The following is a 71,222-nucleotide window of genomic DNA, read 5'->3' on the forward strand; positions in this document are numbered from 1 at the left end:
CGTTGCGAATCTAATTATGTCATTCGACTATTAACTACTGCCGAAATTATTTATGTATTTTGCCTCGTGGGAACACATTAATAACATACTTCTGTAGCTTTGCTGATGCACATTTCTGATACACATCTTGTGGTCTAGCTTTGTATTGAATAAAGCTGTATGTTTTCTGCAGAACACACGATAGTGCAGTCAATAAATTTAAAAGATACCATTGTGCCTATGGTATAGTATTTTTGAACTTTTATTGTTTGGCATGAAGTAATCTATTCACTGTGAAAGCTTCGGTAATGCCATGTATATAGGGTTTTCAGGCGTAGGAAGCATATAATGTCTGTGTGTTATTGATGTGTTGTTGGGCACTAAAAATGTGCTGGTGCATGGTGGTATCTCCGATCGTGTTTAGACAAGCTTTCTCCACCACCATCGCTAAAAGGCAAATAACGTAGGGGTGTGATCAATGCTCGCCTTTTCCTAATATAATCAAATCATAGATGATGTTGCTTAATGATGCATGGTGTATACTATATTGCATTTGGAGAACTGAATTTATGCTATTTTAATGATTTTGACTATATCATTGGCGTTATGTATTGGTACTGGTGTTGTTCATTATGAGGAGCTATCAAAACAAAAATTAAGAATTGACGTCAATTCATATGCACTTATGTATTTCATATGGAGTTAAAGGCTAGTCACCGCCATCGTGCAGTGACTCGTACTTGCATGAGAGGTTGTCAACTTGGCATTGTCCAACATAAACTCTCAAATATAGTTGCATCGTGGCATATGTATTTCTTTACATTCTATCATGATGTGATTACAATATTGAAGAATTGATAATGCCTCTATCAAGAGGTTATTCTGTGGAGCATTTATATGTTGTAACACGACATGCAAAAATCTTGCATAAGTTACTGATGGGAGCCGATCTGGGACAGAGGACAGGAGAACGGATCTGCATGATTGCCAGTTTGCCGAATGGCCAGCCTGACTTTAAAGCTCACATTAGGTGTAATCACAGGTTTTATGTTACCATGGAATGTATTCGAATTAATCCATAGAATTGACTCCACTATACAAATGGAACGATTAATTCAACAGCTGATTGGACAGAGTTGCATAGAGAAACGAATAATGATATTAATCTGGTACCTATGCCTTTCAGTAATTAGAAATTTTAATCATTGTGAAGATTTCAGACGAACTTGTCAAGGGAACGTGTAAAAGCATTCTGTTACAATCAAGCTATTAAAATTGTAACACAATCGTTTATGTCACATTGTATACAAAAAGCTTAACAGAGGGTACAATGATATGTTCTGTCCCACTTATTTCGCAGACATGAATCGCAAACAGATATATGTAACGCTTTACACGTGACAGAACCCAATCTATGAATTGTTTTTCAGGTCATCTCGAAGCATGAGTGGAGGCTAAGAGTGAATGGAATAAAACAGCCACAAGAACACAAGAACGAGATTCAGTCATCAAAGGAAAGCGACATGGTTTGTCCGTCCCCGGGTCGTCAAGCCCTGCAGCTATTTGCTCCATCTCACCCCACATTCGATCTGCCATCAAGTATAGAAAACAACACGATGAGCAAAAAGACTTTTCTCCAAAACCAAATGTGAATGGAACTGCAAGCAGTAGTCGGAGTGATGGACATTCAGAATTCCTGTACAGAAAAGACATTCGGAAATAATTAACAGGTCAAGGATAACATAACTGGCTAAGACATAATCTAACACATGAAAACAGGATATATAAATGGTGTAATCCACAAGTGTGCTAACATACTTTTTGGATAAAAATTATACTACTAAACAAGCGACATACGTACCACTAACTGCCTCTACCAAACATTCCGCAGTTTTGAATGACTACCTTCTTTATGTTTGCAATTGCTCTTTGTCCACCAATTGATCTAAGGTCTGGACAAAACGAAATGTACAGTTCCTGAAGTGACCCAAGATCGTTCCACAGATGGCCTGGAATGGACACTATGCCTTCACAGAAAGCTATCACCAGTAATTCAAGTGAGGTGAGGTTCTCCAGGCACCTTGGAAACCAGGCAGAGATATCCCCGCAACTACATAAGCTGAGCTTTTGGAGGGACGATGGCAACACCATTCCACTTTGCCAGTTGAGACGTGGACAGCGTATAATCTCCAAATCCTTCAGAAAAGGAAAACTACCAAATCTTTCAGTGGGCAGCTGGGACAGCAAGTTACAAGCGGTAATACGAATACTCTCGATGGCAGGGAAATATAGGAGCTGGTCATCAAGAGTTTCCAGCTTCTCGCAGTATTCAATGGTTAGGTGAGTGAGTAACGGGAATTTTCCAGTGCTGCTTATCGCCCCACCAGTGGATGTCGGTTCAGATTCTCTAATAAACGTCAGAGATTCACAACTACTGATCTCGAGCTTCTGCAGTGCTGGAAAACTCCATTTTTGTAGTTCGATGGATGCCAGATGCTGACTTGAGAAAATCAAGATGGTGAGGGACCTACACTCAATGTTGTCTCCTAGATTCCCAGAATTTTTCAGCTCGAGCTTCTTTAGGTACGGGGCCAACAGACGGTGTGAGTTGATCTTTGGACAATTGCACACCTTCAATTCTTCAAGGAAATATAGGAGCTGGTCATCAAGAGTTTCCAGCTTGTAGCAGTTTTCAATGGTTAGGTGAGCGAGTAACGGGAATTTTCCAGTGCTGCTTATCGCCCCGCCAGTGGATGTCGGTTCAGATTCTCTAATAAATGTCAGAGATTCACAGTCACTGATCTCGAGCTTCTGTAGTGCTGGAAGACTCCACTTTTGTAGTTCGATGGATGTCACATGCTGACATGAGAAAATCAAGATGGTGAGGGACCTACACTCAATGCTGTCTCCTAGATTCCCAGAATTTTCCAGCACGAGCTTCTTTAGGGACGGGGCCAACAGGTGGTGTGAGTTGATCTTTGGACAATTGCGCACCTTCAGTTCTTCAAGGAGAAGGAAATCTTTAAACCTTTCAGTTGGTACCGATTCTACACTTGTGCAACCTCCAAATATTATATTTTTTATGGCGGGTATATAAGCTGGCTGTAGAAATTGTTCGAGGCTTGGTAAGTTTTTGCACTGTTCAATTGCTACGTCAGTCAAGGATGAGAAAGTGCTATCAATGCCCATGTTAGCAAATGAAAGTGAAAGTGATGTTAAGTTGGGCAAGTTTTGTGGATTAAACCAGGTTGGAAGAGATTCACCTGGATAACCACAAACCCAAAGTTGCTTTCTCTGCCCTTCAGTTTGACTTGCATGAAACTTGTCAGATTTGCTTTTCTTGACATATAGTATCTGTAAATTGTAGAGGCAACAAATCTCTGAAGGAAGGCTCTCGAAAGTCTCGGAGATGTTAAGGTACCGAAGATACTTCATGTTGCTAATACTCTTTGGTAAGTCCTTCACAGCGGCAAAAGAGATGACACGCATGCACCTAAGTTCATTAAACCAGCGGTCCACCACAGAAGCCATACTCCGTAAAGACTTTGTGCAAAGTAGGGTGCGCAACTTTGTATGCTTGTCTAAGCTCGATAAGTCCGAACGCTTCAGATCACTGTTTGGCAGTATTGACAAATGGCGAACATTCTTAGGAACTCTTTGGATGTCACTTGTGTTCTTTATGATGAAGCACTCGTCCTTCGAAACAAGTTGTGCCATGTCATGCATCAAGTCATGGATCACGTACTTAGAACGGTAAATCTGAAAGAAGGACCTATTTACAAGGTCTTCGAAGTACTGACAGGCAATATCTTGAAGTGGAATATTCCCTTGAGGTTCCACATAGCCTTCTGCTACCCAGAATTCAGCTAACCTATCCTTTTCAAATTTGTAATCTTTGGGGTACACAGCACAGAATGAGAAACATCTCTTCAGGTGGTATGGTAAATATATGTAGCTCAAGCGAAGAGCAGGCAAAATGTCGGTCTCCTTAAAGTCTTTGTCATGCTCCCACAGTTCACTGTTTAATATATTTTTCCAATGTGTAGTTTCGAGGCTCATTCCTAACAGGCGTCCAAGAGTTTTGGCCGCTAAAGGCGAGCACTTCAACTTGGGAAGTATGCTTCTACCAATATTCTCGAACTCTGGATCAATTTGAGAAGCCTCAGACCCAAACACACAGAGTTTGAAGAAATTCCAGAAGTCATCATCGTTAAGACCCTCCAATGGAAAGGGCTCCATTGTGCCCACTGTTTTTGCAACATCAGAAGACCTGGTGGTCACCAATATCATACTTCCCTGAACTACATTTGTGAGAGGTGCACAAAACCTCTGCCAACATTGTCCATTTTCCTTCAAGGCATCATCCCACATGTCATCTAGGATGAACAAGAACCTTTTCTCGTCCACTTCTTTAACAAGAGCCCGCTGAAGTGAATCCAAAGTACCAGTGGTTGTCCCTTTGTCAGATAAAGATTGTACAGCCTCTTTAGTTAACCTCTTCACGTCAAAGTCATCTGAGACACAAATCCAAATGATCTTGTCGAAGTGAGACTTCACTTGCGGATGCTGTACGATATGTTGGACCAAAGTAGTCTTTCCAATGCCCCCAAGTCCAACGATTGGCAAAACAGAAACACTAGCGATCATCGTGGCTGAATTACTACTCCTCTTTCGCTTGGAACAAGGCCTGCTAGTATTCATTGGTACACCAAGCAATGCAATCATTTCCTTCAGTTCTTTGTCACGACCAAATAGCTTTTTTTCGGTGGGAAAAGAACTGGTCTCTGGCCTAACAGATTTGTCAAATTGCTGTGCGACTTCACGCAAGCCCATCTTTTCTAATTGAATAGAAAGATTATCTAGCCTTTTCTGAATTGTATCCACTTTGTTGAAGCTTCCCTGAACAACATTGTTTAAGAAGTCAACAGAAAGAGCTTGACTCGCACTAGCCTCCACTTTCATCTTCAGCTCATACCATCTAAACTCATCAAGAAGGTCCTCAGCATCATACACTGCATCCTTGAGAGAAGGAAGAAGATCCTCCACACAGGTTTCATGGCTCCTCCACTCTGCTCGGTCAGTAAGGTCGTACATTGCAGGAAGAGTTTCCCTGAGGTGTTGAAGGCCACATTCCAAGTGCAATACTTCTTCTTGAAGCTTTTGCTTCTGTGTGCTACTCCGCAGAAAGGGCAGAGACGAAATGCCAGATTTGACCCATTGAAACAGATTAATACACTCGTTGATGCCGCTAATGAACCCAATGGCCTTTGAAAAGCTCATGGTGCTCTTCTATAGTCCTGTGGAGAGAAAGTGAGCGCTTGAGCTTTAGAGAAGTGTGTATTGAGATTAGGTTAATAAAGTACAAAGGTAACCCAAGAGAATTGCACCTTAATAGCAGGCAAGCAAGCAGAGTAATCACATTTTACTAGGCAGGACTATTTTCCTCAACAAAAAAAAAGGCATGTCTACGATATATGCAGGGATCAGAAAGAATTGTGTGGTAATGATAGTGGTGAACAGATCGGTGATAATTGCTCCGTAGATTCACCGTTAGCTACATATCAAAAGTTGAAGGCGCCTAAGATCAACTTCTGTATTTATCTAATCCTCCACAGCCGTGGGTGTCGCCACAGCAATTTCGCTACAATACTTGAGTCTACGGTGATTCCAGCTGAGGTGAATGAAATTGTAAGACACAAATTAGCAAACTAATAGATTTGGCTCATTAACACAAATTAGCAAATTCGTTGATTATGCTAGTAAGTTCATGATGACAAGAGTCCAGATAATTCCTATTGTCCTGCTGATAGATTCAAATAAACTAACACACTCGTTGATGTTGTTTATGATGTCAATGGCCTGTCCAATCCCCAAGGTGACTGAAATCTGGATACTTCTTTCTGCCTGTGGATAGGCAGTAAACACTCGACCATTAGAGAAGTGTATCCTGTGGTCAGGTCAATAAATGTACCAAAAGCTAGCTGTTGCCGCTACTTCACTTTTTACTCACAAGTGGCTTCATTAAAAACCAGCAGGTACCAACTGGAGCTTAATTTCCGTGAATGGTTTGATGGGTGCAAGGAAGCTTTCGTATCAATAGGTGCCAAATTTGGTCGTAAAATTGGTCTTCCACAGTTTTTCTTCTTGCAGATAACATTTATCTATACTTACTCCTACAAAATCAACGAGTTATGATAAATCCAAACGATCTCCACCGTATATCTTACACGATCAAACGATCCACAATTAAAATTAGCCCCCTATCTCATCCTCTCTCAATTGTTTGGAAACATGAAATTAATAGACGCTGTCAGCATTAAAAAGCATTAATATACCATTATTTTCTTCTATCTACAGGGGTACATCATCAGCTTTTTATTTTTCAATTATTTTTTTTACTTGTGAAATTTTTTGACTCCGTCCGTCACAATAATATTGATTCGCGTGTGTGGAACATATGCGTGGTTGCAAGACAAGAAAAGAACTTCTGTTGCAAGTGGATATAAATTCTTGCTAATGTTTTGGCAGCAATAAAAAAGCTTGCAAAATAAGATGATCCGATACAAAAGTTTGGTAACTAATAAATTTACAATCATTGACTTCAAACCAAATTCGGTAAACCAAGCCATTCATCACCATGTCGAGAGCAAAAATAATAGGTTTTGTTGTGCACACTTGCACTTGCTAAAATAATAATTTTGATTCAGTAAACGTTGGAACGAATGCAAAACTTTTTAAAACTTAATAGAAATATTCAAATATCCTACTTATTTAAAATTATTTTTGTAACACCCTGTGTTTGTAAGTTTTCCTAATTCCACTAAAATTTTGAACTTTTTGAATTTACAACAAATTTTAAAAAATTCTTGTAAATATGGGCAAAGCATTATAAATTCTTGCTAATGTTTTGGCAGCAATCAAAAAGCTTGCAAAATAAGATGATCCGATACAAAAGTTTGATAACTAATAAATTTACACTCATTAACTTCAAACCAAATTTGGTAAATCAAGCCATTCATCACCACGTCGAGAGCAAACATAATAGATTTTGTTGTGCACATTTGAACTTACTAAAATAATAATTTTGATTTGGTAAATGTTGGAACAAATACAAAACTTTTTAGAACTTAATAGAGATATTCAAATATCCTACTTATTTAAAATTATTTTTGTAACACCCTGTGTTTGTAAGTTTGCCTAATTCCACAAAAAATTTGAACTTTTTGAATTTACAATAAATTTAAAATAATTCCTTGTAGATATGGTCAAAGCATCCCAAAACTAGTACAAATTAAAATTCTCAGATTTGAAAACATGCACAAAGTTCACGACAGTGCATTTTTGGTTTTTCTTGGATTTTATTTGTGAGTTTAATCATTTGTTCAAATTCATTCAAATTTGAACTCTGTCTTTTCTTTGGAATCCCCAAATCTATTCGAAAACCCTAAACCCCATGGGCCTATTCCTCTCTCTTCTCCCCTTTCTAGCCCGACTCGGCCACCTTCCCCCCTCTCATCTTTTCTGTTTTTCTTAAATGAGACGGGCCCCCTTCCTTTTTCTGCCCTCGGCCCAACTCCTTTCTCGAGCCAGCTCCACCTCCAGCCGCTGACGTGCGGCCCCCACCCACACGTCATCTTCTTCCTTGAGATAACTGTGCGAGCCCACACAACCCGATCTTCTCTCTCCCGATCTCCCTCTCTCTTCTTGTCACAGTAGCAGACAACGTCATCCACGCCCAAGGCTTCGAGCGTCCTGTCCCGTCGCCATGCAGATCGTCACGCCGCCTTTTTGACCCGGAGCTCACACTGCCGCTAACAATCGAGTTGTTGCCGCCGACATCATCCACAACTCCCTACTGATCTTGTTCCGTCCCATCTCCACAATGTATTGGCTGTGCTCACGTCACATGCGGCGGCAAAGCAATGGAAGTTGAAATAATTCTCGAGCTCCCCGACCGCGCACAGCCTCTCCGCGGCTATTAATTGGCCCTCCGGCCTCCTCCTCAGCGCCACACCACCACCGCCACCACCTCTTCCTCTCCGCCTCCCCTCCTCCTCGCTCAAACTCTACCACCACCACCTCCCTCTATCTTCTCCCCAAATCCAGCCGCCGCTGCCATCTGATCTCCGCCCGGTCACTCCTTCACCCTAGTGAGTGCATGGTAAGCACCACCATGCCTCTCTTGACCTCCCTACCTCCCTCTCTCCCTCCCGAGCTTCACCTGAGGTCCACACCGAACACCGCCACCGGTCGCCTCTTCCTTTTGCTGCTGGCCGCCGCCAGTGGCTCCCCGGCATGGGAAAGTCCACATGAAGCTCCACCACTCCACGTAGATGCACCCACAGAGCACCAGTTCAGCCCCAACTCGCACACGCATCTGATCTCATTTTTCCCCGTCGCTGTGCTCAACTCCGACGAGGCCCCGTCGTCGCTTTGTTGACTTTCAGGAAACACAGAACCCTCCATATCCATTCCCGTCGTGTCTCGAGCCTTAGCGAGTATTCCAAGTTGAAGGCCGCCGTCATTATATTAGTCTCGACGAGCTTCCCAGTGAACCCTCGCTGCAGGAGCTTTGTTTCGGCGACCCAACCCCCTCTGTCCACGTGGCAGCCATGTCAGCGTATTTGCTGACGTGACGAACCCTTTTGCCTAGTCATCCATGCCACCTTGATCCTAATCACAAACACCCACCCATGGTGAGCCCATCAACTTGGCCCAGCGTCGGTCCACCAACCGTAGATCATGCCAACGAGCCGTAGACCGAACCCCAATGCACATGGTGCACTTGCTCTTTGGTTTGAGTCCACTACACAGTGTTGCCCCTTGACCATTCACCATGGGCCCCACATTTCAGCCACGGTACACATTTCCATTTTATCAAAAATATTTATAAAAATCCGAAAATCATTTTCCAGGGAATATTCTTCCCCTTTTCTTTTTTTGGAATTTAGGTTTTCGGCAATCTTCCGAGCCCCATTTCTCCTCCAATTCCGACGATTCTTCTACAAAAATTTATATAAATTCAAGATCTATGCAACCATGTCACTTTCATAATTTTTGGAGTTCATTTGAATTTCAGTTGTGTTCATTTGAATTTAAGTTGATCTTGCTGTAGTTTGCTTATTCGGCGTTATTTTGCTTATTTTAGAGGAAGAAGTGTTCAAGGAGTAACACAAGAACCTGAATTATGAGGAAGGAGTGGAAGAAGACTTTGTCAAAGGCAAGTCCTACACTCCTTGATCATATTTTACCTATATTTTATAAACACAACCAGTAGTCAAATTTGAAAATGCTATATAAATGCATGAATAATTTAAGTAATTTAAATGTTTTACTAGTTATGACCTAGCTTAATTATACCATGCCTTGTTATTGAATTACATATTTTCCATTGAAACCCTAGAAGGTCCCCAATATCAACTATATTGATTGATCACTCTGATTACTAGTACGCTTAGGGCATATTATGCTGCTATATAGAATCATATCAAACACTTATAATAATCATGCTTTTGCGAAAATATGTGAAATGTTGTGTGTGCTTGGTGATGTGCGTGTGTTAGAATGTGGTGTTAATGAAATCCTAAAGCTTGATTTGATGGGGTGAGTAAGGTACCCCATGGGGGTGGGACTACCTTGGGAGCAAGTTTCATTTGTGTGGTGTTTGTGCTAGGAGATGTTTGCCTTAGTCTTATAAGGACTGGTTCGTTGTGTCATCCTACCAAGCGATAACTATACAATCACATATCATATATGTGGCAGGACTTGACCCAACCCCACTAGCTTAGCTCGATACCCACTCGGAGCTCGATGGTGGCAACAAGAGCCAGGAGAAGACCCGGGTGAGCTAAGTGTAGTCCTATGATCTGATTGGAGACTCTACATGAGCCATGTTTTACATGAACCCTTAGTTGTGCCCCATGGTTGGTTATCATGGCGATGTTGGGGAGGTGTGAAGTCTTGTTACGCCAACTCCACCAGTTGCTAAGGTTAGAATTTGTACATATCTTATGGGTAAAGTGTGCGACCTTTGCAGCGTGTAAACCTATCTGAATAGCCGTGTCCATGGTCAGAGACACGCTATGGTCCTATGAACAAAGGCATTAATGTAATGTGAATTTAGGTAGTTGGGGTATGGCTATAAATGCCCCACTCCATTGATGTGATGGGATGAATAGATAGTATCCCAAACAATACATGTTCACCGTGTTGTAATTTAGATTCCAACATATATATATATATATATATATATATATATATATATATATTTTATGGTAAGCTACATACATCTCATGGTTAACCGCGTGGTGCACCAACTGACCAATCATGATGCCATGCAAAGAGAATCTAGTGTTGATCCAAATCCTTTAAACAAAATTTCTCCTAAACCAAAACAAACGATCCAGTTTGGACAATGAGTCGATATGGCTTGGACTACATTGAAGATACAATGGGCATGTCAACGCAGTTAGGGGGTGAATTCCTTATTTGGCACTCAAAGTTTAATTTGTTGATCCTTTATTTGCTCTCAGTTGTCTGACTGACTTGTGGTTCTCGAGCCACCCTGTCATAGATATGCAGTTTCTAATATTCCCATCGACGATTAAGGAATTTATCCTTGTTTATTTTGTGATTTGATTTCAATTATAAATCGAAAGTCAACAGTTATGAAATTATAAAGTCTATAACATAATGGAAAAAAAGGTTATGTAGACGTTATAAAAGCCTGGTGCACTCAAAAAATATGAACAAATTTGGAATATTCTTTAAAACTAGGTTTACATGATAAGATAGCTTCGTACTGTTGGACTTTTCTTTCGAGCAGGTAACAAACTAAGCAGGTATGTTAGTTGGACACATATTTGTGAAAACAAGGTAAATATTGAAAATGCCACAAATTCAAGAAGTTTTCACCAAAAGAAACTTCAGATAGGTGATGATATATTCTTGCGATGTAAAACCCTGGATCCAAACCCATTCAATGTACAGCCTGCTATGGCTTACATTTACATAGCACCTGACTTATATTTTTATCTTCAGTTCGTGTAAAAAGGCTACCATGAAGGTGGTATGTCCGAAAAGCATAGGCTTATATGTTGGGCCTAACCTATATAAATTCTCCATGAAGGACTAATCTCACCACATGAACACCTAGGCCGTTGTCGGCAATTGGTGAACAGCCGATCTTACGAATTTGTAGAAAAGATGGAGGATGCTTCGAGTAGACGAATCAATAGAGAACACAGAGGGGTTATTATACAGGTTCGGGTCTCCCTTAGAATAATAACCCTACGTTATGTTTATCTTGTATTGATCTATTGACTGTTATAAGGGAGATGTGTGGCTAGCCTAGATAGATCTAACCTAGTCGGTGGCTCCTTTGTTCGACTTGTTGTGTCTTCTGAAACTTGTGCCCTTGTGTGAATTGTCCTCCACAGGGTCACCAGGCTCCACATATATAGGGGGCGTATATCCTTTAGAGTCCTCTTTCCCATTCTTGAATATAAACTTATCTATTTACGAGATATCATGGGTAGCTGCAGGCATTTTTCATTCATCTAGGGATCCCCTTCCCAGAGATAGAGATATACTCCAAGAATAATGAAAACCCTAGGGTATTTGAATATGGTAGTTACCCACTAGTCATCATCAAGCCACCCGCCAATACATGAAATGAGGCTTCAACGGGTCAAACACTTGGTCAGCAAAGATAAGCATTTTGGCAGACCCAGCCATCGAGTAAGACTCGGGTTTCTGATTAGGATGATACGTCTAATCAGGGTTCTCATGATTTTTAGATCATTTATTCGGGGTTTCGAGTACCTCCAAGTTCTCAAGTGAGTCCTCGAGAAGGTATTCCATCTGAGTAGGATTTCTTATAAGCCCAAAAATATCATCTCGTCCTCGCAAAAGGACAGGGAATATAAGATTTGCTAGCTGGGTTCAAAAGTTAGACCGTCGTAGTGGATATTTCCGGTAGTGGTGAGAATCTTTTACCTGACAGGAGACCATGATTACGCTGGGAAAATGTATGCACATGGCGGCGTGGTGCGCCAGGTTCCCTGGGTTACTGCTCCAACTGCTCCCGCATGCGTCGGGCATTAAATGAGGTGCGACGGTGAAGCAGAATATCATGGCCCCAAGTCATACCACGGCGTTAGTCGAAGAGCCATTTTTGAGAGCCGTTGCCCTGTAAACGGAGAGCCCACTCAACGTTCATCCCACCATCATCGTCTACCTCCCATCATCTCTTTGCGCCTCAATTGCTTTCGCCTGCCTCCAAACCCCCCCCCCCCCCAAAAAACCCCCCACCTAGGATCTCCTCAGCGCCATGGGCCAAAAGAAAATCGAGAAGGTGGAGAGCTCCATCGCCGCCGCGATGGAGAGCACAATTCCGATCTGGTAGGAGTCCGACATTCTGAGAGCAAGCCTTGGAGAAGATGGAGCATGACGAGGTGATCCCCTCTTCGTCTTTGATCGCTTGTGCTCCGACAGTGGGGAAGACGATCCAGAGTCCAAACATCACATGGATCGTGATTTTTCTTGATTTCTTCCGCTGCGGTTTTCGCTTTCCCCCTTCCAGCATTCTTCCTGAGGTGCTTGCTTTCTATGGCCTGGAACTCATTCACCTCAACCCCAATTCCATCATGATGCTGAGTGTCTTTGCGCATTTGTGTGAGGGCTTCCTGGGTATGCGCCCGTCCCTCGACCTCTTCACGTATTTTTACCTGTTGAAGGGGTTTCAGGGGAAGGTCGCCGGCAATGCTGGATTCCGTCTCCAGGAGGGAAAGACGACAGAGTACATCGACTTTGCCACCAAAAGCTCCTTGTCAAGTTAGCATAAGAAGTTGTTCTACTACCAACCCGGCCTGCCAGGGCTTCCTTACCGGGGCCTACCCCTGCTGGTGAAGGCAGCGTGGATGAAGGAGCCGAAGATGACCATCTTGCACTAGAATCTCATCGGTGACATCCGGTATCTGAAGGAGAAGGGGTTGACGGCGTACGATGTCGCCAAGGATTTCATCAAGCGCCGCTTGAACCCTCTGAAGTTGAGGATCACCAGCGCTTGTCAATTCCCAGCTGAGTTGGACACGACCAGAGAAGGTGAGACAGGTACTTATCGATCCTGTGTAGCCATTTAGGGAAGCCGCGGGCTTAGTCCTTATGAGTTATTTTTGCTTGTCGTTTCCCACATATCTTTCACTCGATGTGGTGGACAAGAGGATCAAGCTCTTGTTTGACGCAGTCCCCGACTCTAGCCGCTCGGATGTCCCGATCCCCATCGTAGTGATGGAGGCTGACGCTCAAGAGAGGATCTTGTCGGTAAGTCTCATGAACCTTCTTTTTTATCTTCTTTCCGAATAGTCGCAACCATAATGATGGCTGTCACGAACTTGTGAAGCTCCCTGAGCATGGGCAACCTGACCCAGAAGCCAAGAACGCGGGCTCTCAGGATGTGGACCCGGACAAGATACAGATCACGGGGAGCAAAGATCCGAGCGAGAGTGATGGCAGTGGTGCCACATCGCAGGCCTCATCCTTTGCCAGAGGCGAGATGCTAGAGGGGGATGACTTCTTTGTGGAGGATGACTCCAGGCCACCGCGCCGGCCATTCCAGCTCCCTGAGTCCCTGCAGACCCAACACCAGCTCCACCAGCCAGAGATCTAACCCCAACAATGGCCACCAAGGGTCCGTTCGCGTCTCGAGCACTCGGAGCTACAGCTCTGACTCTGGTAAGTTAAGCATTTAACAAGAGCATTTGTAGCCGCAATGTTTGACTTCGGGTGCATTTAAACCCTGGTTCAAGATCGTAGGAAGGCGATCGTCATCGCGGGTTCGTCCAACGGTGCACTCCCGACCGTGTTGGGAGCAGGAACCGAAGGAGACAACCCTGAGAAGAAATTCAAGAGGCTAGCGTCCATCCTAGTCCTGGTGAAGCCCTCCCTGGCTCGGAAACGACCCAGGTATGCACTATTACCGTGAAGTCTTTCCTATGTTAATAGGAGCACCACATTTAAATCCTTCGTTGCACAGGCTATTCGGAGCGCCGCCTGCAGCCCCAAAGCCCCAACCTCTTCAGACTCCAAGTACCATGTTTCCGAGGGGGTGAGAGCAAGCCCGACGAGCCCCCAATGTTAGTTGCCAAGAGCTAGGAAGAGAAGCCTTTGCGCCCCCAAGTCCTTCGAACTTAGTGCACGAGCTGCCCGGGGATCTAACCTGGAGGGAGATCATTGAAGGTCCCCCGTAGTCGAGACCCGGACAATGTCTGCACCTCCTACACGGTCAATGTTTTCCTACAAAACAAGCGCTTAGTCAATGAAATAGCAGGTACTGACCTGAGATCTTGCAGCTGTACGCGGTACGACTGAAGAGAGTCCATAAGGAGGCCCAGCAGGCGACCGCCCGAGTAGCCAAACTCAAGAGGGAGGCCACCGAGATGCACAACCAAGTTCCCCAGGTGGTTGTCGAGAATAAAAAGGTGTGCGCTGAGCTGGAGGGCTGGACGAAGGATAAGTCTCTGATAACCCAAATATGCCGCCTCTTCACCTTTTCGCTCCTAACACAATGCTCTGCAGAACTCTTTGAGACTTGGGGCCTAAATGACCGCCACCCGGCAGCAATTTGCCACAGCTCTCAACATCTTCTAGGAGGCGCTTGTCGGGGTTGGGATCCAGGTGGAGCTGATGGAAGACGCTTGTCGGAGGGTGAACTCCTAAAGCAGGGATCCGGAGGGACCCCCTTTGAGAATCGGCCGGGGGGATGATTCTGAATCTGTCTTGCGGGAGAAATAAATGAGCATAAATGCGATGGCAGGTGGAATGGAATGATCGGATGCAGAATGCAGTAAATGCACTAGAGGTTTTTAGACAGGTTCAGGCCGCACTGAGTGTAATACCCTACTCCGGTGTGGATGCTATAAATGCACTGAGAATGTCTCTCAGGGATGTTGCTGGTTACAAGAATATTTGTGTATCCTAGAGCTTCAGGCTCCTTGTTCTTTGGTGACCTCAGCTTCTGTGCTTGTCCGAGAGTGTTTCGTGAATCCCAGAGTCGATTCGATGTCGGATTCGGGGGCCGATCCTCCTTTCGTGTACACCGGCTCCTCTTAAATACTCGCCAGGGGTAGCGTGCCCAGAAAGGGAGGGCACAAGTTCCAAGGCGCCATAAATGGAAAGCAACCATCATGGGCTGCTGCGCGAAGTGACGGGGGGTTGAAAACGCGCCACCGTCTGGTCTCGGTTGTCATGATGTCATTCTGTAACGGGCACCGCAGAGAGGGCCCATCGGGCAGCCACCAAGCAGCCTGGCGTGCCCGTTCGGTCTTGTATGCCTGACACAGCAGGATGGCAGGCGAGGCATCTTGGGCCTCACGATGTTATCCCGAGACACGCCGGATGACGCGGGATGGGACCCATGCATTAAATGTCCCCACACCCTCCTGCCAGAATGTGGTAGGGACTGACAACGAGCGTGGCAGGAGCAGTTGGAAGTGACAGGCCATGCGCCCTCTTAAATGCGGCATCGGGCCTTTCACTGGTTGACACCTCACCGCTGGACCTCTGTGGGGGCCACCGGTGAAGGACTTCTTAGGCCGTCGGGGAACTGAGTGCTCGGGGGTCACTGTTCACAGCCCTGAGCACTCTCTCCTGGATATACCTTTTCTTGGTTCTCGGGGAACTGAGTGCTCGCGGGCCACTGTTCAGGGTCCCGAGCATTCTCTCTCGGAATTGACTGTTCAGGTCCTCGAGGAACCGAGTGCTCGGGGGGCGCTGTTCATGGCCCCGAGCACTCTCTCCCGGAACTAACTTCCTTGGGTCCTCGGGGTACTCGGGTGCTCGGGGGCCACTGTTCGCAGCCCGGAGCACACCCTTCCCGGTACTTGGCTTTTTTGGTCGTCGGGGGACTTGGGTGCTCGGGGGCCACTGTTCACGGCCCCGAGCACTCTCTTCCCGGCACTTGGTCTTCGCGGATCATCGGGGAACTCGGGTACTCGGGGACCACTGTTCATGGCCCCGAGCACCCTCTCCCGGGACTTAGTCTTCTCGTACCTCGCGAAGATGATCCCCGCGGGAGGGCGCCACGTGGCAAACTGCTGATCTGGCCTCGGGACTTGGGGACCCCTGGTTCTTGATTCACTGATAGCAGCCCCCAGGCCCATTGGCAGGCGATGGCCCAGAGACTGCGGATGGGGCCCTCGTCTTCATCGAGGCCGATCCCAGCACCGATGCCACGTGACGTGTTTTTAGGCGCTGGCCTCTCCGGCCCAGGCTTCTGGTACGGCCCAGCGGGGAGCCGAACAGATGTGCGTCCAGCTGACTCCCGAGGCACGTGATAACGAGGCAGGCGGCGCGTGTGGCAACCGCGCAGATCGAGGGTAGTGCGCCTAATGACTGCTGACAATAGCGCAGACCGAGGGAGATTCGCCTGGTGCTCGCGCCGGCTGAGGAAGTTCGTCTCACCGAGCGCGTCACGGTAGGCGTTGTTTGAAATCCCTAGGGTATAAAAGGAGGAGGGGAGCGAACCGTTGCCCCTTTACGCTATTTTCGCGATCAAGCCTTCTTGCCTTCTTCTTCTTCCTTGCGCTCCAGAGCTTTTGCCCTCCCTTAGGCCAATAGCGCACTCTCTTCCCCCCGTCGTTCCAGCACACTCCCCACCCTGACACAATGCCGAGGGCAGGAGGCAGCCGCCGTGACAAGGGACCCGATAGCATACTGCCGGAGTCGAGGATTATCAACGAAGAGGGGGTGGACAAGGTCCGCAAGTTGATGGTTCCCGAAGGCCAGCGGGAGGCCTCGGTGGTGAGGCTGGCCGGAGCGCATCGTTGTCTTTGTCTCTTTCGTGGTGGCTGGACTGGTGCTGCCATTCTTGACATTCTTCCTCCAGATCCTCGACACGTTCGGGATTCAACTGGCGCACCTCAGCCCGAACTCGGTGGTCATTTTGGCAATCTTCGCGCATTTCTACGAGATGTTCGTCGGAGTGCCGCCGTCGGTGGCGTTGTTCCACCACTTCTTCATGCTGCGGCCAGCCGGGAAGAAGAGGGGCTCCTCCACCGCGGATGTCACCGGCTGCTGCAACTTCCGGCTGCGGGACGGCCTGGTAGAGGTGTACATCCCCCAGGTGCTGCGGAGCAAGTGGGACGACTGGCGGCGCGACTGGGTCTACGTTGACATTAGCCCCCATGACCACCTCACATTGCCGGAGGTGGTCGTGGAGCCCCAGAGGTCAATCTGGGAGGCAGCTCCGGTGGAGGACGAGTGGATGCGGCCAGTCCTGGGATGCATCGACTACCTGCGCCAGGCCGGACTAACGTCGGTGATGGTGGTGGTGGACTACCTGCGCCACCGCCTGGTGATCCTGCAGGAGCAGGTCCGCCCCAGCTGGATGTACACGGGCTCCCAGGACATCACCAGGACCCAAATCGGCGAGGACGGGGACCTGGATGAGGCGGTGCTGGCGGGCCTGCTACGGGTGGTGACCAGCGTGGAAGACCTTACCCGGGTGGTTCTTCCCCAGGAGCATTTGGCGCTCTGCACCGACCCGGGCCGGGTGGCGCTGCAAGCGACGCTACCCGAGTTCGACGCCCAGGGTTTGGTCGACCGACCGGGGCGCCGGAACCCTGGGACTATCCAGATCCCTGAGGTAAACGAGGAGACCGGTGGCGCGCCGAGGACCGGCGACGGGGACACCGCAAGTGGCAGGCCGCAGGCGAGTGGCAAGGAGGCCGGGGGCGGCCGGACACAGACCAGCGGCAGGGGCGACGCGGGCGGCACAGCCGTGGGGCTGCCACAGGCAGCAGCCATCAGGCCGGCAGAAGAAGCACCATCGATAGCGGCGGCGGCCCCGGGGGACAAGGGAAAGCACCCTTGGACGTTCGTGCCTCAGCCATCGTCCTCATCCTCGCCGTTGCCTCCACGGCAGCAGCCGTCGGTGGGCGGCGTGAAGGAGGGAGGCCGGGGCGAAATCCGCAACGGAGGTGAGGTCCAGGGCGCGGGAGTCGGCACCGGCCGAGCCCGCCTTGAGCACTTCGAGGGCGAGGCAAATGGCCGCAGCGAGGGCGGCGCCGACGTGGCAGCAATCGGGGACCCTGAGCGCCTCTGTAGAGACGGCTCGCAGGGGACCCAGCGCCCGGCCGTTGTCCAGCCAGGCCGCGGAACCCCTCCCGGACGTGCTAGGAAGCGCCCGGGAGGTGATCGAGCGGCTGGAGGTGGCCACGGAAGGGGAGCGGGCACAGCTCAGGGCGGACCGCGCCGCCCTCGTCGAGGAGAGGGGGCGTTTGGAGGAGGTCGGCCGAATTTTGGAGGCCCGCATTGCCTCGACTCGCGCCGCCCTTGAGAGGGAGAGGCGCGTGGTGGTCGAGGAGCGGGAGGCCCTAGAGGAGCTGCGCGAGGAGGCCGTCGCCGCGCAGGAGGAAGCCACCCGCTTGGGGGAGATATCGCGACGGCGAGCCACGAAGCTGCTTACCAGGGAGCGGTTGGTGCGTGCTCGGGAGGAGGCCATCGTGCCGCGCGAGAAGGCTGTGGAGGCCTCCCGGGCAGACTTAGCCTGCCAGAACGACGAGCTCGAGCGGAGTCGCGCTAAAGTTCTTCGTCGGGAGGAGGGGGTGGCGGTTCGTGAGACTGACGTCGAGATCACAGCAACGGCTCAGGACACCCGGGAGGAGCAGCTTACCCTGCGCGAGGAGGAGGCTGCCACGGTGTCGGCAGACGTAACTGCTCAGGAGGAGCAGGCCGCCAAGTGGGAGGCCGAGCTGGCCGCCCGGGAGCAGGCCCTTAGTGCCCTCGCCGAGCAGGTGAAGCGGGGCCAAGCCCCAGCGACCAGCGGCGTCCCGACGAGCGCGGCCAAGGGGATTAGCCTCGAGGAGCGACTACAGATCGCGAAGGACGAGCTCGAGACCGTCGTCGCTGAGCGGGCCAACATCAAGCTGACGATGCGAGACATTCTTCGGCAAGCACGGAGGTCCGTGAGGGTGGCCGGGCTCTGGCGAGTCAACGTGGGCGAGAAGAGGATGGATCGAGAGACCATCGGCCACATCGCCCTTGGCTTCGAGGAGATCAGCCGGCGACTGAAGGCTCTTCCCCGGCTGTGCAGGAGTTAGCCTCCCTGGAAGGGCGCGCTCTGGCCCAAGCGGTGGCCGAGCACGTCCTGGCCTGTTACCACAGCCGGGACCCCAACTTCTCGCTGGAGCCAGCCCGGCAGGGGGTGGTCGAGGCTGAGGAAGGGGTCGCCCGGGAGGCTGTCCGGGGCATCGCCGCCGAGGTGGCGGCTTGCTTCACACGGGAGCCGCCGCCGGTACCGAGCAGTGGCAGCAGCAGTGAAGACTCCTCGCCACCTCCAGAGCCCACCGACCTAGATTAGGCTTTTGTCTTTTGTTTTCTTTTGACTTGTTGTAAATATGGGAGTTATCCCTCTGAATAGCTCTCCTTTTTTGAATATAATGGATGCCTTTCTTTGGGATCGCAACTCCAATGTTGTCTTGATGCTTGACAAAGTCTTTTCTCTTTTCACTTGATGTCCCGAGGAGTACTTAGCCGGACCGAGCCCAACCTTCCCCCCCCCCCCCGAGAACGAAGTCACCCTGACCACTCATCGTCCGAGTAGTGAGGCCTCTCTATGCGTTCAGCCCCCGAGCCCTCGCGAGTACACAGCGGCTAAGTCAAGAGACAAAGGCACGAACTTCCTTGCTCGAGAGATAGGTCAATCCAGCACGGAGCACGCCACGACCAGTGAACATTTTTCCACTTTGCAACCACTCAAACAAGCAGACCGGAGACACGTGCGGGCGGGAATGTGACCAAGAGTCCCCACGGCTTGGTGGTGCCCGGGCTAGGACGGACGGGACCGAGCATCGACAGCCCGCCCCCAGGGTCTAGGCTCCCGACCGCTCTTTGCTCGAGCGGTAGGATTACCCGAGAACCCCAGAGGCTCGGTAGTGCCCGGGGTACTGCCAAGCGGGCCGAACACCACGACCACCATGAAGGACTTCGGTCAGACATTACCATTCGTACGGTACACCTTTCTACTGTCTGTTCTGTCATTCCGAAAAATGCGAACACGTGGGCAAGGTTCTGTGCGCGAGGAGACCATCTCACCGAATAGATTAGAACGCGAGGGTCCTGAGGATAACTCGGGAACAATAGGCTACTGAGTATGTAAGAATGTAAATTCATATCACCGTTGCCACTCACCGGACAGCTGTCAGCCTTTCGACCGACCGATCTAGGAGGGGTATGCGCTCTGAGCTCGGGGTACCAGGGACCCTGGTTCCTTCGGATGGAGCGCCCGAGCACTGGAGAGCATAAGAGGGAGCCCGGGGCCAAGCGGTATTGACCACTCATGCCCGAGCGGTAGGACTACCCGAGGACCCCCTAGGCTTGAGCAGTGGCCTGGGCACTGAGGCCCTTGTGGTCGAGCCGCTTTTATTCTCAGTTGTTGATCTGTAGCTTAAGAAAATAGGAAAAGATTTTTTTCTTGGTGCGCTCTGTTAGTGCGGTACTCATTATAGACTGCTCTCGTTTCTGACCCGAGACCTCTCGAATACCCGGACCGGTGAAGTAAACAGACAGAGGCATAACCCAGAGGTCCTATGATTCGGTGGCGCCCGGGAAGGACTGACCAGACCGAGCACCGACAGCCCACCCCTGGGGTCTAGGCTCCTGACTACTCTTTTCTCAAGCGGTAGGATTACCCGAGAACCCCAGAGGCTCGGTGATGCTCGGGGTACTGCCATGACACCGAATACCACAGCCTACCATAACAGACTTAGGTCACTGGCAACTGCCTGTGCGCATACCGATCGGGATTCTTTTATCAACGGGAAAAATGAGAGAGCATGTTTTTCTCGCACAATCGAGCATCTCACCAGACAGATTAAACATATGGGTTCCAGAGAGAATAAAATTTGAAATAAGAACCGGACATTGATAATATATATTGACAATTTTGTACAAGATTGGGTGACTTACATGGTTGGTGGTAGCCCCCGGCCAACTTGGGCGGGGGGGACCCCCGGCTTGGTTGGCCCGAGCACAAACATGGCCACCTAAGGATAGAACTTGCGTAGATGCTCGATATTCCACGCATTTGGGAGCGGCTGCCCATCCTCTGCAGCCAGCCGAAAAGAGCCTTCTCACGGGACACCGATCACGGTAAATGAGCCTTCCCACATAGGGGACAGTTTATTCCTTACTTCGCACGATTGGACGCATCGGAGAACTAGATCCCCAACCTCAAGAGACTAGGCCTGGATGTGACGTTGATGATAGTGCCGCAGGCTTTGCTGGTATCGGGCTGCTCGGACGGTGGCACGCCGTCGGCGCTCTTCCAAGTAGTTGACGTCGTCGCGCCTTCACTGTTCCTGTTCGCCTTCGGAGTAGGCATGCACCCGAGGGGAGCCAAGAGTGAGCTTGGAGGGGAGGACCACCTCAGCGTCGTATATGAGGAAGAATGGCGTCTCCCCGGTGGCGCGGCTTGGCGTGGTCCGATTGGCCCATAGCATAGGAGGCAGCTCATCGATCCACCCTTTCCCGTGCTTTGCGAGCACGTCGTAGGTCCGGGTTTTGAGCCCCTTCAGTATCTCAGCATTGGCACGCTCGACCTGCCCATTGCTCCAAGGATGAGAGATAGAGGCGAAGCAGAGCTTGATGCTGAGGTCCTCGCAGTAATCCCCGAACAGGGCACTTGTGAACTGAGTGCTATTATCAGTGATGATCCTGTTCGGGACGCCGAAGCGACTTGTGATACCGTGGATGAACTGAAGCGCCATGTTCTTGGTAACCTTGATGACTGGAACCGCCTTCGGCCAGTTGGTGAACTTGTCGATGGCAACGTAGAGGTACTCATAGCCCCCGATTGCTCGGGGGAATGGACCTAGGATGTCCAGCCCCCAAACCACGAAGGGCCATGACAGAGGGATGGTGTGAAGAGCCTGAGCTGGCTGGTGAATCTGCTTTGCGTGGAACTGGCACGCCCTGCAGCGCCGAACCAACTCAGAAGCATCCTGGAGAGCTGTAGGCCAGTAGAAACCTTGCCGGAAGGCCTTCCCGACCTGCGTGCGGAACGATGCATGGCCACCGCACTCGCTCTCATGGATCTCAGTGAGAAGCTCACCACCTTCTGCCCGGGTGATGCATTTTAGGAGGACACCGTCTATGCCGCGCCGATAGAGACCCCCGTCTACTATGGCATAGCGTTTGGACTGTTGTGCAATCCTCTCGGCAGAGGCATCATCCCCGGGAAGGAACTTTTCTTTCAAGTACCCTCGAATCTCGTCCATCCACGAGGCATCTTGAGAACCGCCAGCAAGTGCAGCACACTCGCCGGGCAGCGGCACCCTGACAGGGCTCCCCACTGAGGGCGCCGCCTGGGTCCCCTCAACTAGGCTCGAGGGTTCCCCTTCATCCTGGTCGGCAGGCAGGACGGAAGGCCGTGTGATCCTTTCTTCAAAGACTCTAGCATGGACGTGCGCACGGGAAGAGGCCAGGCGAGAAAGGTCATTGGCCAGAGTGTTGTCGCAGTGAGATATGTACCGCAGCTCCAGACCGTCGAAGTGCCTCTCCAGCCTCCTGACTTCCACCACGTACACTGCCATTTGAGGATCCGGGCACTGGTACTCTTTCGACACCTGGTTGACCACCAGCTGGGAGTCTCCCTTGACCAGGAGGCGATGAATCCCGAGGCCCACCGCGGCCCGGAGGCCAGCGATGAGGCCCTCATATTCCGCCATGTTATTGGTTGCTCAGAACTGCAGCTGCACGACGTACCGGAGTTCTTCACCCGTTGGGGAGGTGAGAACCACTCCGGCCCCCGCGCCTTTCAGCGTGAGGGAACCGTCGAAGTGCATAACCCAGTACCCGGGCGTATTGTGTCCGGGATATACGGAAATCTCTTCTTGGTCGATCTCAGGGACGGGCGTCCATTCTGCCATAAAGTCATAGAGCGTCTGGCTTTTGATTGCCTGGCGGCTGATAAAGTGCAGATTGAACTCCGCCAGCTCCACCGCCCACTTGAAGACGCGCCCAGTGCCTTCTTGGTTTTGGAGGATTGGCCCCAGCGGATACGTAGTAACCACTGAGACCTTGTGCGCTTGGAAGTAGTGGCGCAGCTTCCGGGAAGTGACGAACACGTCATAGAGCAGCTTCTGGGCTTGGGGATATCTTGTTTTGGCATCTCGGAGGACTTCGCTGACGTAGTACACCAGTCGCTGTACATGGCGGGCCTGGACTGCGGCTTCTCCCGAGGGCATATCACAACCCCCGAGCTCAGCAGCGTGGTCGGGGTTGGCCGAGTGCTCAGGCTCGACTCCCTGCTCGGGAGGAGCTAAGTGCTCGGGCTCGACTCCCTGGTTGGGAGGAGCCGAGTGCTCGGGCTCGACTCCCTGCTCGGGAGGAGTCGCGAGGATTGGAGACTGCCCAGGGGCGGTCGGGAGCTGGGACCCAGCACCTTGCCCCGAGCACTCATCACGCTCCACCACCAGTACCATGCTCACGACCTGGGGAGTGGCCGAGATGTAGAGTAGCAGAGGCTCACCCTCGGAGGGGGCCACCAGTACAGGCGGCGAGCTGAGATATTTCTTCAAGTCATGGAAGGCCTGCTCAGCCTCCGGCATCCAGTCGAAGTGACCGGTCTTCTTCAGGAGTTTGAAGAGGCGGAGTCCTCGCTCCCCGAGCTTGGAGATGAAGTGCCCGAGGGCCGCCATGCAGCCGGCGAGGCACTGAACTTCCTTGAGTTGAGCCGAGGGTCACATCTACTCGATGGCCCGGATCTTCTCTGGGTTGGCCTCGATTCCTCGGCTAGAGACCAAGAAACCGAGGAGCTTACCCGCAGGTACCCCGAAAACACACTTTTCGGGGTTGAGCTTCAAGCAGGTAGTGCGGAGACTGTTGAAAGTCTCGGCCAAATCTTCAAGCAGGGTGGCGCGGTCTCAGGATTTGACCACGAGATCGTCGATGTAAGCCTCGACCTTGTGGCCAACCTGCGAATCAAGGGTAATGCGCACAGCGCGCTGGAAAGATGACCCAGCGTTGCGCAAACCAAATGGCATTGATACATAACAATAAGTCCCCACCGGAGTGGTAAAAGAAGTTTTTTCTTCATCCTCTACGGCCATGCGAATTTGGTGATAACCAGAGTTTGCATCTAAAAAACATAAAAGATCGCACCCCACGGTTGCATCTACAATCTGATCTATGCGGGGTAAAGGAAAAGGATCTTTTAGGCAAGCCTTGTTTAAGTCGGTGTAGTCGACGCACATGCGGAGCTTGCCGTTGGTCTTCGGGACGATGACTGGGTTTGCCAGCCACTCGGGGTGGAGGACTTCTCGGATGAAGCCAGCGTCAAGGAGCTTACTTACTTGCTCCCGGATGAACTCTTGGCGCTCGGGCGCCTGCCGCCGGACTTTTTGCCTCACCGACCGTGCATCCGGGCGCACGACGAGGTGGTGCTCGATCACCTCCCTAGGGATCCCAGGCATATCGGACGGCTGCCATGCAAACACATCGATGTTAGCCTGGAGGAAGGCGATGAGCGCACTTTCCTATTTGCTGCCCAGGTCACCGCCGATTCGGACGACCTGGGAAGTGTCTTCGCCCACCACGACCTCCTTCTTAGGAACGGAGGCGTCGGCAACGAGTCGGGGTTTGGATGAGGAGGGTCCTGGGCCCCCTGGGTAACCCTCGACCTCGGCCCGAGCAGAGACCAAGGCCGAGTATAGCTGCTCAGCACAAGAGACGGCGCTGCCGGTCTCGACGGACACGGAGATGGGGCCTGCAGGGCCCGGCATCTTGACCATGAGGTATGCGTAGTGGGTGACCACCATGAACCGAGCGAGCGCCGGGCGCCCGAGGATGGCGTTATAGGGGAGGGGGAGTTCCATGACATCGAAGATGACGTTCTCCATCCAGAAGTTATCCCGGCTCCCGAAGGTCATGGGCAGCTCGACCTGCCCGAGGGGCAGAGAGTGCCCGGGCGTCACCCCGTAGAAGGGGAGCGACGGCTTTAGGCGCCTCAAAGGCACCTGTAGCTTCTCGAAGGCCTCCCAGGAAAGGAGGTTTAGGCCTGCACCCCTGTTGATCAGCACTCTGCTGACCTTTACGTTGCAGATGGTTGGTGACACTACCAGGGGTAGTCGCCGCATGCCTGCAGTACTTACGGGGTGGTCGGGCAGGCTGAACGTAATCGGGGAGTCCGACCACTTCAGGGGCCTTGCGGCCTCCGTGCTCGGGGTCGCCGAGAACACCTCACGCCGCATGGTCTTGACGCTGTGGCGGGAGGAGGGCGTGTACGCGCCTCCGTCGATGAAAGCGACGTTGTGCTCAGGCTCCTGAAATCCGAGCTCTGTGTTGTCGGGGGCGGCTCTGTCATCGCCACCCCTGCAGGGCTTTTCGCGGTCCCTCTAGCACCGCTCGCTGAGACCTTTGACCGTGCGGCATTCCGTGAGTTCATGCCACTCGGTCTGGTGGATCTGGCACCACTTCCCCGGCTCGAGCCTCGCAGGAGCGGGGGCCCTAGCTAGAGCAGGAGCCCTCGCGGGAGCCGGGGCCCTCGGAGGTGCTGGAGCCCTTGCGGGCACGGGCCTTCTGTCGGTGGCTGTCCGGCACGCTGGCCGACGGTCAGGCTCCTGGGCTGGCCCATGGGCAGGGCCCTGGGCCAGCACGACAGGTACAGCCTCGCGCCTTCTTCTCTTTTTCTTTTCCCGCCTGTCAGAGTGAGAAGGACCTTGTTGATCGGCAGCGGGATGCTCAGGGCGCCGAACATGCCACGCCTGAGCCTCCGCCGCCTTGGCGCACTTGTCAGCTAACGCGAAGAGTTCCGCGGTGGTTTCAACTTTGTGCGTGCCTAGCTTCTCGAGCATCCACTCATCGCGGATACCTTGCCGGAATGCGACAATGATGGCGTGGGGGGTTATCCGCGGGATGGTGTTGCGGACCTAGCTGAAGCGTTGTATGAAGCGCCGCAATGTCTCCCCCTCCTGCTGTTTGACAGTGTGGAGGTCGCACTCCAGGCCGGGGCACGTGAATGTGCCCTGAAAGTTTACCACAAACTAGTGGCAGAGGTCATTCCAGGAGCTGATAGATCCTGGGGGTAAGTTCATAAGCCAAGAACAGGTAGAGCCCCTCAAGGCTATATGGAAATAATTGGCCATCACCTTCTCACTGCCACCAGCCGCTTGGACAGTGGTGGTGTAGATTTGGAGGAACTCGACGGGGTCGATGGACCCGTCGTACTTCTCCGGTAGTTCTGGCCGGAACTTGGTGGGCCATTTGACCCGGCGGAGCTCGCTGGTGAAGGCGCGGTAGCCTGTGCCATATCCTACTGCGCGGGCAGCGCCCTTGGGCAGTGAACGCCAATGAGCCGGGGAGCCCCGGCGGTCATGGGCCAGCAAGGAGGCGGCCTGGTCCTCAGCTTCAGCCTCATGCCGGGACTCCCGTTGGCGCTCAAGGGTAACATGCGCGTCTTCGATGGCCCTCCGCTCGTTGAGGTGCAAGCGGAGGTCCTGAGCTCCGATAGTGGCCAGGGGGGCGGCGCTCTGCTTGGAGGCCCCACGGCCAGTTCGGCCGCCACCCGAGGATGGACTGGCCTTGGTTGCGCCGTGGTGGGAGGTAGCCCGGGAACTTTCGGCCAACACCTGACGGTGAGCCGTGCCCACCAAGGCGGCCACCTCCTAGAGCCAGCGGCCTTCTGGGGTTTCTCCCGCCGCCTGGACTGGTGGGTGCCTGAGGAGAGCTTGCGCCGCAAGCAGTGCACTCCCAGGACTGGCATCGCCGAAGGCGAGCCTACGCCGCAACAGCGCCTAGCGCTGTCCAGACGTGGATCTTGCGGCAGGAGTTTCTGCCGCTTGCTGAGGGTTAGGTGATGCGCTTGCAACAGCAGTGGCGGCCCTGCTGGGCCCAGCGCCATGCTCCCCCTGAGAGGGGAACGCCGTGCGGGCGGATCGTGGCTACTGCTGAGGAGCAGCAGCGACTGGGGCCTCCTGCACGAGGGGCTCCATTTCTTCACTGGAGCTGGAGCCGGTGCGTCGGAGATGATGGCCACCTGCCATTTTTTCTGTAGGAAAACAAAACAAATTCAGGGATGCAACCCCCCTACCTGGCGCGCCAGCTGTCGGAGGGTGAACTCCTAAAGCAGGGATCCGGAGGGACCCCCTTTGAGATTCGGTCGGGGGGATGATTCTGAATCTGTCTTGAGGGAGAAATAAATGGTCGTAAATGCGATGGCAGGTGGGATGGAATGATCGGATGCAGAATGCAGTAAATGCACTGGAGGTTTTTAGACAGGTTCGGGCCGCACTGAGCGTAATACCCTACTCCTGTGTGGATGCTATAAATGCACTGAGAATGTCTCTCAGGGATGTTGCTGGTTACAAGAATATTTATCTATCCTAGAGCTTCAGGCTCCTTGTTCTTCGGTGATCTCAGCTTCTGTGCTTGTCCGAGAGTGTTCCGTGAATCCCAGAGTCGATTCGATGTCGGATTCGGGGGCCGATCCTCCTTCCGTGTCCACCGACTCCTCTTAAATACTCACCGGCGGTAGCGTGCCTAGAAAGGGAGGGCACGAGTTTCAAGGCGCCATAAATGGAAAGCAACCATCATGGGCTGCTGCGCGAAGTGACGGGGGGTTGAAAACGCGCCCCCGTCCGGTCTCGGTTGTCATGATGTTGTTCTGCAATGGGCGCCGCGAAGAGGGCCCAACGGGCAGCCACCGAGTAGCCCAGCGTGTCCGTTTGGTCTTGTACGCCTGACACAGCAGGGCGGCAGGCGAGGCGTCTTGGGCCTCGCGATGTTATCCTGAGGCGCGCCGGATGACGCGGAATGGGACCCGTGCATTAAATGTCCCCACGCCCTCCTGCCAGAATGTGGCAGGGACTGACACCGAGCGTGGCAGGAGCAGTTAGAAGTGACAGGCCACGCGCCCTCTTAAATGCGGCATCGGGCCTTTCACTGGTTGACACCTCACTGCTGGACCTCTGTGGGGGCCACCGGCGAAGGACTTCTTAGGTCGTCGGAAAACCGAGTGCTCGGGGGTCATTGTTCACAGCCCCGAGCACTCTCTCCCGGATATGCCCTTTCTTGGTCCTCGGGGAACTAAGTGGTCGCGGGCCACTATTCACGGTCCTGAGCACTCTCTCCCAGAATTGACTGTTCAGGTCCTCGGGGAACCGAGTGCTCAGGGGGCGCTGTTCACGGCCCCGAGCACTCTCTCCCGGAACTAACTTCCTTGGGTCCTCGGGGTACTCGAGTGCTCGGGGGCCACTGTTCGCAGCCCCGAGCACACCCTTCTCGGTACTCGGCTTTTCTGGTCGTCGGGGGACTTGGGTGCTTGAGGGCCACTGTTCACGGCCCCGAGCACTCTCTTCCCAGCACTTGGTCTTCACGGATCATCGGGGAACTCGGGTACTCGGGGACCACTATTCATGGCCCTGAGCACCCTCTCCCGGGACTTAGTCTTCTCGTACCTCGCGAAGATGATCCCCACGGGAGGGCGTCACGTGGCAAACTACTGATCTGGCCTCGGGACTCGGGGACCCCTGGTTCCTTATTCACCGACAATGCTAATGTCCCCGGACTAGCCGCTCGGGCCACCAAGCTTGCTAGGGTCTACAGGGTCCTCCAAGGGAAGGTGTTCAAGCACCTCTCGGGCCAAGCCAAGCGCGACACGGAGGATGTTAGAGTAAATCCTTGTGTAGTTAGTTTAATCTGTTTTTTTGGTATTGTAGCAAACCGACTGTAGCAGAGGCCACTGCTTACTTCATCGGTTACCATAGCACCAACCTACTGTGGCAACAGTAGGTCAGTTGGTTTGCTATAAATAGGGCAGCATCCCCTCCCCTAATAGACACCAATTCAGGAGAGCTTCAGCTCAGTAGAAGCAGTAGAGGCTGTAGCAGCTATAGCCTTTGTTTTGGGTGTTTGAATAAACATCGAAAGCTATTTTGTTTATCAGCGGAAAAGAAAAGATTCCTTGTGAGAAATTGATGTGTCCAGTGTGTGCTCACGTGTGTTTTCCTACAACCCACCTCTCGCAAGATCGATTCCAACAATTGGTATCAGAGCCAGGGTTGATCGATTTCGGCAATGTTAGCTCCTACGAGTGGTGTGGCTCTGAGTCCCCGGAGGCAGTTCAACCGTCGCAACTCCCCATCGCCGCTGCCACGACGATTGCGACACTGAGACATCGATGGTCGCGATGTGGTCGTCCAACGTGTGGTCAAGGAGGTTGGCAGCGCATTGTACCCGATCCGCCGGAGTCGCCGGAGCCACCGGAGCCGCCGGAGTCGCCGGAGTCGCCCGAGCCGCCGGAGCGCTGTGTACTGGGCGCGGGTCGATTTTGACTCGGGTCAAAATACGCCGGCCCCACTTTCAGTCACAGCGGCTGGCCGAACCCGAGTGGAAAAAGGTTTAGGATATTTAAGTATTCGGAAAAATCGGAAAATGCGAAATTGGGTATTTGTTGAACTAATAAATCGGCTGAAACATTGTAAAATGCATAAGAAATGGAATATGGCTCCAAAAATTGTAAAGCAAATTTTGTTAACTTTATATGCTCCTGCTCTACATGTTAAAATTGTTAGTGACCATGAAATATGTGCTGGAATTTCCTTAGTTAATGTAATGTGCTTAAAGCCTCATTAATTCATAACTAAATATTGGTAACTCCAAAATTGATGAAATCAATTCTATAAATCTTGTTGGTTTATTCCCAGTTTAATAAAAATATGTACCTTCATTTTTAGTGCAGTTAGCATTCTAGATTGATTTAAGCCTTAGTTATGCTTTAATTAATCCGAGGATAATTGAATGGTTAACCCTAATCTCAATTAGGAAATCGTTAGTGCGTTAAACTCGTACCACGGTGCTTTACACTGTTGTCACAGACTATGAAACGTCATTCTTTGCATAACATTCATTGCATTGCACGCGTTATTCTTTCAGGGAACTTCGACCCGGCGAGCGAGGCGAACGAGTCTGTCCCCGGAGGTTCCCGCAGTGGTGATCGTGACTTGGGTAGCTGTGAGCAGCAGCTAGGGCAGCAAGGCAAGCATCTATCATATTGCACCGTGTCTACTTGAAAATCTAATATGTTATCTACGCTTATGTATACATTTCATGTGTCGGGTTCCGAGTTGGGTAGAACCTATGCCTATGCATTCTTCCATTTCGGTCACGTGTCATGTGTTATTCCATTGGAGCCTAGTGGCGTCGTCGCGGTCTAATTTTAGTTCGCTATGCTTAGTGGTACTTAGGCTTTCCGGTAGAAGTCGACGACGGCGTCCACCGTTGTCGCGAGCCTAGGGCTTTTTACCTGTTCACATTTGTGGTTATGTTGATGATGTGTCGGTTGTTGAGTGGTGAGTTGAGACGAGGTGTGGGCGGTGTTAGGGGTGTCATCTGCTCACGAGGGGTCCTCAGGTAGTTCGGGAAGGGAACCCGGACACCGTAGACCGCTTGCACCGGTTAAGCACCGACCGTCGGTGTAGTCGGCTTTAGCACTTACCTTACTCACCACATGCTGATATAATGGTAGGCGAGCTGATTACCTTCGCAGACGTGGTTATGTGGGCCTCGTCATAGACGGTGTGAGTCCGGTTTGAGTACGGGCTTTTAGCGGTATTAGTTTGCTCGGGGAGTAGTTCTAATACCGTCGTGCCGAGCTATGGTTGATCCACATGGTTGGGCCTGGTTGGGAAAGGTTGTCACGGGTACCCCCTTGTGTGCATCTTAGCGGGTGGCACAAGCCGTATGGTCCCTGTGTCGTGTGGGTCCAGGAGTATCCCCCTGCAGGGTGTATAATCAGTTCGAACTGCCGCGTTCTTGGTCATGAGCATCGCTATCGCTTATCTCCACCGAGCGACCATGTTTTGGTCGTAGAGTTTCGATGTGGGTTGTGGCATGGTTGGTTTGGGTGGTTTGGTCAGTATGTGGTCGGTGGTTTGGTGGTAATGGTTTACTTTTATACACTTGTTGTTTATATATCTGTTCTAATCAGTTGGTTGGCAGGGTTTGAGTGGGTGGTTGGTTAAGTCAGTTGCTTACACCTAGAGTCTAGGTTGCTTACCGCTTAATGAACTTAAACATGTCTTAATCCTTGCTACAGCTTTAAATGCATGATCCTTGGAGTCGAGAATATATATACTCATACTGTGTAAGACTTGCTCCTACCTTCGTACTAAGGGGTGCTGCCCTTAAGTTGTTTTCAGGTTCTCAGGTTGGCGAGGAAGAGGCTGTGTTCGGCTACTTTGTGCCTGCCGATCAGGGTGGCGGGCAGGAGTAGCACCTTCTACTCCGAACTCCGGCGCTTTTGGTATGGATCCTAAGGGCATACGGCTCCATACTCTTTTGTTGTATAGGTTTTTCTTCCGCTGCATAGTTGTTGTTGTTCCTCTTTTGTTGTAAATTGTGGAAGCAGTTGCATGTTTAATAATTGTAATCCAGTTTAATTATTTGCTCTCTATTAAACTGTGTTGTGATATTTGAGTTGGAAGGCATGTGTTCCGATCCTGGGCACAAAACACGTGCCGGGACTACCGGAATGGTATTCTGGTTAATCGTCGAGGTTGTGATTATGAATAATGATCCTCCTGATGATTAATTAGAATACTATTTGGACGGTTCCTCACATCGTGGAACCAAACTGTCGGTGTATCAGGAACCGGGGGTCCCTGAGTCCCGAGGCCCAGCCAGCCATCCGCCACATGGCGTCATCCCACGAGGTCCCTCCTAAAGGATGAGAAAAGTTCAAGTCCCGGGAGAAGGTGCTCGGGGCCACAGTCTGTGGTCCCCGAGCACCCCAGTTCCCCGATGATCCACAGAGTCTAAGTACCGGGAAGAAAGTGCTCGGGGAGATGCCCGGTCGCCCTCGAGCACCCTAGTCCCCCGACGATCAGAAGAGCTAAGTTTCCGGAGAGAGTGCTCGAGACTGCGTGCGGTAGCTCCCGAGCGCTCTGTTCCCTCAGGATCCGTGCAAGAGTGCTCGGGAGAGAGTGCTCGGGGAGGTGAACAGTACCCCCGAGCACTTGGTGCCCCGACGACCCAGAAAGGCCCCTGAGGGGCCCACCGATGAGGTGTCCACCAGTCAGAGGTCCGAGGCCGCATTTAATGAGCGTGCGTGGCCTGACATCTCCAACTGCTCCCGCCGCGGTGTCAGTTCCTGCCATGTTTTGGCAGAGAGGCGTGGGGCTATTAATTGCACGGGTCCCGTCCCGTATCATCCGGCTTGTCTCGGGATAACATCGCAAGAATTTCCGGATGAGTTGCCTGGAATGCCGCCTGGCAGGGCAGTGGAGTTCTCTATTGATCTCGTGCCCGGTGCGGCCCCGGTTTCGAAGAAGATGTACAAGATGTCGCCAGTTGAGCTAGTTGAGCTGAAGAAGCAGATTCAGGAGCTGCTGGCGAAGGGTTTCATTCGTCCGAGTTCCTCACCTTGGGGATGCTCGGCTCTATTTGTGAAGAAGAAAGATGACACTCTCCGGATGTGTGTTGATTACTGTCCGCTGAATGCAGTCACGGTGAAGAATGTGTATCCGCTTCCTAGGATTGACATCTTGTTTGATCAGTTGACTGGAGCTCGAGTCTTCTCAAAGATTGACTTGAGGCTGGGCTATCACCAGATCAAGGTCCGGGCAGAGGATATTCCAAAGACGGTGTTCTCTACTAGATACGGCTTGTATGAGTTCACCGTTATGTCGTTTGGCTTGACTAATGCGCCGGCTTTCTTTATGTACCTCATGAACTCGGTGTTCATGGAGGAGTTGGACAAGTTTGTCATGGTTTTCATCGACAACATTCTGATATACTCCAAGACTGAGCAAGAACACATTGGGCACCTCCGTATTGTTCTGGGCAGACTTCGAGAGCATCAGCTGTACGCCAAGTTCAGCAAGTGTGAGTTCTGGCTAAGGGAGGTGGCCTTTCTGGGATATGTTCTATCAGAGAACGGGGTGGCAGTTGACCCGAGCAAGGTGCAGGATGTGCTCGACTGGGTTTAGCCCCAGAATGTCAGTGAGATCCAGAGTTTTCTTGGACTTGTAGGCTATTACCGCCGGTTCATCGAGAACTTCTCCAAGGTTGCGAAGCCGATGACTGAGTTGTTGAAGCAAGGCAGCATGTTTGAGTGGTCAGATGCCTGTGAGTCTGCTTTCCAGACATTGAAGAAGCTGCTCACGACCGCTCCAGTGCTTGCTCAGCCTGATGTGACCAGAGGGTTTGATGTGTATTGCGATGCGTCCGGCATCGGTCTCGACTGTGTTTTGATGCAGGAGGACCGAGTCGTTGCATATGCATCCCGACAGTTGAAGCGTCACGAGGAGAACTATCCGACACATGATCTTGAACTTGCAGCTGTCGTGCACGCTCTGAAGATGTGGCGCCACTACTTGATGGGCAAATTGTGTCGTATCTACACGGATCACAAGAGCCTGAAGTACATCTTCACGCAGGCGGATTTGAACATGAGGCAGCGCAGGTGGCTTGAGTTGATCAAAGACTACGAGCTGGAGGTTCACTACCATCCTGGCAAGGCGAATGTGGTCGCCGACGCTTTGAGTCGAAAGGCTCATTGTCACTGTCTTGTAGCCTCGCCGATGGATTCCACGTTGTGTGATGATTTCCAGCATCTTGGGCTTGATATGGTGCCGGATGGTTTTATTGCAAATCTTGAAATCAAGTCCACGCTCATTGATGAGATTAAGGCTGCTCAGAGGGATGATAAGGGTATGGCCCGGATTCGAGAGAAGAGGAAGATCAGGCAGGCCTTGTGCTTTACTGAGGATGATCAGGGAGTTATCTGGTTTGGGAACCGTCTAGTGGTTCTGTCACACCCCAAAATTTCCTATTTTGGGTTGTGAGCTTTTTAAAACAATAAAATAACCTTGTTAAAAAAAATATTTTTATAAAATATTAGAATAGGTTAAGGAATTTCAAGGTTGGATAAATCTTTGTTCCTTTTTCTCTATATCATCCAAAAATCCTCCTTGTACAATCTCATCTCATGTCATTTCGATCCAACCCAATGTGCGCTGTCATTCCTTTCCTTTCTTTTATCTCATCATTCTGTTTCCTTTCTCTCTTCTCGCCCCTAGTTAGCTTTCTTCTTCATGACCAAGCAGCAGACAACTTCAGCACGTGAATCAACCATGCTCGAGTTACGTGATGCTCCTCTGGGTGGAAACTCCAACATGTGCTTTCCCGCCCCTCCGTTTCCTTTCCGTGCACCAGCCACACCAATGCCATGCATGAAACGCCTGGTCGCATTCAACGTGCGGACGCTCGGTGACCTGTCCTTCTCTGAACCTGGATGCAACCTCGTCCTAATGGTCAACACAAAACAAAGCCAGCTCACCCACGATCAAGCACCGCAATCAATTTTTGTAAACGCCATTCAATGTGTAGCAACGGACGAGTGGCAATGCGGCCGTTATCACAGGCGGGCGTTACCTATCCTTTCCGTTGCTCTTTTCCTCTATAAACTGACGCCAAGCCTCTTCGCTGACCCGCCGCCGAGCTTCGACGCGCTGGCTCCTCGCTGCACCTCCAACCCGACCGCGCTCGCCTACGGCTTCACGTGTTCGCGCGGTGCTAAGGCCTCGCCTCCCAGCCGTCCACAACCCCCGGAACCCGATGTCGGCTGGCCGCTCTGCGCATCCTGCCCTGTGCGCTGCGTGTGTGCGCTGCGTGTGTGCGCTGCTGCAGACTGGTTGGAGGCCGCACCTGGGCGTGTCGCGTCCCTGCCGTGCCGCTGCCCCGCAGCCGTGCGTGCCCAGCAGCCGCATGCATACCACAGCCGTGTGCTGCTATGTGTGCGCGCCCTGTCGTCCGATGACACCCTTCGGAGGAGATCGCCGAGGAGGTCACCGCCGAGCCCCCCTCCTCTCTTCCGGCTGGCTGAAGCACCGCTGGCCGGAGCTCCTTGCTGCAGCAATGGCAGCATGCATGCGTGCTTGCATGCAGTCTAAAGGTAGAAGAAGGTGTTTTTCTGCATAACCCCCTACAATTTGTTATGTATACAAAACAGCCCTCCCACCTCATGAAGTTTCTTAAAAAGCCCCCTCTCTTTCCTTTGAATATTGCTTAGAATTCTTTTATGCTAGCCCCTGCAGTATAGCTTTAATTTCGTTTCAGTTCAATCAGCACAAATACAAGTTCACCTATTCAGATTCTTTTCAGCCAATTTTGATCAAAATTGCCATCTCTTATTTTCATGCCACATCTATAGTTAGCTATTCAAATCTTGTTCAGTAAACACAAATTCGTCTTGTGTCCAATTCGGTGAATCTCTTCCAAACTCTAATGCCACTTTGTAAATTCATCTAATTTTAGCCTGTTTCCAAACCAACCATCAGTGTTCTTGTCCGATAATTATTTGGTCACGTAGTACTATATAATTATAGATAGTATTATTTTAATAGCTGGATGCATATCAGATGACTTCGACATGTAGAGCTCACATGTCATTATGCACACGGTATGAATTCAAATATTAAAATAATATTGATAAAATTGTATAGGATCTCACATACCAAATCTAATCGGATATTCTTTTCGGTAAAACCCTAGTTCCCAACATGCCACCACCACATCATCGTTGCATGCACTCTGTCCTTCATTCTTTCCCTGCCGATGTCATGTCATCGCCATAGTTAGGGTTTCCCTTGGGCAGTAATGTCATAAATCCGTCGAGAATATTTTTAGGGAATATTCTATCTCCTTTTTATTTCAACCGTAATTTAATCTTCTGAGAGCCTGTTCTCCTCCGTTTGAATTCTGATTTGAGCAGTTCTCGCGCCAAAATTCTTCTAAAATCGTATCCTTTCCAACCATAGTGTTTTTATGATGTGTTGTCTCTGTTTTGGTGTATTGTTTCTTAGTTGTTTTGTGCTTTCTCTTTTGTCGGTAGATCTTGTGAGCAGATTATGGCGTTTATAGAGATTCGATGAGCTGCAAGGTCGAGACTTCAAGATATGCCAGAACCAAGTTTACGAAGATAACCGAGCAGCATCCAGGCAAGTGTCTTGACCATATTGCAGAACCTAGTTTTTACATAAAGCGAGTCTTTGAAAAATATGCATGCTGTTTTACAAATGGGTAGTATAGCAAATACTAGTGTTAGAAATAGGTGCTTTATCCATACCAGATCATCATGTTTATGCTTAGCCATGCTTTAGATGAACATGTCGCGTGTAGGATGATGAATCTTGAGTTATGAACTAAAAATTGATATAGGAAGAATATCATGGAAAATTAAGGTTGTTAAGGGAGTTAACAACGGAGATAATTGGGGTTCTGGGCAAGAAAGGGGTACTTTTCCCGACATGGTTGGTTGTTTGGTTGTTGGGTAGTATACCCTTATGGGGTTATTGGAGGTCTTGCCCAGACCATTTTAAGGACCGGTTCGTGGAGCGAACATCCATGGCAACAGTACAACCATGAGACCAATATGGTACGGCTTGGCCTAGTAATTAGATGTTCTCCCGGTGTTGTATGAGCCAATCGGATGTGTAGAAAAGGAAGGGTTACTTCCGGATTCTACCTGGCACAAGAGGGGGCTTCTGGGGTGGAGGGTTACTCCACTTATGTACGGCGGTGAAACCTCAGTGGGCAAGTGCATACTGGGAGACTCTTTGGAAAAGCCTCGTAGTGATCTCTTGGCGCACACCTCGGAATTGTGTAAGGTACCGACGGGTACTGGCAAAAGAGAAGATCACGACTCGTGGGTAAAGTGTACAAACTCTGCAGAGTGTCAAACTGAATATTCAGCCGTGCTCACGGTCATGAGCGGCATGGAACCTCACATGATTAGTCGGGTGGTTTCGGATGGTTTGGATGGTCTTTAGTTGGACCGGGTGGTTCACAGTGGTGGGAGCTGTGATTCGACCTTGGTTTTGGTTTGAGGTGGATGGAACATCAGTTGAGGAGCAAGGTGGTTGGAACCTTGGCTCAAGCCTTAAAGAATCTTTTATGTAGTAAATAGATTGCTTTTATAACTGTTGTACTACTAAAATGGCATTTTATGCAAATAAACCTCTGAGTTAAGCCATTCTTGTTATTAGCCCCATGTCATGCTTTCCCACACTTGCGGAGTACGAAATGTACTCACACTTGCTATTTTCAATAATAAATGCTGCTCAGTGGGAGAAGACTACAAGGAAATCAATGAAGCTAAAGACCATTGTTTGGAGATGGAGTGTTCCAGGTCGTGTTGCCCCCAGTCGATTGCCTGTGGTGTGCCCAGAAGATTCATAGGAGTCATCTTGTGTTCTTCCACCGCTGTCTTGTAACTCTGGTATTTATTTCAATAAAGTTGTTTTTGATCGATATAGAACTGTATATCACTGATATGTCATCGCATGTATGATGAAACTGATCCTGGCATACATGTGGAGTGCACCTGGTTGTTCTTTTGAAAAACCAGGCGTGACAGGTTCCGAGGGTCGAGGCGCCGAGGAAGAAGATCCTTGATGAGGCTCACGATTCATTGCTGTCCATTCACCCAGGCAGTACGAAGATGTATCAGGATTTGAAACCCCATTTCTGGTGGACTCGCATGAAGCGGGAGATTGCTAGGTATGTGTCTGAGTGCGACGTCTGCCGAAGGGTGAAGGCTGAACACATCAAGCCTGCCGGCACACTCCAGCCTTTGCCCATTCCATATTGGAAGTGGGAGGAAGTTGGGATGGATTTCATTACCGGCTTACCAAAGACTTCGAGTGGGTATGACTCTATTTGGGTCATCGTGGACCGGTTGACAAAGTCCGCGCACTTCCTTCCTGTCAGGACCACTTATTCTGCTAAGCAGTATGCGGAGTTGTACCTCACTAGAATTGTTTGTCTCCATGGAGTGCCGAAGAAGATCGTTTCTGATCAGGGTACACAAATTACTTCTCATTTTTGGAGAAATTTCCAGGAGGCTATGGAGACCGAGTTGTTCCACAGCACGGCGTATCACCCGCAGACGGATGGTCAGACGGAGAGGGTAAATCAGATTCTCGAAGATATGCTCCGTGCTTGTGTCCTCACTTATGGGAAGAAGTGGGACATATGCCTGCCGTTCGCGGAATTTTCGTATAATAACAGTTTCCAAGCTAGTATTGAGATGGCGCCATTCGAGGCCCTTTATGGTCGAAGGTGCCGTACGCCGCTGAATTGGTCCGAATCCGGTGAGCGGGCCTTTTTGGGTCCGGATTTGGTCAAGGAGGCAGAAGATCATGTCCAGAATATCCGCAAGAGTATTCTCATGGCCCAGTCAAGGTAGAAGAGCTATGCAGATCGACGTCGCCGAGAGCTCACATTTGAGGTGGGGGATCACGTGTACCTGAAGGTCTCACCTCTCAAAGGCGTTCGTCGATTCCAAGTCCGAGGCAAATTGGCGCCTCGGTATGTTGGACCGTTTCAGATCCTAGCTCGGCGTGGAGAGGTTGCATATCAGTTGGAGTTGCCGCCGTCCCTCTCCGCGGTACATAATGTGTTCCATGTCTCACAACTCAAGAAGTGTCTCCGAGTCCCAACCGATGTCGTTGATGTCGTGCCCGAGGAATTGCAACCGGACTTGACATATTGTGAGAAGCCGATGCGAGTCTTGGATGAAACAGAGCGCAAAACACGGCAGAGTTCAATCAAATTCTTGAAGGTTCAGTGGAGTAAACACTCCGAGTCCGAAGCGACTTGGGAGCGGGAAGATCAGCTTCGTTCCAAGTATCCTGAGTTCTTTGAGAATTTATAATGCCAATGTAATATAGCGTATTTGGAATCTCTCGCATGTATGTGTTCATCTCTATGATCGAATAAAAATCTGCGTTGGATCCCATCTCTTGCGTCATGATGTCAAGTCATCACAGCGTGCTCATTGTCCCCTCTAAGGCTCGTACCGAATCTCGGGACGAGATTCTTTTTAGGGGGGAGGTTTGTCACGGCTCAGAGTTTCTAAACATGTAATTAAGTGCTAATGGACATCATTAGCATCATTTGTTTCTGTTTTGAGCAGTATAGACATGCAATGTGGATTAAACCGAAGTTGGTTAAACTAGGTTTAACTGATGCGTTGTGAAGCATCTCCCAAAACTTCTATGAAACATAGGGCTGGTGATAATTTTAGAAATTAGTCCATGGCATGGGATGAATACAAATGAATTTTTCCAAATTTTTGGGAAATATTTTGAAGGCACAAAATTTACCACAAGTTAGAAAAGCTAGTATGTTTGGGGAATTTTAGTTTGAAATTGGCTCAGGCATTATGGGTCAAATAAGTTAAAATGGGTTGCACATGAATTATAGAATCTAGCAAAATTGATCCTCGAATTTTGTGATAACTTTTCAACCACTAGAGAAATTCGAGAAAACAAATGAGAAACTGAAGACACTAGTACAAACTAACACCAAAAGTTAACTAGCTTCTTCTCTGTTGCTGTTCTTCTCTCTCTCTCATATTTCCTTCACAGCAGAGCAGGCCGGCGCAGCCATTCTTGACCTTGAGCAAAGCTGCCACCTCTTGCTCTCTCTCACTCACTCATCTGGACAGCACACAGATCAGAGCCGGTGCCGTTTTTCTTGACTAAGTGAGGCAATCATCTATCCTATCCTGCCACCTCAAGCTCTCCCGGTCCTTCCTCATAGGAGTAGCAAAAAAAAAAATGCAGCACGCCATCTCTATCTCCCCTTCTCCACTAAATCTAGCAGAGGATCAACCGAGCAGGCAAAAGCCATTTGCTCTCCTCCTCCCTTTCCTTCTCCTGCAAGCCATCACCCATGCCACACACACACACCGGCATACTTGCAGCAGCAGCTCACTACATTAGCTCAGCCAAGCAGCTACCACCTCACCAGCTCGCGCATGGTCAGTGTCTCAGCTGGCCACGCTCACATGCGTTCGCCAGCGTTGCTGACTCTCTGCACCACGGCGCAGCACACCCACGATACTGCGAGCTCATCCGTGAGGACCTCGCCGAGCAGTCATACATGGCTTTGGTCTCAGCCCAGGCCGAGGCCGAAGGCTACTCAGGGGGCCCGAGACCCTCTTCATCCAAACCCCGACTTGCCGCCGACGCCTCTGTTCCTACGAAGGAGGTTGTGGTGGGCGAAGACGACTCCCAGGTCATCCGAATCAGCGGTGACCTGGACGGCAAATAGGAAAGCACGCTCGTCACCTTCCTCCGGGCTAAAGCCGACGTGTTTGCATGGCAACCGTCCGACATGCCCGGGATCCCTAGGGAGGTGATTGAGCACCCCTTGGCTGTGCGCCTGGACGCACGCCCGGTGAAGCAGAAGGTCCGGCGGCAGGCGCCTGAGCATCAGGAGTTCATTCGGGAGCAGGTCAGCAAGCTCCTTGACGCCGGATTTATCCGAGAAGTCCTCCACCCCAAGTGACTGACGAATCCAGTTATCATCCCGAAGGCCAACGGCAAGCTCCGCATGTGCGTGGACTACACCGACCTAAATAAGGCTTGCACTAAAGATCCTTTTCCCTTGCCCCGCATAGATCAAATTGTAGATGCAACCGCGGGATGTGATCTTTTGTGTTTTTTAGATGCAAACTCTGGATATCACCAGATTCGCATGGCCGTAGAGGATGAAGAAAAAACTGCTTTTACCACCCCGGTGGGGACTTATTGTTATATGTCAATGCCTTTTGGTTTGCGCAATGCTGGGTCTTCTTTCCAGCGCGCCATTCGCATCACCCTTGATTCGCAGGTTGGCCGCAACATCGAGGCCTACATCGATAATCTCGTGGTCAAGTCCCGAGATCGTGCCACCCTGCTTGACGACCTTGCCGAGACTTTCAACAGTCTCCGCACTACCCGCCTAAAGCTCAACCCGAGAAGTGTGTCTTCGGGGTACCCCAGGCAAGCTCCTCGGTTTCTTGGTTTCCAGTTGAGGAATCGAGGCCAATCCAGAGAAGATCCGAGCCATCAAGCAGATGCGACCCCCGGCTCGACTCAAGGAGGTCCAGCGTCTCGCCGGCTGCATGGCGGCCCTCGGGCGCTTCATCTCTAAACTTGGGGAGCGGGGGCTCCCCCTCTTCAAGCTTCTGAAGAAGACCGGTCGTTTCGACTGGACACCGGAGGCCGAGCAGGCCTTCCGCGACCTAAAGAAGTACCTCACCTCACCACCCGTGCTGGTGGCTCCATCCGAAGGCGAGCCACTACTACTCTACGTATCGGTCACTCCTCAGGTCGTAAGCATGGTGCTGGTGGTGGAGCGCGACGAGGGCGCGGGGCCAGGTGCTGGGTCCCAGCTCCCGGTCGCCCCCGGGCACTCACCCGTCCGCACGGCTCCCCCAGAGCAGGGGGTCGAGCCCGAGCACTTGGCTCCCCCCGAGCAGGGGGTCGAGCCTGAGCACTCGGCTCCTCCCGACCAGGGAGTAGAGCCCGAGCACCCGGTCAGCCCCGACCACGCCGCTGAGCCTAGGGGCTGCGACAGCCCCTCAGGTGAGGCCAAGGTCCGGGCCCGCCGGGTACAACGGCCAGTGTACTTCAGCAGTGAAGTCCTCCGGGAGGCCAAAACAAGGTACCCCCAGGCTCAGAAGCTGCTCTATGCCATGCTCATCGCTTCCCGGAAGCTACGCCACTACTTTCAAGCGCACAAGGTCTCGTTGGTTACCACGTATCCACTGGGACCCATTCTCCAGAACCGAGAAGGCACCGGGCGTGTTGTCAAGTGGGCGGTGGAGCTGGCGGAATTCGACCTGCACTTTGTCAGTCGCCAGGCGATCAAAAGCCAGGCGCTCTCTGACTTCGTGGCAGAGTGGACACTCGTCCCCGAGGTCATCCCAGAAGAGATTTCTGCATATCCCGGGCACGATGCACCCGGGTACTGGATCATGCACTTCGACGGTTCCCTCTGGCTGAAAGGCACGGGGGCCGAGGTGGTTCTCACCTCCCCAACGGGTGAAGAGCTCCGGTACGTCGTGCAGCTGCAGTTCCGCGCATCCAACAACATGGCGGAATATGAAGGTCTCGTCGCTGGCCTCCGAGCCGCGGTGGGCCTCGGGATTCGTCGCCTCCTGGTTAAGGGAGACTCCCAGCTGGTGGTCAACCAGGTATCCAAAGAGTACCAATGCACGGATCCTCAAATGGCGGCGTACGTGGCAGCAGTCAGGAAGCTGGAGAAGCGCTTTGATGGCTTGGAGCTGCGGCACATCCCTCACCGCGACAACGCTCTGGCCGACGAGCTCTCCCACCTGGCCTCCTCCCGTGCACGCGTCCCTGCCGGAGTCTTTGAAGAAAGACTCACACGGCCTTCCGTCCTGCCTGCCGAACAGGACGAAGGGGAAACCTCGAATTCAATTCAGGGGACCATGGCGGTGCCCTCAGTGGGAAGCCCCGTCAGGGTGCCGCCGTCCAGCGAGTGCGCTGCACTTGCTGAATGTTCTCAAGATGCCTCGTGGATGGACGACATCCGAGGGTACTTGAAGGAAAAGTTCCTTCCCGGGGATGAAGCATCTGCCGAAAGAGTTGCTCGGCAGTCCAAACACTATGCCATAGTAGATGGGGATCTCTACCGGCGTAGCGCAGGCGGTATTCTCCTGAAATGCATCTTCCGGGCAGAAGGCGGTGAGCTTCTCGCTGAGATCCACGAGGGCGAGTGCGGTGGCCATGCATCGTTTCGCACACTGGTCGGGAAGGCCTTCCGGCAAGGTTTCTACTGGCCTACAACCCTCCAGGATGCTTTTGAGCTGGTTCGGCGCTGCAGAGCGTGCCAGTTCCATGCAAAGCAGATTCACCAGCCAGCTCAGGCTCTTCACACCATCCCCCTGTCATGGCCTTTCGCGGTCTGGGGGCTGGACATTCTGGGTCCATTCCCCTGAGCAATCGGGGGCTATGAGTACCCCTACGTCGCCATCGATAAATTCACCAAGTGGCCGGAGGCGGTCCCAGTCATCAAGGTGACCAAGAACACAGCGCTCCAGTTTATCCACGGCATCACCAGTCGCTTTGGTGTCCCGAACCGGATCATCACCGACAACGGCACCCAGTTCACAAGTGCCCTGTTCGGGGACTACTGTGAAGACCTCGGCATCAAGCTCTGTTTCGCCTCTGTCGCTCATCCTCGGAGTAACAGGCAAGTTGAGCGCGCCAACGCGGAGATACTGAAGGGCCTCAAAACCCAGACCTATGACGTGCTCGCAAAGCATGGGAAGGGATGGGTGGACGAGCTGCCTGCCGTGCTATGGGCTAATCGGACCATGCCAAGCCGCGCCACCGGGGAGACTCCATTCTTCCTCGTGTACGACGTTGAGGCGGTCCTCCCCTCCGAGCTCACCCTCGGCTCCCCTCGGGTGCATGCCTATTCTGAAGGCGAACAGGAGCAGCAGAGGCGCGACGACGTCGACTACTTGGAGGAGCACCGGCGGCATGCCGCCGTCCAGGCAGCTCGTTACCAGTAAAGTCTGCGGCGCTACCATCAGCGCCATGTCCAGGCTCGGTCTCTCGAGGTGGGGGACCTAGTTCTCCGACGCGTCCAGTCACGCAAAGGAAAGAATAAGCTGTCCCCTATGTGGGAAGGTCCCTTCACCGTGATCGGGGTCCCGCGAGAAGGCTCCTTCCGGCTAGCTGCAGAAGACGGGCAACCGCTCCCCAACCCATGGAACATCGAGCATCTGCGCAAGTTCTACCCGTAGATGGCCATGCTCGCGGCTCAGGTCAACCAGGCCGAGGGCTTCCCCCCTGCCCAAGTTGACCGGGGGCTACCACTAGCTGGGTAAGTCACCCAACCTTGTAAAACATTGTCAATTCAGCATGAATATTAATGTGCAATCGTATGTCAATTTTGTTTTTCTGGATTCCATATGTTTAATCTGTCTGGTGAGATGCTCGATTGTGCGAGAAAAGTTCGCTCTCTCATTTTCCCCGTTGATAAAAGAATCCTGATCGGTATGCGCGCGGGCAGTTGCCGCTGACTTACGTCTAATGTGGTAGGCTGTGGTGTTCGGTGTCGTGGCAGGTCTCCGGGCACTACCGAGTCCCTGGGCGCCCTGGGTAATCCTATCGCTCGAGCTGCTCGAGTAGTCCGGAGCCCAGGCCCCAGGGGTGGGCTGTCGATGCTCGGTCTGGCCTGTCATACCCAGGCGCCACCGAACCATAGGACCTCTGGGTTATGCCTCTGTCCGCTCTTGTCCGCCGATCTGGGTATTCGAGAGGTCTCGGGTCGAAAACGAAAGCAGTCTATAACAAGTACCGCACTAACAGAGCGCACCAAACAAGGATTTTCTCCATTCTCTCTTAAGTCACAGATCGACAATCAAAGCAAAAGCAGCTCGACCGTGAGGGCCTCGAGGCCTAGGTCGCTGCTCGGCCCCAAGGGTTCCCGGGTGGTCCTACCGCTTAAGCATGAGTGGTCGAGATCACCCGACCCCGGGCTCCTCACGCGCCCCTTGATGCTCGGGCGTCCCGGCCGAGGGAACCAAGTCCCCGGGCACCCCGAGCTCGGAGCGCACGCCCCTCCTGGATCGGTTGGCCGAAAGGCCGACAGCTGTCCGGTGAGTGGTCTCCTCGCGCACAAAACCCTACCGTATGTCCACTTTTTCCTAGAACAACAGAACGGTCCGTAGAAAGGTGTATCGTACGTGCGGTAATGTCCGATCGAAGTCTTTCGTGGTGGTCGTGGTGTTCGGTCCGCTTTTAAGGGCCCCGAGCACTACTGAGTCCCTGGGCGCCCTGGGTAATCCTATCGCTCGAGCCGCTCGAGTAGTCCGGAGCCTAGGCCTCAGGGGCGGGCTGTCGGTGCTCGGTTCGGTCCGTCCTAAGCCCGGGCACCACCGAACCATGGGGACTCTTGGTCGCATTCCTACCCGCACGTGTCTCCGGTCTGCTGGCTGAGTGGTCGCAAGGTGGAAAAGTGTTCACCGGTTATGGCGTGCTCCGTGCTGGATCGATCTATCTCGCGAGCAAGGAAGTTCGTGTCTTTGTCTCTTGACTTAGCCGATGCGGACCCGCGAGGGTTCGAGGGCTGAACGCACCGAGAAGGACGGTCGAGACGACTTCGTTCTTGGGGATGGAAAGGTCGGGATCGGACCGACTGAGTACTTCTCGGGGCATCAAGGCAAAATATCAGAAGAAGCGCTAAGTACTCGAGAATACCAGAGTTGCGAGCCCAAAGAAAAGCTTCCATTATATTTACAAAGGGAATACAAGCATTTCTAAGGGATCACTCCCGTATTAACATCAAGTCAAAGAAAAATGAAAGAAGAAGAAACTACAAAAAGCCTAATCAGAGTCGGCGTCAGAGTCGGAATCGTCACGGCCACCCCCGGGGGCTGGCGGCGACAGCACTTACCACTTGAAGCCGACCGCCACCTCGGCAATAGTGCTCCGAACCGGTGCCCTCTTCCTCGGCTTCGACTACTCCTTCCCAAGCTGGCTCCAGCGGGAAGTTCGAGTCTCTGCTCCGGTAGCAGGCCAGGACGTGCTCGGCCACCGCTTGGGCCAAGCCACGCCCTTCCCGGGCGGCAAGCCCTTGGACGGCCCAGGGCAGCGCCTCGAGGTGCTTGTAGACCTGCTGGAATCCCAGGACAAATCGGCCAGGACCGTCACCCTTCGACTCCACGACGAGTCGCCCAAGGCCGGCCCTCGCCACGGACCGCCGCATCCGCCGGAGTGTGTCCTCCAACATATGCTGCAGGCTGGCCCGCGCGACAAAGGCGGCTTTGAGCTTCTCCTTCGCGATCCGCAACTGCTCCTCGAGTCCCTGGCCCCCGGCCGCGCCAGAATAGCCAGTGTCGGGCGCATGGCCGGCGGCCTGCTTCACCTGTGCCGCCAGCTCGGACAGAGCCCGCTCGTGGGCGGTCAGCTCCGCCTCGTGCTTAGCGATCTGCTCCTCCCTAGCAGTGGCGGCCACCGCCGCCTCAGCAGCCTCAGCCTCCCGGCGGGTCAGCAAGTCCTCTCGGGCGCCCAGGTCCGCCGCCGTGATCTCTCGGTGTCGAACTCCCAGATGGCGACGTCCTCCTCCCAGCGTCGGAGGTCCCCTTCGATGTCCTGGAGCTCCCCTGCCCAACGTTGGAGGTTGGTGCGTGTTTGGTCGGTCTCGCCGTCTCGACGGGTTAGCTCGGCCTGGAGGTCCTTCGCCGCCCTCTCGTGGTCCGTGACCGCCTCCTCCTGCTCCCGCACCTGCCTCTCCCTCGCAAGGGCCTCGACAGCCTCCTGTCGCGTCGCCTCAGCCAGGCGGGTGGCATCTTCTCGCTCCCGCGCAACTTCTGCGCGGGCGTTCTCCAAAACCTCCCTCTCCCACGCAACTTCTGCGTGGGTGTCCTCCAAAAACATCCGCTCCCGCATGGCCTCCGCGCGGGCCTCCTCCATGGCGCTTTGTTCCTCCTCGTTGGCGGCGCGCACCGTGACGAGGCGGGATTTAAAGGAGCGCCAAGCAGTCGTAAGCTACGCCCTCTCCGTGGCCAACGTGGCGTGCTCCGCCTCAAGCTGCGCCACCTCCCCGTCCACCGCCGCACCCAGCCGCTCGACCGCCACCCGGACGCTCTCGATCGCGATGGGGAGGGGGTCGGCAGGCTGGTCGAGCGCCGGTTGGGCGCTGGGTTACCCGCGAGCCTCCTCTGGGGAGTCCGGGGTCCCCGAAGGTTGCAACGCCATCATCCGCCCCGGGCTTGGCACGCCCGGGGTAGGTTCGACCGGCGCCGGGCGCTCGGGGGATGGCTGCGTCTCCGCCTTGGCCGCCGCGTCTGCCGGCACCCTCTGGGCCACCGCATCCACCGGTCCCAGCAAGGATGTCGCGCCCGCCATTTCCGGCTCTGCCACCGCGTCCGCCAGTTTCGGCACCGCCGCCGCGTCCGTCTGCCTTGTCTCCGCCGCCAGGTCAGCTGGCCTCGGCCCGGCCGCCGCGCTTGCCAGCCCTGGCTCCGCCGACGCGCTCGGCTCGGGGGCTGGCGCCGGCCTCGGCGTCTCAGGCCGCCCCTGGCCCTCAGTGGCGCCCGCAGGCGGCCTGCAGGGCAAAGACGAAGATCAAAACCGAAGCTTAGTTCGGGCGAAGCACGCCCAAGAAGGAATGAAGAACAAAACTTACGTGGTCTTGGTCCCTCGGTATTGCCATTTGGCCGTCGGGATCCTGAACTCCGGGCCCGATAGCGCTGGCCCGGAGTCCTCCCTCATCCTCCTCCACCGGGGGCTCGGCGTGGCCGTCGCGCGGTCTCCGGGCGCCGGATCAGGCCCCATCCGAACGAGGCGCGGCTCCAGAACCGGGAATGCCGCCGCTGCCGATGGCGACGGCGCGGACTTCGGCACGGGAATGAAGAGCCGGGGGCGCTTCCCCCGGTCCTCCGGCGCCGCCGTCGCTCCGCTATCAGCGGTGCCTCCTCCGGTGCGACGGCTGCTGCCCGCAGCGGCCCCACCGCTGGCCTGCGGCTCGCCGCTCGCGGCGCCCGGGCCACCGGTCCGCACTGGACTGCTCGCGGCCCCCTCGCTGGCCGCCTCATCCAACCCAGGGAGCTCGGGGGCCTCGGGGCTCCGGCTCCTCGGCCGGTCGATGAGCCCCTGGGCGTCGAATTCCGGCAGCTTTGCCTGGATTGCCATGCGCTCGGGGTTGGCGCAGAGTGCCATTTCTCTCCATGGGAGCTCCGCTCGGCTCATGTCCTCCATGCCGGTCACCACCCGGAGCATGCCCCTCAGCTCCGCCGGGCCCAGGTCCCAGCTTGCGCCAATTTGGGTCCGGGTGATGTCTTCGGGCCCGGTGTAGAGCCAGCAGGGCCGGGCTCGCTCCCGCAGGTGCGCCAAGCAGCGGCGCAGGAAGTTCGCCACCACCATCACCGAGGTCAGCCCGGCGTCGCGCAGGAACCCGATGCGCTCGAAGACCGGCTCCAACCTCACGTCCGATGGCGGCGGTGCCTCCCATGTCGATTTCTGGGGCTCCACCGCCACCTCTAGCAGGGTGAGACGGTTGTGGGGGTCGACGTCGACGTAGAACCAGTCCCGCCGCTACTCCTCCCATTTGCTTCGCGGCACCTGGGGGATGTAGCGCTCCTCCATGCCGTCCCGCAGCCGAAGGTTGCAGCAGCCCGTGACGTCCACCGTGGAGTACCCTCTCTTCTTCCCGGCCGATCGTAGGGCAAAGAAATGCCGAAGAAGCGTCACCGATGGCGCCACTCCCACTAATATCTCGCAGAAGTGCGCAAACACCGCCAGCACGACGACTGAGTTGGGGCTCAGATGCACCAACTGCACGCCGTAGGTCTCGAGGACTTGGAGAAAGAATGTTGAAAATGGCGGCACCAGTCCTGCCGCCACGAAGGACGTAAACAGGACGATGCGCCCGGGGTTGGTCATCGCCGGCAGGAAGCTCGCCGGCGTCACCTTCAGGGCCCCCTGCTGGCCCTCGGGGACCAGCAGCTTCCTGACCCTCTCTGCTGCCTCCTCGTTCCTCAAGTGAGACTCCGGCAGTACGCTGTCCGGAGTAATGTCGCGGCGGCTTCCCCCGGCTCTCGGTATCTCGTCGGAGGGGAAGGTTGTCTGGGTGGTGGAGAGGGAGAGAGAGAAGTGCTCTGATTGCCTAAGGGATTCTAAGGGCTCAGGAGCGTGAAGAAAGCAAGAGCAGGATCGCAAGATGGCGTAAAGAGGGGGGCGGATCGCTCCCCTCCCCCTTTTATACCTCAGAGAATTCAAACGTCTCTTTCCACGGCGCGCTCGGCGGGATGGTTTCCTTGATCGACGCAACTGCCAAGTGAATCTCCCACTGGTCGTGCAGTGTCAGCAGCTGCCAGGCGTATTTTCCTCGATCTGCGCGGCAGCCACGCGTGCCGCCCATCCCGTTGTCATGCCCTTCGGGAGTTGTGTGGACGCGCGTCCATTCGTCTCCCCGTTGGGCCGTACCAAAGGCCCGGATCGAGGGGGCCACCATCTGAAAGCCTGCCAAGTGGCGTCCGCGCCGGCTTCAGCCTCGTTCGCGATGAAGGGCCCATCCGCAGTCTCCGTGCCATCGCCTGCCCATGGGCCCGGGGGCTACTGTCGGTGTATCAGGAACCGGGGGTCCCTGAGTCCCGAGGCCCGACCAGCCATCCGCCACATGGCGCCATCCCATGAGGTCCCTCCTAAAGGATGAGAAAAGTTCAAGTCCCGGGAGAAGGTGCTCGGGGCCACAGTCAGTGGTCCCCGAGCACCCCAGTTCCCCGATGATCCACAGAGTCTAAGTACCGGGAAGAAAGTGCTCGGGGAGATGCCCGGTCGCCCCCGAGCACCCTAGTCCCCCGACGATCAGAAGAGCTAAGTTCCAGGAGAGAGTGCTCGGGACTGCGTCCGGCAGCTCCCGAGCGCTCGGTTCCCCGAGGATCCGTGCAAGAGTGCTCGGGAGAGAGTGCTCGGGGCTGCACGTGGCAGCCCCCGAGCACTCGGTTCCCTGAAGGATCGTGCAAGAGTTCTCGGGAGAGAGTTCTCGGGGAGGTGAACAGTACCCCCGAGCACTCGGTACCCCAAGGACAAGGATAGGTATTCTCGGAAGAGAGTGCTCGGGGAGGTGAACAGTACCCCCGAGCACTTGGTGCCCCGACAACCCAGAAAGGCCCCCGAGGGGCCCGCCGATGAGGTGTCCACCAGTCAGAGGTCCGAGGCCGCATTTAATGAGCGTACGTGGCCTGACATCTCCAACTGCTCCCGCCGCGGTGTCAGTTCCTGCCATGTTTTGGCAGAGAGGCGTGGGGCTATTAATTGCACAGGTCCCGTCCCGTATCATTCGGCTTGTCTCGGGATAACATCGCAAGGATCAAGGCGTTCCGTCTGCCGCCCTGCTGTGGTAGAGGAAAGAGACAGGGCGGGCACGCCGGGTTGCTCTGCGGCTGCCCAGTGGGCCCTCTCCACGGCGCCTGTTGCCAGGGCGTTTATGGTGACAGGTGATCGGGCGTGCGGTGTTTTTTCCACCCCCGGTCACTTCACCCAGAAGAAATGATGACGCCTTTCCCAGTCATGGCGTCTTGGAACTTGTGCCCCCCTCCTTCCCGTTCGGGCCATGTCGCAGCCGGCGAGTACTTAAAAGAGCTGGCAACACAGAAGAAAGGATGATCCGACAAGCCAACAAGAAACCGCAAGCACCCAGGCATCAAGCACCAAACCATAGACGAACACAAGGCACAAGGGACGGTCCCTGCCGAAGAATAAGGAGCCTCAAGCTCTTAGTTAGGCCAATCTCTTTGTAACCAGCAACATCCTTGAGGGACTTCCTCAGGACAGTTATTACATCCATATAGGAGTAGGGTATTACGCCCCCGTGCGGCCCGAACCTGTCTAAATCCCGGTGCATTTACTTCTCTTCGCACTAGGTCATCACCCCCACCACTGGCCATTGCATTTACTCTCATTCATTTCTCCAACGAACTTATTTAGGATCATCCCCCCGGCCGAATCTCTAAAAAGGGGGTTCTCGGGATCCCTGCGACAGGAGTTAATCCTCCGACACAAACCCTCGGGTTTCTGGATTTGCATCTTGAGGCACTGTTGTCGCAATCACGACTAAGGCTTCTTGTTCACTATGATCCTTTAGCTCTTTGGTTCCTTGGTTGGTTGGTGTTGAGCTACCATATTGAGACTCTGCTTGTCACAGCGGAGACCTACCTTGGGGCAACCCCGAATGGTGATGACCCCTTCGGGTCTCAGGATCTCACGTATTGGTAAGCGTAATGCATGGCTGCCATGAACTTAGCCAAAGTTGGTTGTCCCAAGATATCATTGGAGCGATATCTGGCCGATAGGAGTGGCCGATGATCTGGGTACTATGCTGTAGAAGGCTTGCATAACCAACTTGATGGTAGATCGGGAGACCTGCATTTCTTCGAGTGCGCATGCAAAGAGGATGTTCAATGAACTTCCTCTATTGATAATCACTCGGCTGACCTTGCAGTTGTTGATTGTGGGCTCGACCACTTTCAAAAAGTGGTCTGGCCGTACGAGGTTCTTTGGGCAATCACCCTGGCTGAAGGAAATTTTGACATTTGACCACTTCAAGGCCTAGCGACCCTTGGGGACAGCAGCTAAAACTTCTTGAGCCATCGTCTTGTATTGCCACTTGGACTCATCGGATGCAAAACCACCGAACAGGTGGTCTACAATCCTCTCATCCGGCTGAAAAGATATCGAGTCTGTGTCGCTCTCGTTGCGCTAGAGCTAGAGTCCCTGCTCTGGGTCACGACCTGGGTCTTCTTTCCCTTAGCCATTTTCTCAACCACCGCTTTGACCATCTTCTTTCAGAGGCGACACTCGTGGAGGTTATGGTTGACGATTTGGTGGAGGTCCTACCAAGGCTTAACTTCGCGTTCGCCGGAGCCTGGTGTGAAGCTCTTGCCCTGATGATAGATTGGTCATCCTTGTTCTAGCTGCCCCTTCAAGAGTCATGGAGAGGTAATTTGCCATTACCTTCTCATCCCTACTAGCTGCTTGGATAGCCGTGGTGTAGATCTCGAGGAACTCAACGGGATTTGCACTCCCTCGTACTTCTTGATCGACCCAGGACGGAACCTTACCAGCCAACTTACGTTCTGTAGATCTGGAGAAAAGGCTAGGCACCCGTTGATGGCATCATGCTTGAACCCGACGGCCTCGGGTGTTTTTCCCACGCGGGTCGACGATCAGCCCCGGCTTGAGCAGTGCCACGATGTCCCACGATCGGATCGAGGGGCAGACAATGCCGTCTCTGGGGTCCTTGGGCATCCCCACCAATCGATCACATCGTGCAAGTCATTGATCAGTTGTCCCCTGACTGGCGAGGTCCTGTAGCGATTAGCTACCTGATTGTCATCCCGGGACAGCTTGTTCCGGGGATTATGTCTCTCCGAGTCCGATACTTCTCGAGAAGGGGCATTGTGTGACTTCCCTCGATTAGAGCTATTCCCAGTGAGGGCCAGATGAGAATTCTCAGCCTGTATGAGAACATCTTTGGTCATGCCGGTCATCGATTTCATCTAGTCCTTGCCGAGGGGCGTTGTCAGATATGTGGTCGGAGGACGCATGAGGGCCTCCTGTAGAAGGAGCCTCTAAGTTGTCGTAGATTTAAAGCGTTGACCCCCCTGCTGATGGTCGAAAGATCATAAACCTTGCGCTCCGTTAGGGTTCAAGTTCTAGGGAGTGTGCTTAGCTGTTGCTGGCCATCGCCCGGACCCATAACTAGAGGGATCTATGCGTATGTGGAATTGTTGCCACGATCGTTCGGATCATCACCCCTGTCTCTGATGGTGGATACTTCTCGGGGATAACCGCCACTTAAAGAGGAGTCCAGATCCATCAATGATTTGTCATCGGATTGCTCCGGATAGGTCTCTCGACAATCCATGTTGTTGGAAGCTGCGGGGGAAATCCCGACTTGTGGTGGATATCGCACTCCGATTGTCTTGGCAACCGAGTAGTTCAATCTCGATGCGGTAGTATTTGGCGCATTGATCCATGAAGCGACTTACCTCATCACCCAAATCATCGCGAGATAGTTCTTTGTCGAGTTCCACCCAATCAAACACTGGTTCGTCGATGGGAGGGGTGAAGTTGTTGTAGAACCCCTGGTCCAAGAACCAGTCCTCGATGCAGGCTTGGGTGAAGTTGACGGTATGTTCTGTGTAGAATCTTCAACATCTATTGTCCTAATCTCCACGGATGGCGCCAACTGTCGACGATTAGTGAACCACCGATCTTATGAATTTGTAAGAAAGATGGGAGATACTTCGAGTAGACAAATTAACAGAGCACACAGAGAGGTTTTTGTACAGGTTCAAGCCTCCCTTAGAATAATAACCCTCTTTCATGTTTGTCTTGTATTAAACGGGGGTGCGTGGCTAGCCTAGACAGATCTAGCCTAGTCGGTGGCTTCTTTGTTCAGCTTGGTGTGTCTTCTGAAACTTGTGCCGCTTGTGCAACTTGTCCTCCGCAGGATCCCCAGGCTCCATATATATAGGGAGACGTCGTACATCCTCTGGAGTTCTCCTTCCCGTTCTTAGAGATAAACTTCCCTGTTTATGAGATATCCTTGGTACCTACGGACAATTTTCATTCATCCAGGAATCCCTTTCTCGAAGATAGAGATATGCTCCGAGAATAGTAGAAAACCCTGAGGTATCCGAGTATGGTAGTTACCATTGGTCATCGTCAGCCATATTGCCCACATAGAGCTGGGTATTACACTCACCAACCATCCTTAAGTCTTACACACTCGGTAGCACACCAAATACAAATCAAACACCCGGAACCCTAGCTCCTAAGGTGTCACGGTCGTGCATTTAGCTCCTAACAGCCTCGCCTATGCGTTGGGTTTATGCTCTAACATCACCTATAAATAACACCCAACGTTTGAAATCTAATCAATGGCAAGCCGATTCTAGGTGGGCCCATGAACAAGAAGCACCCCAGTGGGTGTAAAAAGGGTTAAACCAGATGTGCTAGATTTGGAATGCTTAGGCTTATATCCTAGCACTAACTTAATTAAACTCTTCAATCTAGACTATCACACCAAACAAGCACATAGGCTACATGGACTGACACAACTAATAATGTGTCGGGGCAATATAAATATGATAAGTGTCCAAACATAGCATTTTACACGAAACAATGACGAAAGTATAAATAAGGTGTTACACACTATGTGTGGGCCTGACTGGAGGATAGCTTGGGTATAGAGTGGATTTTAAACGAGTTACATCCATCCATGAAAAATTCAAGAATAAATTATATCATGTTTGCAAGATTTTTAAAAATGTATGTGTAACAGTGTAAATAGTGCATATACCAGCAATTTGACTTTTAACTCTTAAGCTGGATTGATATTGTTCTCGATTTTTTGGATGTAGAACTTATTATCGTCACCTATAACTGAGTTTTTTTTGCCAATAAATAAATAAATTTGTACATATGTTTGTTACACCATTTTCAATAGTTAGCTTCACTTGATATGTTCCATTAGTATCCGAGAATGACAGGCAAGCAAGATGAATCACGTTTAGCATGGATAATAAAGGACTCTGGTAGTGATAGTGGTGAAAAGTCTGGCGATATTGCCTCAGCAGGCACACTTTTAGCCATGGAACGAAATCGAATCAAACGCTAAGACGAACTTCTGTATTGATCCTCTACTGCCGTCTAGTGAGCAAGGACGGTCTACCCCTTCCAGCCGAAGTAAATGAAATCTAGGTCTAGGACGGCCGGATCGTGCACATTAGTGAGCAAGTACAGGTGCATCTGCTCTTGGCAATTGTAAAGAGAAAGTAGATCAGAAGATGAAGGAATTGATGCTTACCGGTGAGATCGATTAGCAGGGAGGCTGATGATGACTTCGATCCCTTGTTCTTGTTCCGAGCAGGTCTGCCGGTGTTCCCTTCCGCGTCAACTCTCACCCAGCATATACACTTCTACAGCCCAGCCCCAAACGCGAAAGGGGGGATGAACCATTCGTTCAAGTTCCAAATTTTCCGTACACAAACTGCAACTTGGCAGTTCAATTGGCATATATATAAATAACTTAGAGCATCACAAAAAGTTTTGAGGAGGCGAGTTCAAGTAAACAATCACCTGTGGTTTGTTCAGAGAAAAATCAGATATGGCAGCAAAAAGCGAAAGGAAAGTGACCAAGTCGAAATTAACTTAGAGTTGAAGGATTAGAAGACGGCCCGATCTGGCAAGATTAGTAAGCAGTTGTTCATCTATCCTTCAAAAATGTAAAAACAGAAGTGATTAGAAGACGAAGGGAGGCTTACTGGCAAGATCGATGGGCAGGAGGCTGCAGATAATGGCGAGATTGATTGCAGGAGGTTGCTATTAATGACTTCAAGCCCTTCCTCGATCGGAGCCTGTCTGCTGGATTTGCAGCCCAGCCCCAAAGCGCAAGGGAGATGAACTTAGCTTAGCGTAGAGTTGACGCGAGGTCGTTGCAGACTTATGATAAATGAGAACTGTATCTCTAAAAATTCTTTTCAAAAAATTTGAAAAATAGGAGCTGTTGGTACATCAAAAGTGTTTGATGGGTCATTTTTATCTTAGCCTACAAACACAAATTTAACATGGAGTGAGAGTCAGAGCTCTGTAAAACAGTGTGATATATATAGCATGTGCCACTTCAATTCGTACTAGCTAAGTGTCTGTGCGTTGCAATCAAAACACAAAATATTGGACATAGTAACATCAAGCACAAACTAAGTATGAAGATGTGGATTCGTCATGTGAGCATGCCGAACGAATACGTCAAGAGCGATGCTGTAATTTTATTTCAGATAGGATAAAAAAAGAGGAGATTATCCACTAATCTCTCCTACTTAAAAAAGACGTAGTCCATGTATCGTCAGCCACAGTCGGACGACCGCACGCACGCTCGCCGTCCGATCGCGCCCGCTCGCCCGCACGAAGCATCGCCGTCCAATTGCGCCTGCTCTCCCGCGTACATCCGGTTTTTTCCAACTGCCCACGCCCGAGCGATCAATCTACCTCTGGTTTTTTCCGCTCCCATTATTTCTCCTTAGATCTCGATACACTTTTTTCTCTATCTGCTCCCCAACCCGGCCGCACCTCTATGACACCACCCTAGCCCCCGGCCCCACCGTCCCGTCGCTGATGGAGTCATCATCGGAGTGGCCTACTCGGCGCTGTCGGAGGCATCGATGCCATGCGCACCATGGTCGCCGTGTGCCTCATGAACTGTGTCGATTTCTTCGCTACCCTGCCAGATCCAACGACAATTGCGGTGTCCAGAGGTCACGCCTATTGCTCCCGGCCCACCACTGCCACGTGCCCGCTGGCCGCCATATACCCCACCACCTCCAACAAATCCTCACGCGCTGGGATCCACCAGTGGCTCCATCATCACGCGATGGCCTCCACCCGCGTTGCCTCCTCACGCGACCGCTTCTCGCCAAGGAGCCAAGGCCTTCCATGTCCTCGGCGGCGCGCGTGAGAGCCCCGCCGCCGCCAATAGTGCCGAGGCTGACTAGCTCGCCCACTTCACCGTCGACAAGCACAACAAGCGCAAGATGAGTGGTCCGTTGCCCGTTCCAGTTCCACTCCCTCCTGAATGTACTTGATGTCGCCTAGAGGGGGGGTGAATAGGTGTTTCTAAAATTAAAAACTCAGCAGCGGATTAACAGAGTCCGGATACTCCGTGAAGTTCGGATACTCCGGGTGTCCGGAGTATCCGGTCTTGTCCAGATTATCTGGCTTATACAGGATTGCAAAATCGAAATGAATTCAAGCAAGTCTACTAGAGTCTAAGAGTTACCACAGGTTCTACTAGGAGTAAAAAGACTTTATCAACAATACCCTGCAGTAAAACACTCGCGAATAATAGGATTTGGGAAAAATCCCAAAACTACAAGAACTAGTAAAACTTGCATGAAAATTAAGGAGACAAGGATTTATCCCGAAGTTCGGCCACCTCACTAAGAAGCGCCTACGCCTCCGTTGAGGAGCTCACAAAGAGTCAGGTCTCTTTCAACCCTATCCTCTCCTAGCGACCACAAAGATCAAGGTAGGTTTTCTTACTCAAATCAACGGGCGATTACAAACTTCCCGTGGCACTCTACAATCCTTGGGTGATCTACGAGCGACGCCTTGCTGTCTAGGAGCACGAGACTCCAAGAGAAAAAGATCACAAGTGAACGCTTGACGACGAACTCAATGTTCAAAGATTGGATTTTGGCTCAACAACTCAAATCAAGCTTCCAAACCCTATCTCTCAATTCTTGGAACAATCTAGGCAATAGAGAGGTTTGGAGGGGCTCTTGAATGCTTTGGGAGGCTTTGTCAAAGAGTAGCTCAGCAGCAACAGCAAGCATTCAATGCAAAGAGGTGGGGAGGTATTTATAGCTATCCCTCAAAAACTAGCCATTACTGTTCTGGTTGACCTAACCCGGAGTATCCGGTGAACACTGGAGACTCCGGCCATTATTTCAAAACGGGCTCAAAACAGTGTTAGAACTAGCCATTACAGTTCTGTTGAACTGACCTAGAGTATCCGATAAACACCGGAGACTCCGGCTGGTACTTAGTCACCACACAGAAAAGACCCGGAGACTTGCCGGACTCTCCGACCTCTACAGATACCGAAGTATCCGGTGAACACCGGAGACTCCGCTAATTTAAAATAAATTCAAACCGAGACTCTCTAGCGGAGTCTCACTCGAAGACTCTGGCCGAAAACACTAACTACTGGAGTATCCGGTGAACACCGGAGACTCCGGCCATTTTAAAATTAAATTGAAATCGAGGCTCTCTGCCGGAGACTCTCTCGGAGACTCCGACCAAAAATACCAAGCACCAGAGTATCCGGTGAACACCGGAGACTCCGGACTCAGAACACTTTGCTTTTTATCCGGTGTCCGTGGGTGAATGTGTCTCTCAACATTTGGTTCTAAGAGGTTACTTTGAGCACTGAGACACCATCAAAACTATCAATTGCATCCCTCTTGATAGTACGGCTTTCCTAAACTCAATTTCAAAGATAAATTCAAATTAAATCCTATTGAGTACTATAAACCGCTTCTCTTTTCTTTTTGAAGGACGCCTACGTCGTATAACTTTACCGATAGAATTAAAACCTGTTCATAGGTTCAATAAACTCATTAGTCCCTTAATCATTTTGTCATCAATAAGCCAAAACCCACTTAGGGGGCCTAGATGCACTTTCAATCTCCCCCTTTTTGGTGATTGATGACAACACGATTAAAGTTTGCAAGAGATAACTGAATTTAAAGAGTTTGAATTCTAGAATATACGGTGAGCTCCCCCTAAATGTGTGCATTGATTAAAAATTTGATTTGAACTCAAATGCACATATTTATAAGAAAATTTTGCAAGAGCTCCCCCTATATCCTACTATCTGTGGGGTGCAAGTTTGTGTGAACATGAATATCCATGATGCATATGGCAAGATATATCACTCAATCTAAGAGAGAAACAATCATAACAAAACATACTTGAAATACATCACACTAACATAAATTGTCTTACAAATTTAAAGTTACTAAAATCACACCACACAGTTCATCATAATTATTACATATGTCTTAATGTCCAACGGAGATGAAATGAAAAGATTACAAAGCTGAAACGGAAGTGGCTGACCCGGAGTATTCAGCCTACCCCGGATACTCCGGTAAGGAACAGACAATCAGAAATACTGACATCTCTCCCCCTTTGGCATCAAACACCAAAAAGAGAAGAGAAGCACGAAGAAAGGCTATTCATTGCCTGGCTCATAAATCTCATCTCCATCGTTGTCGTCCCCACTACCATCATTGTCACCATCATTGTAGGAACTCGCTCCATAGACTTCTTCTTCGTCAGATGAGTCACCAATGTGTTGTGCTTGTGAGCTCTCTGCAGCAGCTTGGGCTTCATCATACCATGTCCAAGGGTTTTCAAACTCAACTTGCGCACTTTCTTCTTCTTCGGAAGCAATCGGAGAACAGGGCAGCTGAATATTCATAGATGCATACATAGCTTTTTGCCGCTTCTCCATCTTCTTTAATCTAGCATTTTGCTCTTTAATTTGTGTCGCATTGTGAGTACAAACATTGAATATAGCCTTGAGAGCACTTTTGATGAAGAAGGATCCACATGGGGGAGCACGTCTTGAAGCGATCTTCCTAGCACTCGGGGGAACACAAGGTGGAGAAGGTGATGGAGATGGAGCCTTAATGTTCAAAGGCCGCATCCAATAAGGCTTATGTTTGATCTCTTTGACAAAGGTTTTCTTGGTTATTCTCTCAATCAAGAACATGATATAAGGAGCATATCCACAACTCTTGACGGGAGATTTAGATGTAAAGATGATTTCTTCCCAAAGAAAATATGCAACATTGAACGGTGCATGATCATTTGACATCGCTGCAAGAAGGTTTCTTGAAATGCTTTGCACCGAAGTGGCATCTCCGCTCTTGGGCGCCAAAGTAAGGTGAAATAAAGAGTTCAAACACTTATAAAATGGCCTCATCCCCGTAAGCTTCCCAAATTCAACCTTTCCATGATTCAAATACATGAAGCCCAATTCTTCCAGAGTGACTTGATGCTCATTATGAATTTGATCTTTCTGAGTGTCACAAGTATCAAACTTAAAGTGATGAGCAAAAGCTCTAAAGCTCACTTTGTATTGTTCTCCCTTTGTCATCCAATACATGGATGGATTCTCTGCACCATCAAACCAAACAGTGGCATAGAATTGAGCTATCACCTCATCACTCCAATCATACTTAAGGGCCATAATGTTTTTCACCTTCTTGTGTTCACAGGCTGCGATGACCTCATTGAAGACTGGATCATTCTTTTGTGCCATATAGTCCCAATCAATCCATTGCATGTGAGTGATTGATTTCTTCTTTGTAAGAATAACTGTCTCATAAAAATCCGATTGAAAATCATTCCAGAAGCGATAGTCGGTCACATTCTTCTCATATTCGAAGGGGTTGACATGCCTCTCAGAATTCACCTTTGAAGCATTTTTCATATAATTGACCGTTTGCTTCGGAGTCTCAAAAGGTGGAGTTTTCTTGATAGGTTTATGAAGCTTCAAGGGGCCTATCACCATATTTTCTTTTTTGCTTCTCCTCTTATTCTTCCTCAAAATCATCATCAGGAGACCCCGAGCTGGTGCCCATAGCAATACCCTTGCCTCTCTCTTCTCGTGTTGGCAAGGTTCCTCTTCCTCTAGCTGCTATAACTGGGGCTATTCCCCTTCCTCTTCCTGATTCCCGACCTCTAGCTACTTGACTCTTGGTTCTCCCTTGACTAACATTTGCTCTTTGAAGCCCTGCATCAATTAGTCCTTCATCAAGCCGAATACCACGCTCGGTGGCTTGGGGTGATTTCACCTTCTTCACAACTTTCCGAACGCGCTCACCGCTTCCATGCCCACTACCACTATCCTCTGGTTGTGGTGGAGTATTTTGTTCTTGTGCTTGATGATCACTCTTTTGCTTTTTCTTTCTTTCAAAAGCGTGACCTTGCACATACCTATCTCCTCCCATGTTAAGACTCCTGAGATTCATAAGAGAGACAAGCTTGAGATTCACACGAGGATTGCATGAAGATAGAGCTTACTGAAAAGGATTGACAGGGTCAGGGTATCCGGTGAACACCGGATACTATGGATAGCACGATTCCGACCCAAAACTTTAGGGTTTGAGGGATTCAGCCAAGATAATGCAAATCCCTTAGAGCAACGAGTTCTAGGAAGGATAAAGTGCAAATTGACCAAAGGAAATTGACTCTAGATGAAAGCATTGAGAGATTGAGTGATTCTTCAAAAATTACCTTTTTAGGGCAAAGGAACCCCGGAGAATTGATCTACAGGAAAGTCTGGAGATTCCGACCTTGGATTGAAGGTGAATCGAAGAGAAACTCCAAAAATCCTTGGCCAAACTTGGAAATTGCCAGAGGGAGACGTTTGTGGAGAGAGAGGTTGAAAGAAGGAGTTTGTGATAGGAAGAGAATAACTGCTCGGGTAGGGGATGGTTAAAAACCTGGAGAGTTCGGAGACTCCGATCTAGTCCGGAGACTTCGGACTTGACAGATCCCGAATACTTTGGTCTAGACCGGAGAGTCCGGGTTCTATTAACTCAACAGAACTCAGCATACACAGGAACAGTGTCAGGTGCCGGATACCCCGGCCTAGTCCGGACATTCCGGTACCTGAAACTTTGACAGAATTGGAAGTTTGGGCTGAGATTCGAGTGGAAGTTTTAGGAAATGGATAGTTGGACATATAAGACAATTTTGCCACTTGTGATCAGCCAACAAACATCATTACATAACTATGATCACAAGTAGAAAATTATGATCGTAAGATAAAAAAAGCACACAAAATGTATTTTTGCAAACTCCTAGCTACCAAAGTTATAAAACTATAACAATCAAATGTATGCAATAGTTCAATCCACATTGCAAGAATCTAGGATATTTAACTCACTTCTCAACTCGCAAAACCTTTGCTCATCTAGTGGCTTTGTGAGGATATCGGCTAGTTGTTTTTCAGTTCTCACATGGAGAATGTCAATATCCCCTTTGGTGTAGTGGTATCTCAAGAAATGATGTCTAATATTTATGTGTTTGGTTCTTGAGTGTTGCACAGGATTGTTGGCTATTTTGATGGCACTCTCATTGTCACACAAAAGTGGGGCTTTGGTCATGTTGTGGCCATAATCTCTCAAGGTTTGCCTCATCCATAGGAGTTGAATACAACAAGCTCCCGCGGCAACATACTTGGCTTCGGCGGTGGATAGGGCTACGGAGTTTTGTTTATTTGAAGACCAAGATACCAAGAACCTACCCAAGAATTGGCAAGTCCCCGAGGTGCTTTTCCTATCCACTTTGCAACTGGCATAATCGGAATCCGAATAGCTGATAAGGTCGAAGGATGACTCTTTAGGATACCATAAGCCAAGGTAAGGTGTATGAACCAAATATCGAAGAATTCTCTTAATGGCCACTAAATGGCACTCTTTTGGAGCGGCTTGAAATTTTGCACACATGCACACACTAAGCATGATATCAGGCCTAGATGCACAAAGGTAAAGTAGAGAACCGATCATGGAGCGATATACCTTTTGATCCACGCCCTTGCCATCTTCATTAAGATCGAGATGACCATTTTCTTGCATGGGTGTCTTGATGGGTTTGGCATTCTCCATATCAAACTTTTTGAGCATATCTTTGATATATTTGGTTTGACAAATAAAAGTCCCTTCCTTGAGTTGTTTGATTTGAAATCCAAGAAAGAACTTCAATTCTCCCATCATTGATATCTCAAACCTCTTTGTCATGATTCTACTAAATTCTTCACAAAATAGTTGATTAGTAGAACCAAATATAATATCATTGGTATATATTTGGCAAACGAATAAATCATCATCAACATTTTTAGTAAAGAGTGTAGAATCGGCTTTGCCTATTTCAAAGCCCTTTTTAACAAGAAAATCCCTAAGCCATTCATACCATGCTCTAGGTGCTTGCTTTAGCCGATAGAGCACCTTATAGAGTTTATAGACATGAGAATGATACTTAGGATCTTCAAATTCGGGTGGTTGCTCCACATATTCCAATTCGGAGATTTGTCCATTTAAGAAGGCACTCTTCACATCCATTTGATATAGCTTGAAATCATGGTGAGTAGCATAGGCTAATAATATAGGAATTGACTTAAGCCTAGCTACGGGAGCATAAGTTTCACCAAAATCCAAATTTTCTATTTGTGTGAAGCCTTGAGCAACCAACCTTGCTTTATTTGTTGTCACGATCCCGTTCTCATCTTGTTTGTTGCGGAAGACCCATTTGGTTCCAATTACGTTTTGATTTGGTCTTTCCACCAACGTCCAAATTTCATTTCTTTTGAAGTTATTCAACTCTTCATGCATTGCCATCACCTAATCCGGATCTCCAAGAGATTCTTCTACATTCAAAGGCTCCAAAGAGGAAACAAAAGAGTAATATTCACAAAAATTTGCAATTCTTGAGCGAGTAGTTACCCCTTTTTGTATATCATCAAGTATGTTGTCTACCAGGTGATCTCTTTGGATGCTTTGATGAACATGTGGGTGTGGGACTTGGGATTGAGGTTGAATGTCTTCCACTTCATCATCATCTAAGAATTTATTGGAGTCATCATACGCTTGATCTTGGTCTTGAAATTGATTTTCACCTTGATCTTGTTGATGGCTTCACTAGAATTGATGAAGATGGTTGAGCTTGATAATTTTGAGCCACTTGTTGTTTTTGCGGTTCTAGAGGTTTAATTTTACCAATTGCCATCTTTTTGATTGTTTCGCTTGGAATTTCTTCATCACTGGTTAAGAGCTCATAAGCGGTCTTATTTAAGATCTTGTAGAGATATAACTGGTTGATGGCATGGCATGCAGTGTTGATTGCCTCCGCCCAAAATTGATCCGACACCTTGTATTCATCAAGCATTGTTCTTGCCGACTCTATTAGAGTCCTATTCTTCCTCTCGACAACCCTATTTTGTTGAGGGTAGTAGGGTGCCGAGAATTCGTGCTTGATCCCTTCTTCATCAAGAAACTCTTCAACTTGTATATTCTTGAACTCGCTTCCGTTTTCACTTCTCACCATTTTGATCTTCACTTCAAACTCATTTTGGGCTCTTCTTACAAATTTCTTGAATATGGCTTGTGTTTCACTTTTATCATGCAAAAAGAATACCCAAGTGAAACGATAATAGTCATCAATAATAACCAAACCATATTTGTTACCACCAATATTATGTAGGCGATTGGCCCAAATAAGTCCATGAGAAGAAGCTCCAATGGCCTTGTGGTCGTCATCACGTTCTTGGTGGGGTGAGGTGCTCCAACTTGTTTTCCTACTTGACAAGAACTACAAATTCTACTTTTCTCAAAAGAAATATTTGTTAGTCGTAGGATGTACTCGCCCTTTTGAAGTTTAGACAAATTCCTCATGCTAACATGGGCTAGTCGGCGATGTCATAGCCAACCCATGCTAGACTAAGCAATCAAACAAGTTTTAGGCTTCACTTCATACATTAAAAAATCAATAAGATAAAGTTTACCCTTTAACCTACTGGTGAAAGCTATTGAAGCGTCTTCCCTTCTAGAGATGAGCACACCCTCATTAGTAAAAAGGCAATTGTAACCCATTTCACATAATTGTGACACGGATAACAAATTGTAATTAAGAGACTTGACTAACAAAACATTTGAAATAGAGTGATCATTGGAAATAGCAATTTTACCTAAACCTATTACCTCTCCTTTTCCATCATCACCAAAGATGATGTTTTCATGTGGTCCTCCATCTTCTTCAAAAGATGAGAACATACTCTTTTTTCTAGTCATGTGATTTATACATCCACTATCGATCACCAAACTTGATCCACAAGAGGAGTATGCCTACAAAACAAGTTTATGCCTTTATTTTAGGTACCCAAATTTGTTTAGGTCGTTTAGCGTTAGTCACAAGCACCTTCGGTACCCACACATTCCTTTTGATAACTCTATCCTTTGTACGGGGACCAACATAAAGAACAACCACTTTACCACGGTGGTTTCTCTTAAGCATATAAGAGGCATAAAAGATAGATTGAGAAGCATAGGCCTTTGGTTGCTTTGCTTAAGCAGTGTGATCATCTTGCTTGCCTCCCTTGATGAACTTGAGGCACTCCACTCTATTCATCATCACACGGCCATTTGGCTTGCTCGTGTATTGATCAAATCCAAGCCCTCTCTTTTGTTTGTTGTCTTTGGCTTGAATGGTCTTATATAGTGCATCTTCGGATTTGTAAGTTTTGATGCACCCATACTTGAGCAAAGCATTTGATCTCTCATTTTCTTTTTGTAATGCTTGCAAAAATTCAACATTAGTAGTACAAGCATTTATATCAATATTAAAGCAACAAAAGCAACCATCACTAGTGGAAGCACTAGATTGCGAGTTTGCATCATTAAAGTTGAATGAGCTACTCTTAAGGGTATCAATTTGCATTTCAAAAGTTTTATAATCTTTATCCAAACGTGATAATTTCTCTTGAAGTGTAAAATTGTTACTCTCAAGACTAGCAATTGAGGAATTAGCCAAATCAAGATCTTTGGATAATTTCTCAACTTTCTCCTTCTCTTTAGCAAGGAGCTCCTCGAGTTCAAGGTTTTTCTCCCTTTCAAGGATGAGCAAGTCCTATTGTCTCTCAAGGGTCTCCTCATGACTATATATTGTATCCATTAGCTCTTTTATCTTAGACATGGCATTTTTGCTTAAACCTTTAAACATACTATCACAATCACTATCGTCATCACTATCACTATTTAGGAGCTTGGATTGTGATTTTACCTTACGGCCTTTAGCCATGAGGCACTTGGGGGAGTCATCATCATCATCACTTATTGAGAGTGTTTTTCTTGGTGTAGGCTCGCAGATGGCAATGGTGGTAACCCCTTCATCATTGGAGTCAGAGTCAGAATTGGAATCCCACTCCTCTCCAATGTGTGCTTGACCGGAATACTTCTTCTTGTAGGTCTTGAACTTGTCCTTCTTGAATGGCTTGCTCTTATTTTCTTCCTTGTCTTTTTCCTTCTTCTTGTTAGGACAATCGGCTATGAAATGGCCAATTTCGCCACACTCATAGCATGCCCTCTTAGATGTTCTCTTCTTAGGCATATCTCTCTTTTATTTGGCATAGCCACTTTTCCTCATGAATTTCTTGAATCTCTTCACAAAGAAAGCCATCTCTTCATCTTCGGAGCTATCATCTTCACTTGAGTTTGATTCTTGAACTTGTTTGCTCTTACTTGCCTTGAATGCAATTTACTTGTTCTTGGAGGTTGAGCTTTGCTTGGCATGAATCTTCACTTTATTTGCTTTTTCCTCCATGAGCTCATGAGCAAGTATCCTCTCGAGCACATCGCTCAGTGTGAGCTTTTTGTAGTCTCTTTTTTCTCGGAGAAGTGTCACCAAAGTGAGATTTCTAGGAGAAAAAGCTCTAAGCAATCTTTTTACCACTTTGTGATCATCAATATCTTCACTCCCAAGCCCTCTTAGCTTGTTCACAAGCACCATCATCCTATCATATATGGCTTGGGGAGTTTCATGGTCTTCCATGATGAATCTTCCTAGTTTGCCCTCAAGCAACTCTATCTTGAACTCTCTCACGCTTGTGGTGCCTTCGTGAGCAACTTGGAGAGTGTCCCAAATTTGCTTAGCCTCCTCAAGCTCATCTACTTTGTTGAACTCCTCTAGACTCAAGGCACTAAGCAGAACACTTGTAGCTTGAGCATTGCGGTGCATGTTTTGCTCTTCATTGGAAGTGAGCTCTTGGTCTTCATCCGGCAAGTCACAACCTGTGCAAACAATCTTCCAAATACTTGGATGAAGAGACATTGGATGAAGAGATATTAGATGCAATATTTAATTAAAATTCTAAGAAATCTACTTTTATAATTTCTAGCAAATTTTGATACCTCAAATAAATTTTCAAAAATCTGGAAATTTCACTAATATTCTTATCATGTGATGCACTAGTTTATAAAAATATTTTCAACCCTATGTTATTTGGTGAAAAAGTGAGTTATTTTATAATGCAACATATACTCATACGGGTAACCAAACACAATCTCTTCTCAACTAGATTGAGCACATGTAGCCAACCAAACAGACACTATTGCATCTCCCTAGCTTGGCTCAACTCAGCCTGGCTTATCAGATACGAGCCAGACTGAGTCATACGGGCAACTAAACGAGCCCTTGATACATATGGTTGGAGGGCAAGGTTGGATGGAATAGGGTTATCTCTATTTTTCACATAGTATGATCCAATTTTTTATTTGGTTGGATGGATAGATGAGTTAGTTTTCGGTTTGGTTGACAGAATTAGAGTAGATAAGAGGATCATTTTTTTTTTTGGATGGATTGGATGAGCTAAATTGTCACATCCCAAATTATGCACATTCTTATTTATATGCATTCCATAAGCATTTGGATGAATTTGTGCATTTTTAATTTGTTTGAATTCAAATTGAATTGAAAAGAGAATGTCACATGAAATAATAAAAATACATATAAATGGATCATTACAAAGGAACTTATTTTTTCACTAAATAATCTAGGATTGCAAATATTTTTATAAATTAGTATATCACATGATAAGAATATTAGTGAAATTTTCTAGATTTTGAGAATTTATTTCAGCTACTAAAAATTATTAGAAGTTATAAAAATAGACTTTTTTGGAGAATTTTAATTAAATATTAGCTTAGATTTTTTGGACCAAACCAATTAAAATATGTTGCTAGTGAACTCTAGTTGGCTTATGAAAATGTTTAGAATTTTTAAATCATTTATATACTTCTAAATAAAATCGAGAGTTAAATAAAGAATATAAACACAGGTACAACCACTTGCTAGCGACGGAGGAACAGACAGCGGCGTCCGGGTTATTTTACCGGATCAATTCATCCGGGATCTAAAAAAATATTCTTCTCGGTTAGATGACCATGTCGCTCCTAGAACCAAAACACCACCCAAAAATTTGGATGGGTGTGATCCCATCCACCTTGGTAGTGAGCCAAACACTACCTTGAGGTCAACAAAGGCAGAGACGACACGGGTCCCACAGGGAGGTCGCCTTTAGTTTTGTGAGCTGCGCTGAGCACTAATCTGCTCTGAGCTGAGTCTGCTCTTCACGACGGGAGGACCTTTGCAATCCTTCCTACGAAGCTTCGTGCATGTTGGAAAAAGAAATAATAGGACCAACTTACTTTTTAGGTTCGTCTAGATATCTGCAGACAACTTTTCTGTTGGAGAATCTGTCATTTTGTGAACTTTGATACTAGTGAGATCTCTAGATGGAGGCCACCTTCGTCCCCTCCCCTGTTAACCTCATCTAACCAACGATCCTCCGCCACTATGACAAGTGACCCTCAGCCATCTCACCATCCGGCCCGTCTCCACTATCATGCCAGTCAGCTTCCCTTTAAACCTCGGAGCTCCCCGCCTTAAACCATAACTCTTCAGCCTCAAACACTGACTCTAACTTGTTGCTCCAACCACCGAAGTTCATAGAATTCACCGGAGCTGGAGCAGGAATCTAAAGGTCAAAAATTCGACGGATCCCCCACCCACTTCTTTAAATTGTGTCAACAGATATGTAGCAATTTTGTATCTTTTTAAGCACTCTTTGCTACAATTTCCCTTTTTTCTTTGCTAAAATATCAATAAAAAATGCTTTGCTTATTTTTTTTTCACACTACGTACTTATGCTAAGCATGCATATTACCCGATACGACCGACTTATTTCAAACAGATGCTCTGCCTCCATGCTCCTATGGAAAATGCCACATGCAATCCGAAGTATAGTAGCGAAATGACACCGCAAAGTTGGTACAACGTGACCCGGAAAAGGACAGATATAACAGTGAGATGAGATAGGGGCAACTGGGCAAGTCATCGGTAAAAAAATTCTTCAACCGGCTCTTCAACTGACTGGCTATGTTTGTGTACTCGCTATCCGCTCGATGTGCCTCGCCATGTCCAGCGAGCAAGTCTCGCTCGCCATCTCCATTCGCTAGACACTATAACTTGTGGACCCTGTGAACAGTACTCGAATTTTCTTCCTCATCTTCTCTATTCAAAATAATGCTTTTATGTTCCTCCAAAAATCCTAAATTTATTTTACTTGTTCCATAATCTATGTACAATCCATTTTAACTAGATTCATCCAAAAAACCTATGTATAATTTAAACCAAAATTCTCAAAAAAGACTACTTTTATAATTGTAACAATTGTTTGGGCCTCAAATAAATTCCCAAAAATCAGAAAAAATTCACTAATATTCTTTTTATATGATGGATTAATTTTTAAAATTATTTTCAGCCCTAGGTTATATGGTGCAAAAGTGAGTTCCTTTATAATATCCTATTTATATGCATTTTTATTATTTCATGTGATATTATTCTTGTAATTTAATTTGAATTCAAATAAAATTCAAATATATACAAAATTTAGCCGTTGAAAATATAGTCATTGTAAATATTTTTTATTTATAGGATACTAATAAAATATATGTGAGTGAAATTTAGAGAGCGGGATTTAAAAGTCAGTTGAAGCATATAGAAAAATAGAGAATGAATGTTTTGAAGAGGCTCTCTGTATGGAGATATAGGGAGTGAGATTTAAGGAATCGATTGAAGATGCTCTTAAGAGACATTAAGTATAAGTTCTCTGATCCCACTCAAATCAACAGAGAAACAGGAAACCAGCAGATGGCAAAAGCCGCCATGCTTTTTCCCTGAGAGCAAGACCCTTCCATGAAGCTTTCAACGTTAACAAGAGGAACGAACTCATGTAGGATCCAATCTGGAGCTGTCGCTAGCTGTGCACTTTGAAGCAACTCAACAATGGGAACAGCTTAAGCAGGTCATCCCGGCTCCTCCTCTGTTACACAATCAAATTACAGAAATGTCAGGATAAAATCTTCAGAATGGAAATTACAGCCAGAAACATCGAATGGCGTTATGCGAAGAATGACAGGAATAAAATCTTCAGAATGGCATTTTGAATGAATGTATAAAACTAACTTAAAAAAACAAGGGTTGATACGCGAAAATTACTAAAACAAAAGTGTTAAGAAACAATTCTCAACTCCTCACTTTAATACCGATACATCCATTTACATCAAGAGTTGTGAGACTACGAGAGCAAGATTTTGGCAATGCCTCCAGGCAAGCATCAGTTACCCCAACTATTCCAAACAAACTGCATAAATGCGAAACAGGGCTCGCATATAAGAATATGACACAGTGAATGCACTATATTTGAGACAATGCTTCCATGTTACCTTAGCAGTTCAAGGGACCGGGAACCTTTTGCGATAGCTACAACCCCAACATCAGTAACACGTACAAACCTGTAAGGTGTGATTGCAAGAGGTCAATCAACAGAATTTCTGTCGGTGAAAGAAAAATATCTTTCACAAACAAATACGGCGAGAGCCTTTTCGAGGAAAGAGATTTAAATTTTAAGAAGAAGTGAAGAGTAATGAGTAGCAATTGTGTTGTTGATATTGATAAGAAAGATCTCTCTTGGCCTCATGACTAATGGTCTGTACTTATAGTATTGTCAAGGTGCAAGTATACAAGTTTGCTTTTACAGAGATAGCGATACAAGATATCTCTATACCACATGGACTTAGGGTTGGTTGAATCACATAGCCTGTGTCTAGGTAGAATAATTTTACTCCTACTTAAAAGATATTATCTATTATAGCAAATACAATGGTGCAAGTGGTCCAAAGGGAGATGTACTGGGCCGGCCGCCTATTACGGTGCCGCACTGTCCAAGGTGTCAGGCCGACCACCACTTGCGTTGGGATGTCAGGATGGCTTCCACTCGCATGGATATTAAATGCCGGTCACTTCCTTGCATGCAAAGGACATCTGGCTGGCCCCCTCTAGCTGATCTTTTGTCAAGACCTGATGGCTCACCCTCCGGGCTGCGAGGAGGCTACCCTGTCCTTCGAAGGACAGGGGCTCCGGAGTGGTCGCCCAGGCTTCGGAGGATAGGGCCTCCGAAGAGCCCTGGACCCTGGAGACTTGAAGGGCCTTCGGAGATTCATGATCCACAGGCGTAGGCTGGCGGGGCCGGGGGCGTCGGGAGTCCTTAATGACGACCCCCAACAATAGCCCCTCACGAGGGTGTCTAGCGAAGCGGCCGACCCCATGGTTTTCGGAGCAGTGCCTCTTGCGATCGCTGGCTCCATGGCTGACGACCTATGGTCCTTCGTCTTGCTTGAGTTGTTTTTGAAAGTCCAGACCAATCAATTTGAATTGACCGTTTGGTAACACCTGTGAGGGGGCATTCAATGCGTCCTGCGATTAGCGGCGTGGTCATGCCTTATCGAGCAGTAGTGGAACATGCGGTGCCTCATTGTTGGAGGGTCGTGGGGGGCGGTTTCGCTCCCCCATGACTGTGGCCTCGTGGGTGAAAGGGTGGGGCGTGCGTGTGCATTCCCAGGAGGAAATAACCCCCCTTAGTTTATAAGGTGGAGATCTCGGTCGACTGAATGCCCTATTTGATGCCTCTGCTTCCATCGGCATCTGCTTTAGCCCACACGCGCGACCGGCCATAGCACTCCCATCTTCCACCATTATCCAGTGCTTCTTGCCACTTCCAGGGACCATCATGGTTAGCTCCGGTGCTCAAGGTAGGGTCGTCGATGTGCGCGGGGCGGCGGATGCTCAAGTGGCAGTGATTCCTCCTCCGCTGCCTGGGCCGCCGCCAAGTGTGGAGCTCCGCCACACCAGCGGGAAGTATCCCTGGTAGACCAGCGCACTAGGGGAATCCGCCATCGGCGAGGCCGAGCTCAATCGGATGGTTGAGGAGGGGAAGATCCCCTCTAAGTATGTCGCTTAGGCACTGTGGGATGAAGCGGTTTCGGAGCCTCAGGGCCACGAGACCATGGTGTTCGAGGCCTTTTTCAATGCAAGCCTCGGCTTCCCAGTAGTGCCGCTTCTCAAGGGGTGCTCCGTCTTTTTTTGTAGAGCTACTGCAGCTTGCAGTCAACGCAATTGCCCGCTTGACCATCTTTAAATGGGCCATGCGGGTGGAGGGATGCGAGGGGAGAGCGGAATTTTTCGCCTCCATCCATGAGGCGAGTTGCCAGCCGAAGACCCGGACAGAGGACGGAGTGACCAAGGCACTCAACTTTGGTAGTGTGAACTTCCAACTCCGGCCAGAATATCAAGATGCATTTCCGACGAAGGCCATCAACAGTAGGTGGTACTCCATGTGGCCAGAGTGGTGATTCTACTATGATGTTGGCGCTGGGTCCCCCCTCCGTTCTACGAACTGGGATA

At 50.1% G+C, this 71,222-nt stretch overlaps 2 protein-coding genes and 1 pseudogene across 11 annotated transcripts; all 3 read right to left on the reverse strand.

Moving 5' to 3' along the window:
* Positions 1 to 1,203: 1,203 nt before the first annotated feature.
* Positions 1,204 to 54,792, reverse strand: LOC133922278 (putative disease resistance protein RGA4). Of its 10 annotated transcripts, none has more exons than XM_062367534.1 (5): positions 54,620 to 54,792; positions 54,435 to 54,537; positions 54,163 to 54,345; positions 1,885 to 5,276; positions 1,204 to 1,568 (listed from the first exon to the last, which is right to left on the reverse strand). In XM_062367534.1, exons 4-5 carry the CDS (start codon positions 5,257 to 5,259, stop codon positions 1,539 to 1,541), a joined length of 3,405 nt encoding a protein of 1,134 aa, XP_062223518.1. In that variant the 5' UTR covers positions 5,260 to 5,276; positions 54,163 to 54,345; positions 54,435 to 54,537; positions 54,620 to 54,792; the 3' UTR covers positions 1,204 to 1,538. The 10 variants fall into 10 exon arrangements, with proteins under 10 accessions (XP_062223518.1, XP_062223515.1, XP_062223519.1 ...); XM_062367531.1 differs by having other exon boundaries at positions 1,425 to 1,675; positions 1,841 to 5,276; positions 54,163 to 54,274; XM_062367535.1 differs by having other exon boundaries at positions 1,425 to 1,675.
* LOC133923150 (predicted GPI-anchored protein 58) lies at positions 46,335 to 48,862 on the reverse strand. The gene is made up of 3 exons (XM_062368589.1): positions 48,774 to 48,862; positions 46,584 to 46,893; positions 46,335 to 46,463 (listed from the first exon to the last, which is right to left on the reverse strand). The coding sequence occupies exons 1-3, from the start codon at positions 48,860 to 48,862 to the stop codon at positions 46,335 to 46,337; spliced, it is 528 nt and encodes a 175-aa protein (XP_062224573.1).
* A 13,944-nt stretch (positions 54,793 to 68,736) lies between the features above and the next one.
* The window catches only part of LOC133923151 (F-box protein At3g58530-like), an 18,927-nt pseudogene continuing 16,441 nt past the window's right edge, over positions 68,737 to 71,222 (reverse strand).

The sequence above is a fragment of the Phragmites australis genome, chromosome 6 (genome assembly GCF_958298935.1).
Source record: "Phragmites australis chromosome 6, lpPhrAust1.1, whole genome shotgun sequence".
Classification (NCBI taxonomy): domain Eukaryota; kingdom Viridiplantae; phylum Streptophyta; class Magnoliopsida; order Poales; family Poaceae; genus Phragmites; species Phragmites australis.

Coding starts and splice junctions, on each gene's coding strand:
- LOC133922278 (XM_062367532.1), bottom strand. CDS start 5,259: ATGAGCTTTTCAAAGGCCATTGGGTTCATTAGCGGCATCAACGAGTGT.
- LOC133923150 (XM_062368589.1), bottom strand. CDS start 48,862: ATGGGCCCTTCATCGCGAACGAGGCTGAAGCCGGCGCGGACGCCACTT. Junction 46,894..48,773: donor CCCCTCGATCCGGGCCTTTG/GTACGGCCCAAC, acceptor TTTGCCCTGCAG/GCCGCCTGCGGGCGCCACTG. Junction 46,464..46,583: donor CCCCCGAGCGCCCGGCGCCG/GTCGAACCTACC, acceptor GCGCTCGACCAG/CCTGCCGACCCCCTCCCCAT.